The following is a 63775-nucleotide window of genomic DNA, read 5'->3' on the forward strand; positions in this document are numbered from 1 at the left end:
TGACACGACATTTCTTAGCGCAAGAAATCTTGTAAGTTGTTTGTTTTATCTACCTTACTCCAAATTCTCTATAACTAATAATCTCTTTTGAATAGCTGGCCTAGACACAACCATTTTCTTTCTCACCCGCCATCTTTATTTACACTTTATAATATTTCCCGTTAACCTTAATGAGCTTACGAGGCGGATGGTTGTGGTAGTTTTCGTAAGACACTAGTTTATTCCCGGCAAAACGGACTTTCGCCTTGCATTTGGTCGAGGTTTTCCCGGAACAATACCAGTTTCGCCCGTCTGAGGTTACCTGGTTGAAGGTGTGGCTGTCCAGCACCAGGATAGGATGCTTTCCCTGAACTGAAGGGATGAATTCGTAGGATAGTCCTGAAAAGTGACTTTTAGATTGAGAAATTGAACATTGTCTTGTGGTGGTATAATAAACTAATTTAATCGGTTTATTCACCCAGGTGATCAAAGTGGACTGTGTAATTGACCGTTTAATCAAGCTACCCGTCACCAATGTAACTTCCTAGAATAACTAAACTTATTTTTGTGTGATTCGTGACGGGGAGGGTTCGTTAATTCATGTATAAATTAAAAAAATTAAAAACCCCCACACAAAAAATAAACTCTAAAAACTAACAAATAATATTTAAAACAATGTCGCGTCGTGGTACCACTTGTAAGTCAGACCCTTTATTCAGCATTCAACTAGCTAACAATAATTAAAAGCAAAATAATTTTCGTTGGTCTTCGGGACTTTCCTCGGCTCATGGGTATGCACTCGATCATACAGCACAATTTTCTGACATGTGCTGTCAAAACGGACTCTGGCTTTGCACCTGGTGGAAGTCCTTTTAGAACAGCTCCAGTATCTCCCATCTGACGTCACTTGGTTGAAGGTATGGTTCTCAATCTTGAGGATGGAGTGCTTGCCATGAGTGGAGGGAATGAACTCGTAGTGGAGTGCTGAAATGATAACCCGGCTCTTTCAATCTAGAAGGAAGTTTTCTGTGGTATTACGTCTACTTATATTTAGAAACGATAGTGTGACTTACCGAGTGAGAGACTAATGCCCGTTTTCACCATCAATCCCTAAATTTTAAGTGACCCCTATGAAAACAAAATGCCTGTTAGGTGTTACCATTTAAGTGACTCCTTAAAAATTAGAGATTTATGGTGAATACGGGCATAACACAAAAATACTTTATTTAAACCATTTCTTTTTTCTTTCTAAATAAAACTAAATTAACTACATGTTTTTATGAGTTGGTAATATCCAGGTTTAGGTGAAAGGAAATTTATTTACAAAAAGAAATAGGTGCATGCACTTGGTTAGCAGTTGATGGAATCAACTGAAATTATCTAAAAATCTATACACCCACGAAGTATGTCTAACCTTCCGCCAAACACCCTGTATATAACTTATTATGGATAATAATACCACAGATAATACTGATTATGTACCTTATTATCGTGCATTTCAGCGGGGCTACTCCCATCACTGTCCGTAGTTTGCGATGTTTCCATTTTTTAGCAAAATGAGTTATCAGTATGAGTGGCAGTGACAGACAGGTAGAGCGGCGGAATCTATATACAGGATGGAATTTTGTAATGCTTGCCACCTGGAGGGAAAGTTCTTAATACTGTAGATAGAAAATTCTAATCAAAGAAAACATTCCTTTATTTTTGAAAAGAAAGAGAACTGCATTAAAGATTTCAGATTTTTTTTTAAATTCACCACCATACCATAAAATTTTCAGTAAATAATTTTATTTATTTATTATTACATTATTTAGCCATTACATCTTTGATTTAAATAGTGTCTTAAATCCTCTTGAGGTTTGTCTAGACACTATTGTTCTCTATGCAAATTTTCGCTAAATAATTAAAATAATTGAAGATTTCATGGTTTCCTTTCATTTGATTTATCAAGTTTGTTAGAGAGATTTCATGCTTATACTTTACCCTATAACGATCGATGCAATAAAAATACAGGGTGTAATTTTCAACAGATTTTAGTTGGTTCAATTCCCGGATGTAACAAACTTTTTGGAAATCTTTGAATGCAGTTCCATTTTTTTTCAAAAATAAAAGAATGTTTTCTTTGAGAAAAAAAATCTATCTACAGTATTAAGAGTACTTTCCCTCCAGGTGGCATTACAAAATTCCTCTGTATATTGCCTATAGTCTAACGTATCTTCCATTAATTTTTAAGAGTGGTCGTGGGGGATGGTTGTGTCTGTTCTCGTAGAAGATGATCCCATCGAAGCGGACCTTGGCAGTGCATTTTGCAGAGCTTCGTCTCGTACAAGTGAAGTACCGCCGACTGGCTGCTACCTGGTAGAATGTATACTTGTCTACCACAAGGACATCCCTTTTGCTATGCGTTGACGGTATGAATTCGTACGCGATTTCTGTAAAAACCAAGGTATATATTAGCAGTTGAAGAAAACTCATTTTCATAGCCTTTGAAAACAAGCTTATCTTCTTTTTTTTCAGATTGAACTTCGAGATCACAAGATCTACATGGTGTTTGGCGGACGGTTAGACAAACTTCGTGGGTGTATAGGTAAGGTCATTTTAAGAATACAAGTTCGCCCATTTGACCCTAAGTGAGCTACTTTTTTTTTAAATGATATTTTTGTTTTTGTAATTTTTTTCCGAAATTTTACCTAAAAACTGCTTCAATTTTTTTTTCTCGCGTTTTCAACCGATTTTTTTTATTTCGTATTAATATAAAATATGTTTTTAGTTAAATAAAATAAATTTTAAGTCCAGATAATGATTAGATAGCTAGTTACGAGCCGTCAAAGTTTAACAAAAGTGCAACTTAGAATTCGATTTAAAAAAAATGAATAATGGATTGCCAATGATCTTAAAAATATATCTAGTTTTTCTTCTTTCCAATGATATATCACATGTAGTAATTAAATATTGAAATTCGTCAAAAAATCAAAGTTTATGGAAGAAATTGGAATAATTATACAAAAAATTTCCATACAAAGTTGATTTAGATTTTTAGAAAATAATGTGAAATAAAACACTCAAAAATAGTCATGAAAAGGAGTATAGCAGATTGTATATAGCGATGTTTAAAGAAACTTTGTATGGATAATTTTTCTATATATTTGACAAATGACAAGTGGTTAAATATAAGAAATAATAATGTTTTTCGAACAATGTTTAGCTTCAATTTTAGTACATTTTTTAACTATTAGTTTACATTTTGTTAATATTTAACCATTAGTAGCAAAATTTAACAATTAGTTACTTTAACTACTAATCAAAAAACTGGGCCTAAGGCGATCTGCACACGTTGGTGTGGTTGAAGCATAAAAGGCGTTAAAGAGTAGCCCAGCAGAAGCAATGATAACCTGTATAATAAAACAAAGAAAACACACCTAAAATACAAATAATAATAGTTAAATGACTAGTATATTTTTATATTTCGTTACATAAGTCTTAATCTAAATAATACCTATGTTATAAATAGGTTAAATAAAATAACCGGCTTATAATTGATAAATTGAGATCCAAATAAAATCACCTATATACGAGTATCTATTCGCACACAATATCTGTTGTAATTAATAGCATAATAAAGTTTAGTGTAAGTATAGAGGTTATGGTTAATACATTATTCGTTCGTTCGTTCGCTTGTTTCAGCCAAATGACGTCCACTGCTGGACAAAGGCCTCCTCCAAGATTTTCCACAACTGCCCCAACCCCAACAGCCATCGTCTCTACGAGCTATGTTTTTTTTTCACATAGCTCGTAGAAAAATACATTATTATATTAGATAAATTATTACTTATATTTAGTCTAATCGGGTTTCAGAATATGGGTCGACCTGAAGAAGTCAGATTACTTGTTACTTAAAAGCGGACACAGACACTATTGATCTACAAAACTGTGGTGGTTGGATTGAGGAATGACGGTTATAGTGCGATATGGCTATTTTTTTATGTGGGGAGATTTAGAATGTCATTACCGAAGCAAGAAATTACAGTAATACTGATGTCATTATTGGGCCTGGTTCAGATAAAGCGATAATCGCGCATTTACTGGGCAGTTCTCGTATATTTCCACTAAACCGAATCCGCACGGTTACCGCCTCAAGTGTCTCGTCAATGAAGACCACCCAGGAACCGCGTGACATTGCCTGGATGCCTATCATCATCATCATTTCAGCCATAGGACGTCCACTGCTGAACATAGGCCTCCCCCAATGCTTTCCATGTTGATCGATTGGTAGCGGCCGGCGTCCAGCGCTTCCCTGCTACCTTTACGATGGATGCCTATAGTCTAACGTATCTTCCATTAACTTTTAAGAGTGGTCGTGGGGGATGGTTGTGTCTGTTCTCGTAGAAGATGATCCTTTGATGGCCATCGAAGCGGACCTTGGCAGTGCATTTGGAGCTTCGTCTCGTACAAGTGAAGTACCGTCGACTGGCTGCTACCTGGTTAAAAGTGTAGTTGTCTACCACAAGGACATCCCTTTTGCCATGCGTTGACGTCATGAATTCGTACGCGATTTCTGTCGAAACAACGGTGGATATTAAATTCAGTAGTTGAAGAAAATTCATTTAAATTGCCTTTTAAGCGTATCTTTTTCAGATTAAACTTTGAGATCACAAGATCTATTGTTACTATGAACACTAAAAACTACCTACTTCAAAACCGGTGGGCATTCCTTTCAACAAGTACACCTACTGTAAAAAGATATCTAATTATCTACGTTAGACTGGTAGACAAAACGACTAGATTTAAACGCTAGCCCTTCTGATGGCACTGGAAGAATTTTCCTAACCAATTTCTTTCGATACTAACAATGCGGCTCGTTTATAACATTTATTAGAATAATAATTTTACAGTTGTGGCGCGGTTGGCGTTCTACAGAAAATGACACACGCGACAGCACGTATAACGGCAAATCAAGCTAACTGTGGCATCTATGGCTTATTTTTTCTTTCCTTTTCATTGGTTGTACAGGACATGTGACGAAAGTAGATACTCCAATAAAGTCTGACTGAGCGTTAGAGTCGGACATATTTTCCGTTGACTCTGACAAGCTGAGGTGGCGCGTGGTTGTGCTGGTTTTCATACATCACGATCCTGTTGTACTCGTCAAACTTGACCTTGGCAGGGCATCTAGAGGAGCACCGCTTGGTGCAGGTGAAGTATCGGCGGCCCGCTGCAATCTGGTTGAAGGTGTAACTGTCCATCACGAGGACATCCCGTTTGCCTTTGGCATTTGACGGCATAAACTCGTAAGCAATTTCTGTAGGAAATAGTGTTGTTTTTTTTATTTTATTTATTTATATTAGGAATACCAGGGTTTACAATTTACATAATTACAATAATATAGATAGAGATGTGATTGGCAGAGAATTACATTGAAGGATGATTTAAGTAAAACATCAAGTTATTAGAAAACGACTCGATTGAACCCTTCTGTTGGCAAAAATCCTTACCAATTTCTTTCGATACTAACAATGCAGCTAGTTTATGTAAAACATTTATTAGAATAACAATTTTACAGCGCGAGTTGCGGCTCGGTTTGCGTTCTACAGAAAATGACACGCATCAGTCAGTATGGATAACGACAAATTCAAGATAATTGTGGCATCTTATTTAAATTTCCTTTTTATTCTTGTAAATGTCGAGTCGGTTGAACAGGAAAGTAGATACTCCAATAAAGTCTGACTGAACGTTAGAGTCGGACATATTTTCCGTTGACTCTGACAAGCTGAGGTGGCGCGTGGTTGTGCTGGTTTTCATACATCACGATCCTGTTGTACTCGTCAAACTTGACCTTGGCAGGGCATCTAGAGGAGCACCGCTTGGTGCAGGTGAAGTATCGGCGGCCCGCTGCAATCTGGTTGAAGGTGTAACTGTCCATCACGAGGACATCCCGTTTGCCTTTGGCATTTGACGGCATAAACTCGTAAGCAATTTCTGTAGGAAATAGAGGTGTTTTTTTTTAATTTATTTATTTATATTAGGAATACCAGGGTTTACAATTTAAATAATTACAATAATATAGATATTGTTTGTGATAGTAATATAGATATGTGATTGGCAGAGAATTACATTGAAGGATGAATTAAGTAAAACATCAAGTTATTAGAAAACGACTCGATTGAACCCTTCTGTTGGCAAAAATCTTTACCAATTTCTTTCGATACTAACAATGCAGCTAGTTTATGTAAAACATTTATTAGAATAACAATTTTACAGCGCGAGTTGCGGCTCGGTTTGCGTTCTACAGAAAATGACACGCATCAGTCAGTATGGATAACGACAAATTCAAGATAATTGTGGCATCTTATTTAAATTTCCTTTTTATTCTTGTAAATGTCGAGTCGGTTGAACAGGAAAGTAGATACTCCAATAAAGTCTGACTGAACGTTAGAGTCGGACATATTTTCCGTTGACTCTGACAAGCTGAGGTGGCGCGTGGTTGTGCTGGCTTTCATACGTCACGATCCTGTTGTACTCGTCAAACTTGACCTTGGCAGGGCATCTAGAGTAGCACCGCTTGGTGCACGTGAAGTATCGGCGGCCCGCTGCAATCTGGTTGAAGGTGTAATTGTCTATGACCAGGACATCTCGCTTGCCTCTGGCATTTGACGGCATAAACTCGTACGTATGCAATTTCTGTATGAAATAGTGGTGTTTATTTTATTTTATTTTATTTACGTTAGGAATACCAGGGTTTACTTAATTACAATAATACATGATGGCAGAGAATAACATTGAAGGATGATTTAAGTTAAACATCAAGTTATTAAACAATTATTTTAATTAAAAACAGTAAGTTGAAAGTTTAACATTTAACTTTTACATTATTAAAGTCAAATACAGGTCTGCTATTCTTAAGTCACTAGCTGGTTATGTTAAGAAGACTAATACCCGTTTTCACCATCAATCCCTAATTTTTAAGTGACCCCTACACATAACAGGAATTTTGTTTTCATAGGGGTCAATTAAAATTAGGGATTGATGGTGAAAACGGGCATAAGGGCCCTCGCCCACGGCGACTTTTACTACTAACACGCGTTAGTCGCATTTGCAACGCACTACTAACGCGCTACAGCAGCGCGACTGCATAGCTACAAAAAGTCGCCGCGGGCGAGGGCCCTAAAGAGAGAATAATTGTGAACAAATAACACTTTACTTAAGTTCTTGATCAACAAAATTTGGAAGACAAGTCCTAATCCTAAATGCATTGTTTTATAATAATTAATGATCTGAATTATGATGAATACTCTAAATTACAAAGCTTCTGGATTTTTTCGTCTTCATTTTGTACACACAAATATAATTTGAGCGGACGCCCGCGCGTTTCCATGCAAAAATGCTTTGCAATTTTCGGGCAAGCGCGTTGGGGTCCAGGGAAACCATCACAAGCTATGCCTTAGTTTAAAGCAGGGTGTACAAAGGTAAGGTTTTTTCGGACATTGTGGACAGTAAGTGGGCACTTTCGCAGTGATGTTCTTGGCTTTCTTACTGCCGTACACTGTGACGTTTATCTTGTAGCATCCAATGCAACGGTGTCTCGTCAACTTCACTGGCCCGTCCTTGCGCATTAGGATATGCCGGTTCAAGGGATGGTACTCTGCAAAATAAAAGGTTATCAAACAATGAATCAATAGAAAAAAAGCTTTTTTGAGGATTTTTCATGGAATGAAATTGACTGGTTAGAAACTGAAACTGATATTTCAGTTACACATTTGCAGTATTAGTACCTATTTCATAATTATATTTTTTAGAAATATCAGAAAAAGAAATTGCCATTTCTTCTAGTACAGTATTACACAAAAGTATTAGACTCTCAAGTTAGTTTTTAAGGCAAAAAATAAAATACATTAAATAGTTAAAAAAATAATTTAATTTAAATCACAATTTGCAGTATAAATTATACTTTTTAAAACTTCATAGCATCCAATAACAATTTAAATAATGGGTTGACAGGAATGGTATGCTTCTCTTTTTATGTTATTGTCCGCGGTAATAATTAAGAATCCATTGCACTTCGCCCGTTGTGTACAGCGCCAAACCACAGAGCCGTCTTTATTTAATCTGTGCTGGTTATACTTGTAGCCTGCACAGATAATAATAGGTTTGCCCCTCTCCGACTCCAAAAGCCTGAATCCTATTTGGTTGAGAGACTGATATTGTCTTTGGTAGTCCAAGTCCGCCTTGTGACCTATTTGGAATTAGTTAAAGAAAAAAAAAATATTAGAAACTGTTTTTTAGTGACCGACCGAATATTCGTTTTCGTTTTCGTTTTCGGCCATTTTCGGCCAAAAAATGGTCATTCGGCCATATTTTCGTTTTCGGCCAAAAACCAGCCGAAGCTTCGGCCAAACCGAATATCAAAAATACGTGAATAAGATGGGGACGTTTATCGTTCCGATATCTTCGGGAGTGAATCTGATGCACTCATGGTTCCAATCAGACTTGAACGGACGCGGTATTGTCACACTCTTTTGAAGTTTTGAAGTGAGGTTACGTTGTAAAGGGTATCCAGCGAAAATTTTCCAAGTTCAAAATTGAATACAAATAAAACCAAAGAGTTTTCATTAAGTTTAATTTTTTTTTTAAAATAGAGTCTAATGCGGATTTGAAATACGCCATGAGTCACTGGTCGGGAGCCTACAGAGCGTTCGCAGTTGAGCAATAAGTATTTGAAATGTATTGTCGAATAATCGATGAATGTCTGATACCACAACTGCAACTGCATCCCGGCCAACTACTATTTCAGCAAGGTGTCTCACCACACACGGAGAGTACCTCGATGGAGACACTGAGAACTATTTTTTCTAGCCGCCTCGGTCACCAGATCTCACACCATGCGACTTTTTCTTGTGGGGATATCTCAAGTCAAAAGTTTACAGCAAACAATCCTTAAATAATTCAGGTTCTGTAAGAAAATATCCGCCGTGAAGTTGCAGGAAAATTATTAGCGCGATTTGCTCTCGCATAGTTGCGAATGTAAGGGTTCGGCTGTGAGAGTACCTATAGTAAAACGGGCATCATTTAAAAGACATTGCTTATAAAAAAATAAATCCGCATTGATAAACTCCAGTTTGCATTAGTAATAAATAATAAAAAATAATTAATTTATTTGTATGAATCATTTTTGAAGTTGAAAAATTCCCACTGGACACTCTTTATTCTTCTTCACTGCCCAATATTTCAATATACACCGGAAATAATATTCTACTAAGAATTCATAATTCAATTTTTTGTGTTTTAATGCCGGTTTTCTTTAATCAATCCTTATCAAAAACAACTGTCAAACGTCATTATGTTTTTGGTCAAAACATTAACGGTTTTCAAAGATTTTACATAATTTCAGATTGAAATTTGAGAGATGAAGGTCATTTTCGTTTTCGTTTTCGTTTTCGGCCGAAAATGAGACTGCAGCCGAAGCTTCGTTTTCGTTTCCGTTTTCGGCTGAAAATCCATATTCGGTCGGACACTACTGTTTTTTTGTTTATTTTTAACATTACATACATACCGCCAGCACATCATCTTCAATATGACTTGTTTATTTTTTATTTTTAAGCTTATTAATATCATAAAGTTCAAAATGCAACGAGGAATACGTCAGTTAAAAATGATACTTCATCGATGCAGTAGTAAATGTAGCGGTACATAAGTATACATTAACGCTACAATGAACTAGGTAAGCAGTAAAAGTGTCAAAGTAAGCGAATGAAACATTATTTATTTAATTATGAAGCGATAAAATGATATTATAGTTTAAACGATATTACTGTTTAAAAGACACGACTTTAATGGTTGTATTTTCATTACTAAACACGATAATCATAATAATAAATTCAGGCTCGTCATATTTCTTCAAATTGCGTTTGCATAACATGATTATAATGAATTTGAATTATTATTTTTTACATTTCTTCCTTCTATCCCTTTTATGTTTGGTTTTGTGATAGTATATCAGATTTTTTCTTTTAAACTCTGCATGTTTCACTGGATCTTTTTTTACTTTTTGTCTAAACCGCTTTTGCCTTTCTGCGTTTGTTAATGGCCGCGCTGAAAAAAAACCCATTAATTTAACTTACACGATACAAAAAAAGATCTTTAAATAATAAATACATACCTACACCACAATAGCCAGTAATAAAAGAAAAAAAAATAACCAAAAATGAAAACTTATTATTAGTAATAAGTTAGGTTAGCTATAAAACCCCTTATAACCCAACTTTAGCTATTAAAAAATAATACTCCAGGTCACGAGTCCGAAAACAAGGTTTATTAGAGGGTGTGTTAAAAACACACAAAAATATTACGACGTTATCACAACATCAAAATAGATTCAACAGGTCAAAAAGTAGCTGATGATGGTATTATTCGATATGAACCTGTTTTTATTACTTTTACAAATCCAAGAATATAGTCTTAACATTAAATAATAACACAATATGACTAAATTTTATATATCACCAGTTTCATAATTTTTGAGATCTTTTGATAGAAGTCTGTTTAATTATTCAAATTAATTTAGGAAAGAGTTAATTTAGGCAGCTTTAATATTGAAATACAATGAAAACAGAATAAATATTAATTATTTAAAAGATCCACAAACGGCAAATACAAACATAACGAGAACGACCCAAAGAAAAAAAAAACAAAATCAAAAATAAGCAAAACGACAATGTCAGAAAAAGGAAAGAAGTGACATCATGTGCCATGAAAAAAGGAATGTTTTTTTTGAAAACATTAAAGTTATGACGTCATGTCTCGTGGAACACACAATTAATGGCAAAACGCGAACGATTGAAGCGAATAATTATAAAGAAAAAAAATATTTAAATATAATTAGCGAAACCAATTAAAAGTTATATTTTTAAAAAATGAAATCATTTAGATAGGTTTGGAAGGCAGAAATTATGATATTTATCTTTATTTATTTCCATAACTAATTCCGAGGTTTTCTTTACATGTAGGTATTTTACATTACTAATTTATTTATTTTATCATAATACCTAATAGTGACTTAGTTTATCAATTTGTATGTATAATTTAGTAGGTATTTCCAAAAATTTGATTTGTATATGTTACTGTAAAAGCTCGAACTACGGTTAATCTTAAGATTTAAGTGTAAGTCTTAGGATTTACCGACATGAGTTGGTAAATGTATGTATTTCTGAAAATACGACGATTTTTTCGAGCTTTTACCATTCGAATTCAGTATATGCTAGGTTTTACTTCTGTCAGCTGGTAGATGTTGGTTTTAAGAATAAAACAATGAATAATCCTTAATTACTTACTTTCATCAACTACCTATTAGACAAAACAGGTACATAGTATTATAAAGGTATCACGATAGTAATAAGTACAAACTAACACCAACTTATTTAAATTAAGTATTTGCAATCTTTTATTAATCTAAGTTTGCAATCATTTCTTTTTCTTGTGTTTTGGTGTTCACATTTTTACTGTTTCCTTTTCACATTGTGAAGCAATCTTGGCACAATGCTCGAAGACCTTAATCGAGTTTCCCAACAGGTAGGCCTGAGGATGAACATGGACAAAACGAAGCTTATGTCGAATGTCCATGTTACGCCCTACCCAGTTTCAGTTGGGAGCTCAATTCTCGAGATTGTCGACAAGTATGTCTACCTCGGACAAACGATTCAGCTAGGTAGGTCCAATTTCGAGAAGGAGGTCAATCGTCGAATCCAACTCGGCTGGGCAGCGTTCGGGAAACTACGCAACATCTTTTCGTCCAAATTACCTCAATGCCTGAAGACTAGAGTGTATAACCAATGTGTGTTACCAGTGATAACTTATGGCTCGGAAACGTGGCCTCTCACTATAGGCCTTATACAGAAGCTCAAAGTTGCACAGCGTGCTATGGAGAGGGCTATGCTTGGTGTTTCTTTGCGAGATCGAATCAGAAATGAGGAGATCCGTAAACGAACCAAAGTCGCTGACATAGCCCGACGTATTAGCAAGCTGAAGTGGCAATGGGCAGGGCACATAGTACGCAGAACTGACGGCCGATGGTGCAGAAAGGTTCTGGAATGGAGGCCCGATACTCCTTGACAAACTACGTAATCGCCCAATACAACTCGACTTTCCCAAATGTTGCCAACTGCCCGAAAAATGCATTTGAAAAATCGAAAATCTGAAACTTTTTACAAAATGGCCGCCCGCTCAGCCGCCATCTTGATTTTCTGTCATTTCGGATTTTTCCCATAATCTGGGTCGTATAACCGACCAAACCCTATTTTCAGATTTTCCCTGCCATATCTCCTTCTGTCCGTCCTTAACTTTAAAGACACCCATGTCGAAAAAAATACTTTTCCCCGTAACTCCCAGTGTTGCCAGGTGATCGAGATGAAAATGGTCAAATGTCATTTGCACGACCGTTTTGCAGGAGGCGTCATCCAAATTTTCGACCGGAAGTCGTTATTTCTACTTTCGACATTTTTGGACCAAATCTCCCAAAGTGTGGCAACACTGGAGAAATTTCTTCACCCAAGCAAAACCTCTTGACAAGACACACAACCGCCTCATACAACTCGACTTTCCAAAATGTTGCCAACTACTCGAAAAATTAATTCCAAAATTTCGAAATTTTCAACTTTTTACAAAATGGCCTCTCACGCCGCCGCCATCTTGATTTTCTGACATTTCGGATTTTTCCCATAGTCTGGGTCGTATATCCAACCAAACGTCATTTTTATTTTTTTTCTGCCATAATTCTTTCTGTCCGCCACTAACTTTAAAGACACCCATGTCGCAAAAAAAACTTTTCCCCATAACTTTCAGTGTTGCCAGACTTTTTTCATAAAAATGGTGAAATGTCATTCGGGTCCCCAAACGTCACCAGACTGCATACCAAGTTTTTGGAATTTCTGGAAATTTCCATTTTCTACTATCCGGGGTCCTGGTGGAAAATTTTCTACCAAAATGGTAGTTTTTTCCTATTCGTGGCAACACTCGAATAACAGACCAACAATCGCCCGGAACATTATACCCCACTCCGGTGTCGCCATCTATTCGAAATTTGGTGTCAAAGTTTGGAAATTTTTTGATCGCAACAAAATGGCCGACGGCTCAGCCGCCATCTTGTTTTTTGATAATCTGTAAATGTGGCCTTGAAGCAGACTATAAAAGTCACAAATACCCAAAAGAAATTTTCAAAAACAATTGCGCATCTCGGAGTGACACCTCCCTAAAAACACCCCGAAATCGCATTTTCAATCCAAGATGGCGGCGCGGCCATTTTGTTTTTTCGTTTTTTTCCCACATTTTTTAACACACCTTGGCAACCCCAACAAACCACCAAAAAGGAAAAAATTCAGGATGAAAAACAAAAAAGTCGGTGTTTCAAAAAGTGCCGCCATTTTGTTTTTTGGTTCAAAAAATATAATAAAGCTGGCAGTCGAAAAATCTAGTTTAAAACAAACACTAACAATTTTACCCCTCTCCCCTCTAAATACCCTAAAAATACCCCTGATCAGTGAGTGAGTGAGTGAGTGAGTGGTAATCGAGCTTTATATAATATAGATGTAGCAGCACATTCAAAATAGTAGATGACTTTGAACACTTGAATCGTCACTAATTAGCCTAATAACTATATTTTATCGTCTAAGTACAGTTAGCGTCCAAAAATTCTGATAAGGGAGAGTCCGGTAATTTGGACCAGATTTTTTCAATCCCATTTTACACATAGTTTTCTTTTGTTTTTGCTAATGTTCATGGTATATAATTAAAGAGAAATTATTCAACTTACTATTTCTTAGTCATCATTCAACATAATTGTTGTATATTTAGCACAAATCAACAAAATACGAGTTCAGAGCTTCGGTCCAATTTAGCCAACCGGTTCGATAATTTGTACCACAGGGTTACTAAATTGGATTTCAATAAATTTCAAGCCTATAAAAAAACTATGGCAAAATATTATACGATATATTCTTAACAAATTAGTTAACGAAGAGGAACAGTAGTTAATAACATAGAGAATAGATATTGTTTTACACATTATCACGATTTTGAGTAAAAGTTTTGTAATTCCAATTATCGTAACGCACACTATTGTACCTAATCTACTTTTCCAGTATTTTGCTTTCATTTATTGTTAGTCAAACATAACTACGCTATTAAAACTTCAAAATATGATTTACTGAAAAAAAAAACCAAAATCCTATGGTAAAGTTCCATACAACTTGATGTGGTACAATTTAGCCGACTAGGTGATAATGCTTTTAAAAAATCGGTAAAAAATATCTAAATATATAAAAGGAGAAACTGACTGACTGACTGACTGACTGACAGATCAACGCACAGCCTAAACGGCTAAACGTAGTCACTTGAAATTTGGAAGGGACGTAGCTTAGGTACCGTAGAGGTGCACTAAGAAAGGAATTCCCGAAATTCCCACGGGAACGGGAATTAGCGGGAAAAACGGGATTCACGCGTACGAAGTCGCGGGCGGCCGCTAGTAGCTTATAAATACCGAAAAATGTTTCAAATAATTGTAATCCACACTAATTTACGCTTCTAAATAACATATTAGAAACATCCTGTGATTAAATTTAACAAAATTACAAACTAAACATGCATTGTCAAAAGTTACTTGAAAACAATGAAAAAAACCTTTTCAAAATAAAACACACGTGTTCGTTGTCACGGCAAAAACCACATGGCCGATATTAATTGAATTTAGTTGTGTATCGCTGAGTGTTGCAATTACAGACATTCAATAAATACTTTACGAAATATGAGGGTGGTTCAATTTACCCGACGGTACAATATACCGAACTCTCCCCTATACATACAGGGTGTTAGGTAAATGGGTATATGAGCCGACACTAGCGCATGTTAACATGGTCATATAAATGGTATGGTGAAGTCAGAAAATTGATATCTTCATTTTAATTATTTTAATTTTCATACAAATCGGATTTTATAAAATTTATTTTGTACCGGCTCATATACCCATATACCTAACACCCTGTATATTAGGTTCAAAAAAATCAAATAAAAAAAAAAGTTCTGATCATTAAGAATTACATTTTAAAATCCCTTTTCTTCGAATTTTTGAATTAACCATTTTTTTATGTAGCTAACTAAACAATGATTTTCTATACTATAAACGATAATAAGTACTTATTGCATTACATATTGCTGTTTCGTCGATCAAGAGAATAAAAATACGAGCCTACATGAAAGAAATTTTTGTTTTCTAATCTGCGATATTATTGTTAGTCAATGTTAAAAATTACTAATTGATTTGGTAAAGCACAATGACCATTTAGTTATTACAAGATTACATGAACTAAAAATAAACATCAGGGACTTAAACAACTGTTATAATCTCATTTAGACAAACTTTTATAAAGTACTGATATATGATTTCCTTCTTAAATAAGAAATGTTTAAATGCACTATGCAAATACATGAATAACGTCACATAAGTAAGTACACGCATTTACATAAGTAAGTAATAAAATGTCTGAGGTAGAAGCGATACAGATAATGTTCACTATTGACTTATTCTTAAATAGTCACAATATAAAAATCTAACTTTAAAAGCTACTTTGCTTATATGAAAAAAAAAACTAAAAATATTAATCTTAAGACATTAGTCTTTACTTTGCATGCACTTATAATACAAAAAAGAAAAAAATATTAAAATAAATCTTCAAAATAATTAATTTATGATTAATTATTTAGCAATTTACGTTTCGTCCATAATGCTATGCTAATGAGGCAGTAATAGTTTGACTTATATTTTATTAAACACATTTATTACATTATCCTGCTTTCGCCTCCGAGATTTATTTTACCATGTAGTACCCCTGTACGACAACCCAATCCGCACACAATATTCAGCGTAGTAGTATTAAAAAACAAAAGAGCGGGCAACCCCACCCCTACCACGCTGTGGGCTCGGTGTCCGAGCGGTCTCATTCCTTTGTGCGCACGCGCAACGACCGCACGCAGTATAAGAAAAATGCTTAAGTGACGTCACCAGGACGTTTTTACCGACAAAAAACGTAATTATTTTAAGTTGTGCAGTGTAGTGACGAGAATTAGACCCAACAAAAGGTTGGTTGTAACAACTATTTTGTGCAAGTGCTCGTACATTTTTATTATAAGCGTTGTGACACGACGCGTAACTTTGACCCATTTTTAGCTCCAAGTTAACGCGCGATGTTAACCAGTAGCCATTTTTTTGCTCCGAGGTAATGCGAGATGTTACCCAGTAGCCATTCTTTTGCTCCGAGGTAATGCGAGATGTTACCCAGTAGCCATTTTNTTACAAAGGTAATACGATAGAGAATGATACAAAACAATAAAAACCACCTGTTATAGGGGCATTTTTTGGAGAAATTTATCAAATAACCAAAAAAACACGAATTTTTAAGCAGATTTTTTTCAAAAAGTATCATTTTTTATTATTTTTTCGCATTTTTTGTGTATTTTATGTATTTTTTTACTATTGCCTGTTATTTAGCATTATTACAGTTTTTATTTTATCAGGATATACCGCTTAGTTTAAAAGTTATTACGTTTTCTTTACAATAAGTAATTGGTAGAAAAAAAATTCTATAAAAAAATAAAAAAAAATCTCAAAAAAATTTTAACCTCTTTTTTGTCGATAAAAATAGGTCTAGTTTCATCTATTTTCATATGTACACTTTAACGTGACTCACACTGTATAACACTTATACTAACTAACTGGTAACAATTTTGCGCACGAAAAAAAAACAACAAATTCAAGTGGTGGGGTTGTTTTGGGCAAAGAGTCTGGGTTTTTCCACGTATAGCCCATCTGACGTCTTCTCGTATACAGGCGGTAGATGCGTGTGTTCTTGGGAGACGCATACGCAGACCAGCTCGTAGTCATCGTTGACGTGGATACAGACGTTGCATTCGAACCTCTCCCTGCCAGAGCAGTACCATCTCTCCCCCCCAGGCATAGGGGAGGGGTTCGTGAAGGAATACCCGTTCAGCATGAGAAGGGTTGCCCCGTTGATGGCCGTCACGACCGTCACTGTAATGAAGTGGACTGGTCATTATGCTATAATTCTATATGTATTGATCAAACAACATTAAAATCTGTTGTCCTTTAAATTAAGTCTATCTATGTGATATATTCTATGGTATATTTTAGTCACGTACCTCGTTATGTATCAGGTTTATATGTAGCCGACTATACTGTCCTTAATAAGTCAAGGGAAATAAATAAAATTCAATTACAAATCTTGTATTCATCCATCTTTAGGATCATTTTGTTCAAGTATAAAAATACTAATTCACTCAAACATTCAAGAATGGTGGGGCGCGTCTTCGTGGATGACACGATCTATAAGTGTGTTCACACTATAGTCTTGTTTTGCGGTATCCTGCAAAATTGGATTGCCATTGGAATGAGCCCTTAATGAGAATGGTCAAACTTCATCTCCAGAAACCTGTTCTGGTGGTCTGTGTACACTTTGGCTTTGCACTTGCGCTGGCTATTGGAGGAACAGTACCAGCAGATCTTGGAGAGGGTGGTGTGGTGCCTCCAGTACGTGTGGTTATCATGCACCAGGAGAATTTGGCCTCTACTGTTTGTTATCAACGCGAACTCGTACTCTGCAGAATAAGTATATGACTGTGATGGGTTATCCCTAGTTGCCTCAACCAGTGTCGCATCTACTGGGGACAATTTTCAATTATTTTAATTGATTCCGAGTTGCCACTAGTGGGGGCGATCCTGGTGAAGGAAACTGGGAATAACCCGCTGTGTTAGGCAATTCAAGTGTGTGAAGGAAAACTTTGAAAATACTGTAGGGTTGTGTGTATAATTTGAGTGGTCAATTTTTAATGAAGATGGAGTAGCAAAACTATTTGTAAATATTCTTAATAAATTGGCGTATTTCCTCACAACGGTACTTATTGTAGGCCCCAGTTCCAGCTACCAATTTCAGTTTTTTCATTCATTCTCTCTCATTATGTATGGATAGAACGAGATGACATGACCGCAAATGGGTAGCTGGCTAGCTAGCTAGACTGGAACTGTGGTCCACTGTACGTACTAGCTAATATGTAGGTATAGGTTTTTTGCAAACAAATTTTCAGTTTTTCTCGTAGAAGTTATGTTTTGTTATGGAGAGATCAGTATATTTTTATATGTAAAGGATTGTTTCTATTGGAGAACTGACAAAATCAAACAAGTATAGTATAATTTTGTAGAATAAAACCCTTTATTAAACTTCCCATTAAATCAACTTTACATACAATGTAGCAGCACACTCAAAATACATAGTAGGATGACTTTGAACACTTGAATCGTCACTATTTAGCCTAATAACTATAATATTCTACCGTCTACGTACAGTTAGCGTCAAAAAGTTACATATTAACAAAAATTTTCTTCGAATTTATGTAGCTAACTGAACAGTGGTTTTCTTTAACTATAAACGATAATAAGTAATTGCATTACATAATATTGCTGTTTCGTCGAGCAAGAGGAAAAAAAAATTAACCTACATTAATCAAATTTTTGTTTTCTAATATGCGATATTATTGTTAGTCAATGTTAAAAAATATAATAAAAAAGCTATTTAATGTGGTAAAGCACAATGACCATTTAGTTCTTACAAGATTACATGAACTAAAAATAAACATCAGGGATTTAAACAACTGTTATAATCTCATTCAGACAAACTTTTATAAAGTACTGATATATGATTTCCTTCTTAAATAAGAAATGTTTAAATGCACTATGCAAATACACATGAATAACGTCACATAAGTAAGTACACGCATTTACATAAAGTAATAAAATGTCTGAGGTAGAAGCGATACAGATAATGTTCACTATTTACTTATTCTTATAATTATATACCAAGTCACAATATAAAAATCAAATTTTAAAAGCTACTTTGCTATTATAAAAAACAACTAAAAATATTAATATTAAGAATTAGACTTTACTTTGCATGCACTTATAATACAAAAAAGAAAAAATATTAAAATAAATCTTCAAAATAATTAATTTATGATTAATTATTTAGCAATTTACGTTTCGCCCATAATGCTAATGAGGCAGTAATAGTTTGACTTATATTTTATTAAACACATTTATTACAATAGCTACGCTTATGTATAATGTTCAGCAGCATATTTGATAAAAGAAAATAGATATAATTTTGTATTTTTTATCTAACACAAAAAAATTATACGCAAGATTATGTTAGTCAAAAAATCAATGAGTTTTTTTTTATTCATAGTTTAATTCATGTCAATTACAATTTCCTTACAATGGAAACAATCGAATCAATGTCTCTCAGTAATTTCGTATCTAGACTAGTAAAAATAACTAAAATAACTAGTACTAATAATTTGGAACCTTAAAATTTTGTTCTATAATGGCAGTTGCATTGAAAACAATCAGCTTTTTCGACCATTTATATTTATTTCTCTGGCCATAATGACCTACTTCTTTATTATTGGGTGATAATTTCCCTGGCCATAAAGACCTAGAGCCTTTATCATTGGGTCGTAGAAAAGTACACATGTTTGGGTTTAGATGGCACAGGAGTGGGTGGGTGTGTATGGCCAGTGTGTCTCTTTTCCTTCGGCCTTCTAGTCTGGACTACGTTCAAGTTGTCATCAGTCGTCAGGGTCGCTTTACACCCTTCTTCTTTACTCACGGAACACCTCCACACGGCACCTTTCTTGGACATGGTGCACCTTCTGTACGTATATCTGTCGTATAATAAAATATATTTCCCGTTCTTGCCTTTCACGAGCACTGGTCCTGTAAATGGGAAAACTACATTAGTTTTAAGGTCACAAAACAGAATACGAAGCTAGCAAATAAAACCGATATGAATTAAAAAAAACCTTTAAAATACATGAATATTTTGTAAGAAATAAAAAACATTCAGATTCATAAATATTAGATTTATTTTAATTAGGATACCTATATCTGTACAATAATTACAACATGAACAATCATTGGCTAAACTGTGGATTTTTTATACCTAGAGTCGATATAAATTTAAACGTCAGTGTTAAGCATAAGTGCCGTTATACGAAGGTAGTCATAGTAATATTTTTTACCTTTTTGTTAGTTGCTATGCTAACTCTGTGGCATCTTTCTTAATATGCAGTTGTAATTCTACACAAGATTCACCAGTGTTTTTACCTTGATGTACTCTCTTCTAATTTTATCCGTCATTCCTATTGGGAAACCTTACCAAGGTAACAATTCATCAATCATTTGAAACCTTCGATAAATTCGAGATGCGACTCTTAACCTTAACGCTAAAAATTTTATTAATAAACTATTTGGAACCTTGTTATTAAGTTCATACTTAAATGAGGAAATTAGTAATTCTTGTACTATACGTACGAATCTCAATAAATGAACAATAACTTTGGGGGAGGCCTTTGTCCAGTAGTGGACATCATTTAGCTGAAACGAATGAACGAACAATAACTTACTTGCATCATGCGTGTGCTTATCGACTAAGCTTACTTCAATCCTTGCAATTCTTGATATTGTGAACAATAGGTACAATAAGAAATAAAGAAAAAAATATGTATTTGCACTTTATTTGTAACTAATAATTTAAAACTATCAATGGATTACACAACCCAAATCAATTTGCTATGCTCTGCTCGTACTCAATAGCAGATAGATCATCATCGGTGATAGGATCTAGGAACTCAGGATTCTCTTCATCATCATCCAGTATGAGTTTACTAACTTGTTTATCGGATACGCGGATGTATTCGCCCTTCTCGTTGACGTAGAATACAGGGGGTGCGTGACTGTGTTCGTTGTTTATAACTAACAATTCGCCGGTGTTGGTCAACCGCACTTGGGCGTTGCATTTCTTGGAGCATCTAGACGAGCACGTCCAACTAACTTTGTTCTTGCTGCGAAAGTTCTGCGCGAATGTATACTGCTCATACACCAGCAACTTGTAGCCTTTCTTCGACGTTATGAAGTGTATCTCTGAAATAGTTTTTAAATTAAAACATGCTTTCTATCTTCGATGATAGGAGCGGTATTTGTTTGGGATATTCAAAGAGACATGAAAAATTTAAAAATAACATTTATTTATAAAATTTAAAAACCGTAACCATTAATTCGTTTGTTAACAAAGTTGCGCGATCTATAAAGATTAATCCTAACTATCGGGTAGAGAAACAGAGGGGGATTGTGTAAAGCAATCGTAATCATTTGACAGTTCATATCGTACGATAAAGTCAGTTAAACAAAGCGTTTGACAGAATAATTGTACCTTATGAACTGTCAAATGATTACGATTGCTTTACACAATTCCACCTCAGATTTATTTGGAAGTGGCCTTTGTTCTTCCTCGAAATGTAACGAATAACATAGCTTATTTACCCTTCCCTAAACATTTAATACCTAGCTATAAAAAGTAATCTAAAACAATCAAACAACGAATTCCATATCGGGGGGTATTTTAACTTTCGGCGGTGGATGGTTATGGTCCCCATAGAAACTGGTCACAGTAAAGGGCTTTTTCGACTCGTCAGTGGTCACACTGGCTCTGCAACCCTTCTTATGGTGGCTGGAACAAGTCCAATAGTTCCCATCCTTTTTTATGTTGCGCCAGGAATACGTGTATTTCCGAAAATACACCATTCCCCTTCTATTCCTGGAGGGAATTATAAGAGCGTCTGGAAAATTAACAATTTTATACGTGACGTACACACATTAAAATACTTGTTTTATTTTCATAGTTTTATCGTTAACAAGGAGAAAAAATAAAATAACTTGTAAGGATATTATAATTTTATTTCACTACTCTAAAATTTCAAATAATAAATAAACAAATTCAGAATTGCTAAAACNTAGCTAAAACTCTTACTCCATTCATTATTAATAAAGTTGCAAGCACGTTGAACACTAGTTTGATGAAACGTTTATAAAGAATTGTTGAACTAGTGTTGAACAAGTGTGTAACTTTTTTAATTTACTCTCATTACACTGCATTTATGTTATTTAGTAAAAAAAGTATCCACAATTGTAATAATTATAATAAGTAAATTATAATACTATAATAGTGTTAACAGTTAAAAACTAATTCAAAATACGTAGTTAAAATGCTATAATACAAGATCGTCAGCAGGTGAACTCATACCTATCAACAAATTGCCCTATAAGATTTTCAACTACCTATACTTAACTAGCACTGGCGACTGTGCGAAAACTGAAATAAATTAAAATATTGCCCCATTCATGAATCATTTAACTAACTCTTAACTTTCTGCATAGTACAAGATACTAGGTGGAACATAATACATAATATTATGGAATGTGTAAGCCAAAACGCAACCAAATATTATAAATATACTATGCTATGAATGTTATGCCTAATAACCAGGACATTTTTGGAATAAAATTTAGATTAATAATACTATTTTTGTGACTAGACATGCAGCCAGTTTTTCGTTCCATTGTTAATGTATATATTGCTTTTAAATAACTTAAAAAATCGAATTGCATCTAGGGTAGATTTTTAGGGTAGAATTATTTAAAATTTAGTTTAAAGTTATATCTTGCTGTTATACTCTTCTTAAAATCTTTTATATCATATAATTATATTTTTTTAACTTACTGTTAATTGTGATAATATTAAAATACCTAATACCTACCTAATAATTCTAGGCAAATAAATATTTGAAGCGATACAAACGAGTAATAATAATGAACACACGTTCAGCACTTTAACATTAATATGTTTTTATGAGACGGGTAAGTGCAAGCTTAAGTCTCTACGTGGTCTCATGCACGTGTGATGCAAGTGTCGCCCTCTCCAAAAAATATTTTTACAATTTAAAATGGCAACACGTGTGGATTTGGCCTAACCTTTAGCCAGAGGTACGATTTATACAGTGTGTTTGGGATAGCGCTAGCGACAATTTAAGGCGTTGGGCTACGGTATTATGGTAAAATTTCAATATCAATACTATCGCTGAAACGCGTCACGGGTACTTCTATCGGAGGCGGCATCTCTACCTTCGGTTTTTCTACCGCCTTTTGTTTCTCCACTTTCCCCTTCTTGGGATGGCTATGTATGATCCCTTGCGGAGTCTCCGTGATAAGTGGCTTTATATGGTTGTGCCGTCCTTTGATCTGTACGATATGTTCGTTGGAGTCTGTGATGAGGACTGAATCGCACTGGCTTTTGGCATACATCACGCAGTACCAAGTCTTGTAACCTTCCTTAGAGGGTTCATTAGCGTTAAAATTATTAAGAACCACTCATGTTACCAATGGATATGTCAAAATACAAAACCGACGCATTGTAGGTACCTACTTACAGATTTTTAAAAATAAACATAGACCGATGCAGAAGGCAGTTCAAACAAAGGTTCTTATAAAAATTACGGTAAAATTTCTATATCAATACTATCGCTGAAACGCGTCACGGGTACTTCTATCGGAGGCGGCATCTCTACCTTCGGTTTTTCTACCGCCTTTTGTTTCTCCGCTTTCACCTTCTTGGGATGGCTATGTATGATCCCTTGCGGAGTCTCCGTGATAAGTGGCTTTATATGGTTGTGCCGTCCTTTGATCTGTACGATATGTTCGTTGGAGTCTGTGATGAGGACTGAATCGCACTGGCTTTTGGCATACATCACGCAGTACCAAGTCTTGTAACCTTCCTTTGAGGGTTTGCATTGGCGTCGGTATACAAACCCAGCGAACATGAGCAAGTTTGCACCGCGAGCACTTCGGACATATCTGGCTGTAAAGAAATGTATAAGTTTGAAAAGAGCCAATGAAAAAGCCTTGGATTTGCTAATAACTTTTAATGGTATAATAATCTACATAGAGTAACTACATACTAGACGTGGCAAATGAAATAAGAAAGGCAACATAAAAAAATATTTCTTTAATATAACATGTAAAATAAAATATTAACAAATACAAGTTGTTTCTAATAACAATGAAGGCAAGCTTCACTTTTTTCGTTTTTATCTCAAGTTGTGTGCCTTACCTCCCTTACCTTACTTACCATTTACCAATTTTATATGAAACCATTTTTTACCAGGACAGAGGACAGGGTTAATAAAAATACATTTTGGTGTAAATAATAATTATATTTTTATTCATGTAATGTCTTTAGTTCAGATTGTTTAAGTTTAATTTCAGCATGAAGTGCACTATTATAACAAATCAGATCAGTGAGTAAAGTATCAGAAAAATTGGAAATTGCAACATCATTGAACAAAATATTGGTTGAAAATCAAAGTAAACACAATTTCTTTGAACTGTAGTGAATGTTTAGTGCAAAAGTAGTGGCAAATATTTTACAGAACAATAAGTCAAATCACTTACCAGTTGATATAATTATCTTCTACGGCCTGATAGAGAGAGAACTTACCTAGAACAATGAAGACAAAATTAATTATGATTTCTTAAAGGTTACATTATAAAACTTCATAAGTATTTATATTCCTTGCGCATGTGAATATATTATTATTATATTATCAACTTTGATATTTTAGACTTGTTCAAAGCAAGCACACTTCTCCGCAGAATCCATCTGCATCTATCCACTGAGAAAATGAGCAAATTAATTTATCCATTATAAATGTTTTGCGACTTTAGTTCGTTTACGGATCTCCTCATTTCTGATTCGATCTCGTAAAGAAACACCGAGCATAGCCCTCTCCATAGCACGCTGTGCAACTTTGAGCTTCTGTATAAGGCCTATAGTGAGGGGCCACGTCCGATGGGGCAGCAAGGTTCTGGAATGGAGGCCACGTACCGGAAAACGCAGCGTGGGACGTCCACCCACAAGGTGGACCGACGACCTGATAAAGGTAGCGGGAAGGCGCTGGATGCAGGCCGCTACCAACCGTGCGATGTGGAAGTCATTGGGGGAGGCCTATGTTCAGCAGTGGACGTCCTGTGGCTGAAATGATGATGATGAAATGTTTTGCAGACAATCTTATGCTTAATTAATTATTAAATATAATGTATTACCATGCTCACCACACTTTCTATTAAATAAAAATCTATCAATCTAAAAGCCTATCCAGTACCTCATTGGTTCAGATGAACAATAAGACAGGCCATATTTTTTCAAAGCCTGGTCCTAAATTTAAATTACAAATTAGAATAAAAATAGATATCATCCCTAACAATATAGCGTGCCAATATTTTGCTGTCTTGATATTCCAAATGCAAAGCAGTGATATATCAACAGCTAGAAATACTGACTTTTAGTGAATAAGTTTTAGTAATACTAGAAACACTTAGTGCTAACTAAAAGTTTTTTCTGCAAATATTGTATCTCACAATATCCATAATCATGTGAAAAGAACGCCATAGCAACTTTAATAGCGCGAAATCGGTTATACCTTTGGATTAAAAATTTTATTCCAAATTTAATTACGATAACGTCTGATAAACAGCTTCGAGGAAATAAGTAGTAACATAAACTATTTAAACATATTTTAATAGACAGGAAAATAATACAAAGCAATGTTTACAAATAATACCTTTTAATCTTGCAAACTATGACCTCCACTCCAACTAACAGATTTTCAAATACACACTAGGCAAAGCACTAAGCCTACACTAAATTTGGATGTAAAATTAACAGAATTAACACTTTACACTAGGTAAACTCACTAGATTTGTAAAAACTAAAAATAAGGTGATTACAAGTCACACTTATGCACATATCAACTACACTCAATATTAAACACCTGGCACAACACACACACATTTTTTTAGAAATATTAGTGGTATGAAAACTGATTTTATAACATTTGTTCTTATAAAATTGCAAAAAAATAAACAATATTTTAGGTTAGAATTTCAGCGTCAAGAAGCGTCAATTGGCGTCATTCATAAATTTTGACAGATGTCAAAAAATACGAATGACACGCCACAGTCATATTAAGGTAACTTCACACTGATCTGATGGAATCAAATTTATTAAAATTATAAAAATCCCATCAAAAACAATACTTGTCAAAAAAACCAAGTCTCGCAACTCAGTTGTTCTACGGTAAAAAGTTGTGAGATCCATGTAATACCAAGTCCAGGCCAGGAAATCTTTAACGTTTTACATAAATTATTGACTTGGCCATCGCACTAAATAATTTAATTTACACGTGTTTTCATGCGATGGCCAAGTCAATATATTTATGTAAAACGTTAAAGATTTCCTGGCCTGGACTTGGTATTACATGGATCTCACAACTTTTTACCGTAGAACAACTGAGTTGCGAGACTTGGTTTTTTTGACAAGTATTGTTTTTGATGGGATCTCATTTCTTTTTGTATTTTGTAGACAGCAGTTATGTATCTAGAAAACTGGACCGAAATTGAAAAATTTTACTCGACTTGGCGGTTGCACTACCGTGCCCCCAAATATTTTAGTTTTTCCTTGATTCATACACCAAACACTACTTATATTCCAAATTTGAAGCTTCTAGGTCTGCTAGAAGTGCCTTAGAATTTTGATGATCGGTGAGTCAGTCAGTCAGTCAGTCAGTCAGTGAGTGACAAAATTAAGTAACTTTGACCCGTTATAATTCTTAAACTACTGGTTCAAATTGAATGAAATTTTAAATATACCGTGCCTTACAATGCCTGCATAGCTAATGAAAATTCAGCCTTCTAGTTTTATCCACAACGAAGTTACAGGCGGTCGAAAATGGCCTGAATTGCTTCGAGAAAAGGATGGTACAGCCGTGCCGCTTTTTTGCTCGACTTGGTGGGGGCACTGCCGTGCCCCCAGATAATCACAATAAAAATTACAGTTCAGATTTTTTCTAAATACAATAACTAGAAAATGCCTAGTATAAAACCAAACCGAGCGGCGCAGCTACCGAATCCATCCTACCCGATTGCAGACGTATTTCAAGCTGGACGTGACGTGGTCCACACCAGGCGGGATCTTACTCAGATACTTGAAGATCACCGTTCCCAAATAGTTTTCGTCCGCAAGAGAGAAATAGTTGGTCCCACCACTAACCTTTGAGCCGATCCAGGTTCCCCTTCAGCCAGCTGAGCCAGCTCGCTCAGCACCGGTACGGTACCGGTACTTCCGGAATGAACAAAGTTCAATCAAAGTTTCACTTCCCACGCAGGGGCTTGGGTTCACGAACACTTCCCGGGTTTTTCTAGGGGGTAGTATCACAGAATACAGTCATAATTCAATGATTCATCATTATTATTATTTCAGCCATAGGACGTCCACTGGAGATGGTGAACAGAGGCCTTCCCTAATGATTTCTATAATGGCTGGTTGGTAGCGACCTGCATCCAGATTTTAGCGCCATCCTGCTGATTAGTACCTTTGTGAGGTCGTCGGTCTACCTTGTGCGTGGACGTCTTACACTGCTGCTCTTTCCGGTATAATCAACTTTAGAAACTTGCTGCTCCGTCAGCCGCGGCTCAATGAATAACAACAATACCAATAATGAAACTAAGCTACATAAAAATGAGTAACTGAAAGGGCATTCATTCAGCATTATGCCGAGTTGTCGCAAAGGACATCGTGATCGTGACGCTTAATTCTTTCATCCGTAGATAGGTAGGTAGTTGCCGAGGAGAGCAAGAGCTAGTTTAGACAACTAGAATGGAGAAGTTTTTGAATGATGTTCCTGTGGTTCTAAATAACATTGCCAGTTCCTCTATGGTTAAGGGTGAAGCTCCCTTCCACCTTCAGCCTGAATGGTGATGACACCATTCATCAGTTTCCATCTGGGAATTCCTCGAAAGTGGATAAAAATGTAACGAACATTTACGAAGATACTTAAATTTGTTACCTGTTACAAATAACGGGATGCCCTTTGACGTTTTAGCTTTAGTTGTAAACAGACAGTTAATGTCAAAGTCAGCAATCTAAATATTATGTTGTAAACAAATACCAAAATTCATGCTAAAATGCGTGAAAACTACTAATTAAACGGATATTATTTATATGTGATGTGAAATAAATTCATAAACACTTGTTGAGTGATTAAATTTATTGTTGATGTGATATAACCTCAAAATGTGCAGTGAACATTTTTTAAATTTTGGTGATAAAAATCATAGTTTTATAGTTGTGGTGAATCTGGTGATGAATCAGTGATGTGTTTTATTAAAGTGATAGTGAGTAGCAGTAAGTTGGTGCCCTGGTAAGTGATTTTTTATGTTCCAAACTGACAGCATCTTTGATTGTTTACTTCAATTTTGTTTAGAATTTCTTTAAAACGTTGATAAATTCTAATTTAAAATACAATTTGCACTTACTATATCACATTTAACCACTAGAGAGAGTGATTAAGTTACTTTTAAAGGAACAAATATGTTGTCAGTTCACTAACTTTTGTAAACTTTTTTATTGTTTTTGTGTTGTGTCCTGTGCTCTTATTTCAGAGATTTTTTTCATAAACGATATTATTAGATACTAAGTTGCTTAGAAATTATTTGTTTGCCGATTTTTAACTATTATTATAGGTTACTTTTTTGGTTTACTGCATTATCTTTTCACATCGTTTTCAGCGTTGCTCAAATAGGTATATTTGATGCCTTAATTTGTAGTTAAATTTGTATTAAGTGAATATAATGATGGTAATAATGTCAGCGATGTCAGATTTCTTTAAAATTGTTTTCAGGTTATCCGTTTTCCATAGGCATTCTTTTCAATGTAATCCATTATTTTACTACTATAAGCAACGCAAAATATTTCATAGTTGATTTTTAATTATGATTTATGATGTTACATTGTTTGATTTAGTAAAATANTATTTAAAATAAAAATACAATATTCCTATAACCCTGGTGTATTGGAAAAAGTTTAAAACTGGGATGCAAAGATATTTAGGTTTCATTCATGGATTATTTAAAAGGTAATATAGCATAATTTTGCAGAATACACTCAATTTTGATCTTTAGCAGTTTAGTATTAAATTCCCTTTTCAGATGATAATTACAGCTTCATACCCACACCTCGAGGGAAGCACCTACTCGTTATGAAGGGGTATACCTACTCGCAAATGAAGTTGACCAACAACTACTATTGCTCCAAGAAGCAGTCGGGTAACTGCAAAGCTAGAGTGCGGTTGGACGAGAACGGCCAAATCGTCAGTGCGAACTATGCTCATACACACCCTCCTCCGATGTATATGCAATCTCAGTCTGGACAGTATTTCAAGTTATAGTCAAAGGAAGCCACAATAGCCGAACATTGAAGGGTTGGAATGGCTAACTCGAGATCTGAGGAACGAGGGTTCGAATCCCGATCGAGCGGAGGCTTGAGTATTGTGGTGAACCCACTCATAACAAAAATATTTAGCTTACCACGAGGGGCTAAAGGGAGTATTAATAATTTGTGCTAAAACAAATTACTAATAAATCTTTTAAAAAAAGGCAATGCCGGATTAGGACTACTTCCTAGGAATTAAATTCACCAAAAATATCTTTATGTGCCTGCAATTTTATTGGTGCTACCCAAGACGTGATTCAGTTGCTTTAATTGTTTAAAGGTTAATCCGGAACTGGTCATAGGTTTTGTTTTGATCAACCAGTGACGATCCCATTAGGGAATTCTTTCTTGATGGATAATAATATTATTATTGGGGCACTAAGTAACAAAGCCGTCCGCTGCACAATATACGACTTCTTCTAAAAATTTAAGTTTCTTGTTTTATTAACTGGATGAAACATGATTTTTTCATAAAAAAACGCTTTTTTCTTAGACACACCTTAATATTATACTCATTTATTAAAGAAGATAGATTAGTATGGTAGACATAGGCTATGACATAATAATGAACAGCTCACTTGCTACAGAATTAATTACATAACAAAATGTTATTTCAAAATACAGAACCTTCAAGTCAAGTTTCATCGCACGACAGTTGTCGCCGGGAAGAAAATAATGATCCAATGTTAAGAGCAGACGAAGAGCAAGCAATAATACCGAATGCATGTCAAAATACACAGACGACAAATAACTTTTCTCGTTCTACAACTGCTGAACCGAATTCAGGAGCGTATGTAAATGTAACAGAAGATCAAATTTTTACACAACTCTTGCATAATCAGGAAAAGATTATATCTCAGATAGCTGTTTTACAATCATCCGTTGATTTTTTCATGGGAAAACCTTTGAAGACTACGCGCCCAGAACCGCCTTTAAATAAATTGCCTATTATACCACTCAACTGTAAAGAAGATTTGGACAACCTAGAATCCAAATTAAAGGACGAACATTTTTATAATAAAGTGGTTACTGACTTAACATTTGTTTGCGGACAATCGGGAAAATGTAAAGGACTTGATTCATGCTATAAACTTGTAGACTATTTTTTTACCAGGGAAATATTAACTCACTGCAATTGGACCGGGTCCACGAGAATTTTGACTGGCGAAAAGAAGATCCCATTGAAATTTTATTCTGTAATAAGAAACTGTTTTCTAGATGTTGTAAGAAAATCAGATAATGACTTCACAGAAATTGACGCTAATAAGTTTTTTAAAATGATAATTAAGAACGCAAAACCAAGATTGCAAAAGAAGATTGATTCTGTAACAAGGACGAGTAAACCCCGGGTTATGAAACAAACGCTTGCTGGTCTGGTTAGGGAGCAATTAAACGAAAATAATAGTGCCAATATATCGCCTCCGCCTCAACCGATCTCAAATGAAGACACGTCTGATCACGTCTGTCCCTTGCAAGATGATAACATTGTAGTAGATAATTTAAATGACCAGCAAAAAGAAAATTGAGCGTAAAAAATTGTCAAACGCAATAAGATTGTGATGTCAGTCTATTTAATTTTTTTAAAATATTCAGTACATTCTATTAGTTTAGAGAAAAAGAGGTCTTTTTTTATTAAAGGCAGCCTGTAACAATACAAATTGTTGTTTACTAAGACAGCGTACCTACTTACTCAAATATGATTAAATTATCTATTGTAAAAACTATGAATCAGGATTGCGACAGCAAAAATTCTTTGGTAAAATTGTTGATAGATTTTGTTCTTTTTCTGGTAATAAAGAAACATTAAGATTATTCGGTCTTTCAATGCATCTTGTCAATTATATCATTGGTGATCTATGATTTTCTTTGCTTGTCAGGCTATCATGCCAATATTCTCCATTGCCGCAAGATTTAATATACAAATACATAATACAGAAGTGTTCTAGCATCTTTAGGTAAAACTCCTGGCTCTTGTATGTTCAGAATTTGCAAAAATTCATCGATAGTGGTGTGTGGTACATTGTTATCATTAGACTAGCTTCTGAAATGATCTCTAAAAATAAAGTTCAGTTGTTTAACAATATTTTTGTCTCTTTTGCTTCCCTTGATTAAGTTATGAAAAATTAAGTATGATGGTAAATAATCCTATGCAGAGTTTCACCATGACGAATGTTTTAGATCCATGGAGGTTAACTTACCACCGCGTAGAGAGGTCTAAAGGGACGTCAAAGCTCATAGTCATTGGTGGGTATACGTTCAGCAAGCACTGTCGGTCTACAAACTACTACTGCTCAAAGAAAAACTACGGATGCAGGGCAAAGGCAAAACTGGATGAGCGGGGGAGGATCATCCGAGCTGATATTAAACACAACCATCCCAAACCACATCTAGTCAAGACTGCATCGGGAGACATAGTGAGGGTATAGGCATAGTTTTAACGCAATGACTTAACGAGCATTTATTTTATACTCTTTATTTTAAGGAATAGCACGTACTGTACGTACGTAAGTATGTACTTTTAGGAAAAAATGCAATTTTCTAGTCAAATGAAGCAATATTTCCTCTAGTTTTAATTTATTATATTTAAGTACCTACCTATATTTTATTTATTTCATGCTATCCATGATCTACGAAGATCTATGGATTCAGTGTGTAGGGAAGACTTTTAGATATTATTATTTATGTTTATTGATTGTTGAAGTTTTTATGTAAATAATATTTAAAATTTGTGCACCATAAGTATACCAAATATTAGTAAAACAGGTATATAATATAGCATAGCATGCCTAATTTATGGTGTACTCGTGGAAACACGGAGGCCTACAGTATTTATTTAATTTAAATTAGAAAATTGATGAATGAAATCAAGCCAAGATATTATAGACAAAGATAATTATAGCTTCCAGAATTTCCAGATTGTGAAAGTGACGTCATTTTACTAAAATGTGATTTAAAACCATTGTTATAGCAATAAACTAATGTATCTAGTCGTAGTGATGGAATGTCCTAGTACTAATAAATTTTGCTCTTCTGTAATGTTTTTTATATCAACAACTACGTGTACCTAATGAATTTGTGATTCTTTATTAAATATTGTTTTTTTTTTGTATTTGAAAGATTTATTGATATCCATTTCCTCAGAAGGTAATGAGTGCCTAAACGGTAAGGTAATTTCGTATATCTTAAAAGGTAAATGATGATATAGTGCATAATTTTGTTAGTCTCTACAGCTGAACTAAGATTAATAAATAGTTAAGATTTTTTATATCATTATGATTTATCAAATTGAAGTGAAGAAATAAGCGACCATAAAGAAGAATATATTTTGAATTGTATGTAAAACTTTATTTACAGCAAAAATGGAATACAACGTGCTCCCAACAAGGAAAGGGAACCACATAATAATGTTGAATAGTTACACATATTCGAAGGATAGTAAAAGTCCCCGCAATTATTATTGTTCGAGCAAGTCAAAAGGATGTAGGGCGAAGTTCAAGTTCAACGATTCAGGGCATATCGTCCACGGGGACATGCCTCATACACACAACCCCCCTAAATATGTGGTGACGCCTTCGGGAGAGTTCGTCAAAAAATGTAACTGACGGGCACAAATGCTATAATGAATGTTTTTCCAGTGTTTTTCTTATGAATTAAAATGTAAATAGGTAAATACATATAATTTTTTAGAAATACTACTCGCAATAAGTACCTAATTTTAGCAAATTTCATACTTGTAGCTTAATAATAAATAAATTCACCGGTGTCTCTACATTAATTATTAGCTCAATAACAATATCATATTTTATACCTAATATTATTTTTGCGTATTGAACTTTATGGTACTAACGAAGATCATAAGAAATATTCAAATTGTTATCTAATGAATATTAATCGCAATAAAATTATTTGTAATTATACTTATACTTGTAATTTAGAATTAAATTTATTCGTAGTTATTATTATCTAATGTTTTATTTAGAACATGTTTATATGTCACCTGATTTTACAAGATATAATTTTATTGTTTTGAATGTTGCATTTAATGTATTCTGTACTTGATTTATCAAATACAAATATTGTGGAGAGATTTCTTTCTGAGAATTAAAAAATGCAAGATACTTTGGGAATAATTATGATAACTATTGCAGACGAGGAAACCTACAGAATAATCCCTACAAGAAAAGGAAGCCACGTGATGATGGTAAACAACTACACGTATTCTAAACACAGCCAGTACAACAATTATTATTGTTCGAGCAAACATAAAGGCTGTCGCGCTAAGTTCAAGCTGGACGCATCGGGGAAAATCATCTTTGGGGACATTCAACATATCCACAGCCCCCCTAATTATTTAGTAACTGAAACAGGGGAGTACATCAGGATGTAAGGTTGTGTCTTTATGGGATACAGTCGACGACAGACAAAGGTTGAAACCTTTGTATGACACTGTCATCCGCTTTGCAATAGAGGGAAGTCGAACCTTAACTTCGGACTCCTCCTAGGTCCTTCTGATTAATTTCGTTGCGGGTCCAATGACAGTTTAACTTTCCCCCGGGACAAACTTGACCTTCATTAGTTGGGTTTTTATGGCGGTCAAGCTTTAAATCCTGGCTACACAGGAGTTGCAGCGGTGGGAACGAGAGGTGGGAATAGCCCTGTAGCACATCAACCTATTCATTTTTGTTGTACGCGATATAATTGACAGACACTTTTGGGTTTAGCTTGGTGTGCTGTTAGCCGTACATTTCATTAACTCTTAAAAATAGGATAACTTTTTGTTAATTGACAATTATGTTTTATTAGTTACATTAGAGAATATAATTTGGTAACAAAGAATTTGGTACACCGTGATATATTTTTGACCTTTAAAAATATATAATTATTTATTACATTTGCATTGTTTATTTATCATTTTCTGAGCCTCAAAGAAATGTCAGAATGTCACATGTATTTAATATCATTATTTAATTAAAACAATATATTTCAGGTAATACCTATAAAATGATCCCCACGAAGAAAGGAAGCCACTTAATAATGCTGAACGAGTATACATTTTCTAAGGACAGTAAAAGCCGTAATTATTATTGTTCGAGTAGATTGAGAAAGTGCCAGGCGAGGTTCAAAATGGACGAAAAGGGGGTTATCGTGCACGGGGACTTTGCGCACACGCATGATCCACCAAAGTATATTATATCACCTAGAGGAGATTACATCAAAGTGTAAGATTTGTTAGTTCTAAGTATAAATTGTAGACATTGTTCCAAAGACAAGAAAGATTGTAAGTTGTAACATAAGAGCCGTAGCTATTATTTTTCGAGCAAGCTTCTGTTTCGTTTCGGGCGAGGTTCAAAATGGACGAGTAAGTGGGTCATTGTGTACATTGTGCACTATGATAATGAGAGCGACCATTTAAGTTTTGCGTCTTGAATGAATAAATAAATAAAGGAAGCTGAGATGGAATTGCTTTCATCCGAGCGGGTGTCGATTTGGTTAATGATATGATATGAATATTTTTTAAGCTTTACTTATTAGTAAATAAACATTTACTTTTATTAAAGTAAATAAAATAATTACCTGATAATGTATTTTTATTTTAACCATCTATACCTTTTTTGTAAGTAATTATATCTACGTTTAAAATGGAATGCCATATTTATACTGTAGTGCCTTAATAAAAATAATCCCGGTAATAACAAACATGTATTCCTCAGGGTATACTATGATACCATCAATGAGGGGACATCCGTTGCTCCTGATGAACGGCTTCAGGTTCGCCAAGGATAACAGGAGCTCCAACTATTACTGCACGTATAGGACCAGAGGATGCAAGGCTAGACTCAAACTGGCTTCGGACGGGAAGGTGATACGAGCCCAGCGTAACCATATACATGATCCTCCACAAATAAGGATCAAATATATGCAGCAGCATCTCCATCCTCTGCAACTTGGAGATTCGGTCCACGAGGACGCGTCATACTTCTGCTGATAGATCGGCTCATGGTGAAGGACTTTGACTTTACTTATGACCACGTTTGTAATAGAATCTTAGCGTTCGTAGCTCTTAGTGTAGCTGTTGTAATAGTTTGAAGCATTAAAGGCAACGGCTCGCGCCTTGACAGAGACGGGAGATTCTGCGATCGTTACTGACTTAGGTCTCTGTCTCGCTCGCGAACTGCTGTCACGCCTTCAGTATTTATCCATCGTGGGTGCGGCGTTAAGTGAGCTCATCAAACTGACGTTTCCACATCATTTGGCTGCTGTTAGCTCATTGTATTTGTTTCGGCCAAAAGTTTGGCACATTTTGACAGTATTTGAATGAACTGAGAATCAATTGTATTTTCTTTTACTCTTTAATAAAAAACGAAATGTCTCGCCGTAGTGTTAAATCTTGTAAGTATAAAAAGTCTTATGCTTCAACCACACCAACGAGTGCAGATCGCTATCGCCGGCGCGATCATGGTGCGATCAAAGGCCAATGACAGGTCGCGTGAACTGTCATAGGTCGCGCGACCTGTCATTGGCCTTTGCGCCTGTAGCACACCTCCGCCGCGAAACTATGATAGCAAAACAATTTCAATATACATTCCTGCAATCACATCCCCACCTTAGCAACGTGGTGAAGTAAACGCAGAGATGTAGTATATTGAAATTGTTTCGCGTTAGTTTCGCGGCGGAGGTGTGCTACAGGCGTTGATCACGCCGACGACGATGGCGATCTGCACGCGTTGGTGTGGTTGAAGCTTTTATCGTTAAGAATTAATAAATAACAAAATTCTTTACATAATAGCATATACCTCTATGTATGACAAGAAATATCTATTGTATAGTTATTTAATTTTTAGCGTTAGCAGTCGCCCGGCAAGCGGAAGGTCGTGGGTTCAATTCCCGCCTTAGGCAGTTCGATTTTTTCAAGTTATTTATAATATCTATTGTAACCCACATTTTGTAATTAGTGTAAATTCTACATACAATATTGTAATGATAGTGAAATATTTTACTAATTTAATCTACGACTAATAAGTAGGTACATTACAGGACCTTCATGTAAATACGTTGATGTGTAGTGCAACTGTGCAATGTAATAATCGTGCAATTTTAAGACTTATAATGTTAAAAAAAATACTTGTCTGTATACTATACTGTAACGTGTGAACTGTTGATGATGGAAAGCTGTGATTCGGTTAATAATTTCATTTTTTAATGTTTTATATGTATTTTATGTTAGAGTTTCCCGTATTTCAATTATTCATACTTTATTAATTTATTAACGATAGCTAGGAATGTACCTATATCATGCGGAAATCTGATCATGTCCACTCATTTAAGTAATTACTATTTATTTATATTCATATGATCAGATGTTTTATTGTAGGTAATTAGATATACCAAAGATAATACAAATAGGTCAAGTGTAGTTTCACAAAAAAGGCTGCGAAGCTGGAACTTCACGGCTGTATTTAATGTATTTTAAACACGAATATATGGTGTATGTACTTATGATAGATGTATTAAAGTATTTATTCAAATTATTTCAATAAAATACAATACCATAAAAGTATGAATCATTTAAACTCTTTAGCATTTTTTTATTTTAAGAACCTAATCCAAAAATGACATTCTAGACACAACTTGGTAGGTATAATGTTACTATAAATATCGTGCATTTCATGCTAGCTTTGCCAGTCAAAAATACAATTTTATTTCGCTGAAATTTACCAATTTCCAAATATAAGCAAGTCAATTAAAAACATGGATTGGCGTAGATTGTTTACCAATATTGCTTGATAGGATTAATATGGATGATTTCTCAACTGACGATATAAACAAGCTGATGATTTTTCTCAACCACTTCTTGCAACCAAATTAATAATTATTATAATGAGTTTCATACCAATAATTCTTATTTTAATCTTTCAGGCCGAAACTACACGATGATACCGACAGCCAAAGGCAACCATTTGCTGATGATGAACGGGTACACATTCCGCAAAGACAGCAAAACTCTGAATTACTATTGCTCGAAGATCCTGTCAGGGTGCAAGGCTCGACTGAAGCTGTCGGTAGACGGGGAAGTTAGAGAAGCAAACTGCAATCACACGCACGAACCCCCGAAATACTACAGGACACCCACCGGACAATATATTAAAATGTAAAAGAACAATATCACAAATGTCGCGAGACGTCAAATGTGAATTACAGCTCTGTTAAGTTACGTGTCGTTAATAAATTTTACAAGTAAATACTGATGTCTTCATATCCATATTTTTATCCATCTTCACTTGGGCACACTTGGGGGTCCGTGGCAGAGTCCCCCAGTGTTCGACGCACCCGTGGTGGACGCCCCCGATTTAAAATATTTATTTTTTCGGCTTTTGCACTAAGTATGTACAGTTAACGAAAAAAGTTTCACAAGCTAATTGTTATTTATTATAATAATCTTATATTTAATGTTACATAAGATGTTATGTTGACAATTATAAGCTTTCAGGCCGAAACTACACGATATTACCGACAGACAATGGCAACCATTTGCTGATGATGGACGGGTTCACATTTCACAAAGACAGAAAAACTCTGAATTACTATTGCTCGAAGATCATGACAGGATGCAAGGCCCGAGTGAAGCTGTCGGTAGACGGGGAAGTTAAAGAAGCGAACTGCAATCACACGCACGAACCCCCAAAATATTACAGAACATCTGCCAGAAAATATATTAAAATCTAAAAAAGAAAACAATATCTCAATGTCACGAGACATAAAAAAAACGTGAACTACATCTTTTAAGTTACATGTCGTTAATAAATATGAAAAGTAAATACTGATGTCTTCATGTCCATATTTTTGTCCATCTTCAATAAATAATCTTATATTTAATAAATAATAAACAAATAAAAATTCATTTATTTCCAAAAATACTTGTATACAGAGTTATTACCGAGTCTTCCCGGTAAGTACCTAGTCAGAGAACTCGCTGCTTCCCATTAGGATAGCTCTAATTAAGTCTAAAGCCTGGTCCGTGAGCACGTAGAATTTTGTCCAATGACCCCAAGCTACACCCATCCTTATCGCTCGCGCGTAAATTTGTTGCTGTCGCGCTCGCACACTCACTGCGGGCGCCCGTCGTACAGTCGCGACAGCAATATAATTACGCGCGAGCGATTTAGGCTTTAGTAGTATTAGTTCACTAAGTAAGCATTTACTTTGGTATATAAGAAAATTTACAGCAGTAAATTGAAATAAATTATGCTAGATTACTAACTCTCTTTCATTGACATACAAAGATTTACTCTAAATGATAGTATATTAAAAAAGAAAGGAATAGGATAATGCTCGTTTATGTATGGTTGTGTTAATGTTACATACAATAAGATTTTATAATGACAAATAAACTTTCAGGCAGAAACTACAGGTGATACCGACACGCAAAGGCAACCATTTGCTGGTGATGAACGGGTTCACATTTCATAAACAAAGTAGAACAAACTACTATTGCTCGAAGGTCATGTCAGGATGCAAAGTCCGAGTGAAGCTGTCGGTAGACGGGGAAGTTAGAGAAGCGAACTGTTTTCACACGCACAAACCCCCAAAATACTACAGAATATCTGCCGGAAAATATATTAAAATCTAAAAAAGAAAACAATATCTCAAAAGTCGCGAGACGTCAAATGTGAATTTTAAAGCTCTGTTAAGTACTTAATAAAAATGAAAGTAAATACTGATGTTTTCATATCCATATTATTATTTATATCCATCTGAAATAAATAATATTATGTTTAGTGTTACATAATAAGATGTTATGATGACAAATAAACTTTCAGGCCGAAACTACACGATGATACCGACAGCCAAAGGCAACCATTTGCTGATGATGAACGGGTACACGTTCCGCAAAAACAGTAACTCCCGGAACTACTATTGCTCGAAGATCCTGTCGGGGTGCAAGGCTCGATTGAAGCTGTCGGTAGACGGGGAAGTTAGAGAAGCGAACTGCAATCACACGCACGAACCTCCAAAATACTACAGGACATCTACCGGACAATATATAAAAATGTAAAAAAAGCAATATCTCAAATGTCGCGAGACGTCAAATGTGAATTATTATTACAGCTCTGTTATGTCACGTGTCGTTAATAAATTTGAAAAGTAAATACTGATGAAAAATATCCATATTTTTATCCATCTTCAATAAATAAATAATCTTATATTTAATGTTACATAAGATGTTATGTTTACAAATAAACTTTCAGGCCGAAACTACACGATGATACCGACACGCAAAGGCAACCATTTGCTGATGATGAACGGGTTCACATTTCACAAAGACAGAAAAAGTCTGAATTACCATTGCTCGAAGATCCTGTCAGGGTGCAAGGCTCGGCTGAAGCTGTCGGTAGATGGGGAAATCATCGAAGCGAACTGCAGTCACACGCACGAACCCCCAAAATACTATATAACACCTACCGGACAATATATTAAAATGTAAAAAACAATATCTCAAATGTCGCGAGACGTCAAATTACAGCTCTGTTAAGTGTAGTTAATAAATATGAAAAGTACTGATGTCTTCATATCCATAATTTTATCCATCTTCAATTAATAATCTTATATTTAATGTTTCTTAAGATTTTATGTTGACAAATAAACTTTCAGGCAGAAACTACACGATGATACCGACAGCCAAAGGCAACCATTTGCTGATGATGAACGGGTACACATTTCACAAATACAAGAAAAGTCTGAATTACCATTGCTCGAAGGTCCTGTCGGGGTGTAAGGCTCGGCTGAAGCTGTCGGTAGATGGAGAAATCATCGAAGCGAACTGCAGTCACACGCACGAACCCCCAAAATACTATATAACTCCTACCGGACAATATATTAAAATGTAAAAAACAATATCTCAAATGTCGCGAGACGTCAAATTACAGTTCTGTTAAGTGTAATCAATAAATATGTAAAGTACTGATGTCTTCATATCCATATTTTTATCCATCTTCAATAAATAATCTTATATTTAATGTTACATAAGATGTTACGTTGACAATTATAAACTTTCAGGCCGAAACTACACGATGATACCGACAGCCAGAGGCAACCATTTGCTGATGATGAACGGGTTTACATTTCATAAAGACAGAAAAACTCTGAATTACTATTGCTCGAAGATCATGTCAGGGTGCAAGGCCCGAGTGAAGCTGTCGGTAGACGGGGAAGTTAGAGAAGCCAACTGCAATCACACGCACGAACCCCCGAAATACTACAGGACACCTAAGGGACAATATATTAAAATGTAAAAAATAAAAATATCTTACGCTTAAATTTGCGCGTTACGAAAAGTTTTAACGTAGGTCTCGGCATCCTTAATATGCAATATGCATACTATATATTCTTCTGTAAATTACATACATACTATGTATTCTTCTGTAAATTGTGTGCTATTCTGTTGAATATTGCCTTAATAATCATTATTAATTTTATAATGGTATCTCCAATTCTCCATAGCCATTTTTTCTGTCTTATGTTTTAGAAGGTGATGTGCTTTATGCATGTGAGTACTTTATAGCAACTTCTATTTGTATCTCTGTAGGTCTTCTATTGAAACATTCATAATAAATATTTAAGTAAATTACTGATCTCTTCATATCCATATTTTTAAACCATATTCAAAAATAATATTTTATATAATGTTACATAAGATGCGAATAAAAGTGTAAGTTGACTATAAACTTTTAGGTAAGTAAAATAGAGAAACACGAGTCTCAACGCGATATTTTTTATATGAGTTACATGTACTCACGGCTTGACGTTTCAGCTGCTATACTGCAGCCGTGGTCACAATGACAACTCATATAAATCGTGTTTCTCTATTTTAGTGGTGACTGAGTTTGTTGCGGCGCTTCTTCTCAGCACTTGCCAAATGTTTGTCTCGAAGCGCTGGTAGGGCAAAAAAGAATGAGACATGTATAGGCTCCTTAAGAGCATTTGACGATTTGCAAGAACTAATTTAATTAGTCTAAACAAATAAAGAAGATTTTGATTTTGATTTTAGTTGAAACGGAACGCGAAAGTTTAAAATCTTATATTAAACTTTTAGGTCATTCGTACATAATGATACCGTCTCAGTCACGCAGAGGGACTTTGCTGATGATGAAGGGGTTTACTTTCCGCAAAGACAACAAAAGCTGGAACTATTACTGCTCGAGGAGAGTTCAAGGATGCAAGGCTCGGGTGAAGTTGTCTGCAGAAGGCGCTGTGAAGGAAGCTCTCTGTGATCACAATCATGAACCGCCGAGATACTATATTACACCTTCAGGACGTTATGTTAAAGTGTAGAATAGAATAGCACGAGACTCTCGTTCCCACCGCTGCAACTCCTGTGTAGCCAGGATCTACAAAATAAAATATCAGTAAATCTGCTTTGTGTAGGTGTTTGAAATACTTTTTTTAGTGTTATTTGGAACAATGTAAGTTATTAACTTAACTGAATCCAAGAAAATATTTATTGTCTTACACAAATTAGAAATTAATGTAATGTATAATATAAGATTTCAGTCTGCTTGTGACCACCGAAACGTCAAGCCGTGAGTACATAATGTAACTCAATAATAAACTTCGCGTTAAGACCCGTGTCTTACTATTTTTAATGTAATGTATTTTAGAAAAATAAGAAATGATTGAATATGAAAAACATTGAAGTAAAACTGAAATGAGTTTTGTAGTTATATTCGATGTAAATTTATTTAATTAACAACAATCACATCTCTAATATTACAGGTTACCCCAATGCGATCGAGTAGATTAATAATTGTTAAATAAAGTTATGCATGCCTAAAATATTGAGAAAATAAACATTAATTAAAAATGTACATCTAATTGTTTTTTTAAAGTTGAACAACTTTCAGGTGAATCATATACAATGATACCGACACCTAGAGGAAACCTGTTGATGTTTAATCAGTTTACGTTCTGGAAACACAACAAATCCTGGAACTATTATTGTTCAAAGAAAAAAGCAACGAAGTGCAATGCCCGGGTGAAATTGACAGAGCAGGGGGTTGTGTACGCGGCATATCCCGATCACAACCATGACCCACCGAGATACTACGTAACACCCTCTGGAGAATATATAAAGATGTAAAATTAATCTAAGTTAAAATGTTAGTTTAACAACAACATCAAAGTTGAAAGTAGCAACCCTAGTTATTAGTTTCAGCAAATAATAGATAGACTCACAGCAACAGTATTAGGATACAGGCTGGATGCGCTGTTTGGATGTGAGTTTATTAAATAAATGTGATTATTTGAATAAAATGAATATTATGATTTAATTTCTCACTGTAGTCAGCATGAATAGCCCTTTAAAAATCTTGTCTTAAATATGGCATTTTTTTTCCAGAATTATCGTACCGATTCATTCCCCCGTCCAAAGGGAGCAAACCTTTACTCATGATGAACGGGTTCACATATTCACAGCAAGGCCATACCCTGAACTACTACTGTTCAAAGAAAGACTCCGGTTGTAGAGCGAGAATAAAATTAACTGCAGAAGGAGCAATAAAAGAAGCCATTTGCAACCACATTCATCCTCCTCCAAGATATTTAGTGACGAATACAGGGAATTATGTGAAGATATATCCTTAGCAGCATTAGCAGCGATTTGTAGACAATATTATAATTTAAAAGTACTTAGAACGATAACTCAAATTAAAACGTTTTGTCACGAAAAATACGCAGCATTACATACAGCATCAGTATTCTGCCTTTATGCTTTAGTTCATTAGGTCAATGTAAATAAATTAATGTGATTTGATTAAATTTTATTACGTTTTAAAGTTCATTATAATCGAGGCAGTCTTAAGGTTCATAACCTTCTATTTTTAGTTACAATTCTGAAAGATTTTATCATACCTACGTTTCCGGGGAAAATATAGGTACAATTCCGTCAATATTATAACCGTTTTAAATGTCTTCAGTCATAAAAAGATAGTGAATTATCTTTCCAGAACCATTGTACCGGTTCATTCCCTCGTTCAAAGGATGCAAACCTTTACTGATGATGAACGGGTTCACATATTCACAGCGAGATCAGTCCCTGGACTACTACTGTTCAGAGAAAGACTCCGGTTGTAAAGCGAGGATAAAACTAACTGCAGAAGGAGCAATAAAGGAAGCTATATGCAACCACATACATCCTCCACCAAGATATANGGAAATCGAAGATATTTAAAATATAATTAAAAAAAAATTTGAAGTCAGTTTTTTTGCTGATTCGTGATCAGAATAAGATACTTAATGAACTCCCTAAATATGGCGGGTATTGAAATCAACACCCTGTATAGTGACGGATTCAGGGGATTATATGAAGATATATTCTTAGCAAATTAGAACATGTCATAAAAAATACGCAGCATTACATACAGTTTATGCTTTAGTTTAATAGGTCAATGTAAATAAATATGATTTGATTATATTGCGTTTTAATTGAATTATAATCGAGGCATTCTTAACAGTCATAGCCTTCTATTTTAATTACAATTTTGGAGGAGTAGCTTGGAAGAAATAACAGTGGTTTAATTATTATTAAGATATTTAGGAAGATTTTACCAAATCAATATACAATTCCGTCAATATTTCATCATTTTAAATAAAAAAAATATGAATTATCATTCCAGAGCCATCGTACCGGTTCATTCCCTCCTCCTCCAAAGGCAAACCTTTACTGATGATGAATGGGTTCACATATTCACAGCGAGATCAGTCCCGGAACTACTACTGTTCAAAGAAAGATACCGGTTGTAAAGCGAAAGTAAAACTTAATGCAGAAGGAGCAATAAAAGAAGCCATTTGCAACCACATTCATCCTCCTCCAAGATATTTAGTGACGAAAACAGGAAATTATGTGAAGTTGTGAATTTACATATATTTTAGCTGTAGGCTGTGCAAAAGTGTTACGTAAGTTGTACGTAAGTACTTAACTTATAGGTACCATATATTTTTGTAAGCTACATAAAAAGCCCTTTATTTTGATACACCACTCGATAACTTTTGAGAAAAAAAGATTTTTTTAAAGACATTGTGGAGCCTGAAATCTGCCATTTTGATTTTTTCAATTTTATTTAATATAGCCAGTGTCATTCTCACGATTTATACGAGTTTAATGACACCTCTTACGCTAAAATCAAGCCATTTAGGCTGTAGGCCGTGCCAATGAAATATACATACATACACTCGAAAAATATAACCCTCCTTCTGGGACAGTCGGGTAATTGGAATAAAGACGGTCTATCAACACCAACCGTTCATGTCACTAATAAGTCGCAGCATTACATACATCAGTGTCATGCCTTAGGCGATTATCACACTGCACCGCGCTCTGCCGCGGTCCGCGTGGCTACATAGGTATAAAGAATCCCGCGCGCAGACGCGTTGTCAGTGTGTTGTGCCGCGCGTGTTTTCTTTACAAACTGAGGTGCTTGCATACAATGATTGAATCTGTCGTCCCGCGTACCGCGGCGGAGCGCGGTGCAGTGTGATATTCGCCTTAATTGGCTTTATTTATCAGGTGTAAATAATTGTGGATTAATAAAAATATATTATTAAGTTCAAAAATGTTGTAAAAATTGTTTTAGTGTTTGTCTTCTTGGTTGGCCTATTTAATAAATAAAATAATGTTTTAATTTTTCAGTGCAACCAAAACAATCTTAAAAATTCAAATTAGGGTAAAATTGATTGAATAATTTAAAAATAAATAGAGGGATTAAATCCTAGTTTTGAGGTCAGCCCACCAGAATCTGTCATCTATGTGTGAACTGTTACATGACACATGTTACAATTTATTATCCAGTTCTTGATTGCAATTTATATAATATAAGTGGAATGATGACTTGCGAAAAGTCGCCGACTGAAGTTTGGCTTGCCAAATCCAAGGTAAAATGCTGTCTAGGCAGATGATGATTTATATTAATTTTATAACCTTTTTAATTGCAACTCTGGAAAACGGGGAGCAATAATAAACAATAACAATGGTTTAACATATTTAGGAAGATTAACACCTTTTTAAATGTCTTCAATACTCAATACTCAAATCTTTATTGCATTTCACAGTGTACATTAGGTCTAATCAATAAAAAGATAGTGTATTATCTTTTCAGAATCATTGTACCGGTTCATTCCCTCGTCGAAAGGCAAACCTTTGCTGATGATGAACGGGTTCACATATTCACAGCAAGCTCAGTCCCTGAACTACTACTGTTCAAAGAAAAATAATGGTTGTAGAGCGAGAATAAAACTAACTGCAGAAGGAGCGATAAAAGAAGCCATTTGCAACCACATTCATCCTCCACCAAAATATATAGTGACGATAACAGGAGATTATGTGAAGTTGTGAAGTTACATACATTTTAGCTGTGGGCTGTGGCAAAAGTGTTACGTAATCTACCAGCTAGTCCCAATAAAGGAGTGAAAGTTGTAAAAAATAGCTCCACCTGCGGAATTACAAATTGCTACAAGTGACAAAATTAACTAACCTAAGCCTTGAAAACGGTACGATGAAGGAATACAACTGATTTGTGACTTTTACCACGGGGATGACATTAACAGACAAATGCCAGGCATGAAAGATGTGAAAACAGTCAAGTCGAATGCGGGAATGAAGTTACGAATGCGAGAGAGCAATGATTAAAACAGAAAAGCTTTCGAAATGTTAAACGATACTCGTCTTAATTATTGACTTGTTAAAAGAAATAACGAGACACTACTTAATAAACGTTTCACAATTTACAGACTTGTGAGTTTTGGTCTTATGATCCGGAATAACAGTGTACCTTTTTCCTCCTGACCATAATAACTAAGTAACTAAAATAAATATAAAGTGAACATGTAAAAATGTAATTCTTTCAAGATTCAATTTCATTAAAAAGTTTTTTATGTTATTGATACGTTACGTTATATGATGTCAAATTGCCCTTGCGATAATGGTATCGCCAAAAAATTTCACAAAAAAGAATTCATATTTTTTTAAAATTTAAATATTGTTATTTATTATTCCAGAACAATCGTACCGGTTCATTCTCTCGTCTAAAGGCAAACCATTATTGATGATGAACGGGTTCACATATTCCCGACAAGCTCAGACCCTGAACTACTACTGTTCAAAGAAAAACAACGGTTGTAGAGCAAGAATAAAACTAACTGCAGGAGGAGCGATAAAAGACGCCATTTGCAACCACATTCATCCTCCACCAAAATATCTAGTGACGAAAGCAGGGGATTATGTGAAGTTGTGAAGTTACATACATTTTGGACCCATTCTCTATTTCATTGTGCTCTGACAGGGTATCGAAGACTGCTAACTTTGTTTGGACACTAATCCATATCCATAGTTCTGAAAATATGTGCTACAGAGTACAGACAAGTGTAGTGTAAAATAAAATATCGTGATTCAAACAAATGTTTTTGAATTCAAATTAGTTTAACGTAAAAGGTTGTGTATTTTTTTAAAGATTACTAATTATTACAAATTAATAATAGTCCCGTTAGCTCCTCGTACTAAGCTAAATAATTATGCTTGAATCACGAGTGAGCTCACTAAAATAGTTGAACGGTGGCGGGGACCGAACCCGCGTTCCCCGGATCACGAGTCGGCCAGTCCGACCCCTTCACCGTTCGGCTATCGTGGCTTACAATTACATTTTACAATTATTATTCTAACTCTAATCAATGATGAAAGATTCTAACTTCCAGGACAGTGGTACACAATGATACAGACTTCTAAAGGAACCCAGCTGCTGATGATGAACGGATTTACTTATCGCAAGGATAATAGAAGCAGGAACTATTACTGCTCGAGGAGGATGAGAGCGGGATGCAGGGCTCGCGTGAAGTTGTCCGAAGAAGGGAACGTGGTAATTGCTAATTGTGATCACACACACGAGCCCCCAAAATATTATCAAACTATGTCAGGGACTTATGTAAAAATGTAAACCTTAAGCCTAGGCGCAGACCATCGATTTTTCGTCGGCCGATAGTATAGTCGGGCAGTTGATCAGTATGGGCATGTATGGAAGTGCGCACATTACACCGAATTGATTTGGCCGATTCTTCATACAGTTTAAAATCGGGCACAACTATCGGCCAACTAAAAATCGGTGGTCTGCGCCTAGTCTAACACTTTAACAGCAGGGCGATTTATTGCGCCGCTACTTCTAGTGCGCGGGCGTTTTTCGGCATATTTGTATCGACTATAGAGTTAGAGAAATTTAAGGAGCACGGAACGAGTTCGTGGGTCGCTGTGAAAGTGTTAATAACTTTTTTGAAGGCATTTGGAAAACATGTTATATTCATATCGCAATCAAATCGCTAATATGTCATGTTTGCTAATTTTGTACCTATGTATATTCGACAGTATCGACAATGACTTAGATGAAAAAGTTTTCAACTCGTAATATCACAAAATATAGCAATTAAATGTATTTTCAAGTTACAAGTGTCATAATAAATAAATTAAGCTAACTTATCTTAATATTATCAAGGCATTTTCTTCGACAGACACTCAATCTCAAACTGTTCATTGCTGTTCAAGACCATACTTATTTTTGGATGTCTTATGGCACGTAGTTAAATTTAGGTACGTAAAGCCCGGTCTGTGAGCACGTAGAATTTTGTCCAATGACCCAAAATTCTACGTGCTCGCAGACAAGACTAGTATTTTTTATTTTATAATCGAATTATAGTTTCAGGAAAAATGTCATACAAGTTCATCCCGTCAAGTAAAGGCAAGCCACTGCTGATGATGAACGGGTTTACATACTCACAAAATGCAAGCTCTCTGAACTATTACTGTTCCAAGAAGAATGCTGGGTGTAAAGCAAAAATAAAATTGAATAAAGATGGAGCCATAAAAGAAGCCAATTGCAGCCATTTTCATGCACCGCCAAAATATATAGTGACACATGAAGGAAATTATATTAAATTGAGTTAAAATAACAAAAAAACTGGCCAAGTACGTGTCGTGGCACGCGCAGTGTAGGGTTCCGTAAGTAGTTGTCTGTCGTTACCACAATATACTTCGGGGCTTGACCCATTTCTCGCAAAATTACAAGGATTAAAGTTTTTAATTTTTAGTTTTCACCACTTCCTTCAAAAACAAGTGACAGCGTGGGTAGCTTAACACTAATAAGCAAATATTTTATATCATGCCATAGCCAATAAAATTATCTATTAGTAGAAGTAGAAAACAGACACAAGTTTCATACATTTTAAAGGAGTAAGAATGGATTTAATTAGAAAAATAAATATTTTTTTCACTTCTTTTTCAGTTATTTTCTAACACAATAAAAACCAGGTCGTTAAAGTATGTTTTATTTGCATTGTATTAATATTAAGCTATTCTACAAAACGAATGTTAATTTAATAGTCTACGTCTATTAGTTTCGACGTCATTGTTGAACAAAGATACCCCTTCCCAGCGGTTCCATAGTGCTGTTAACATGCGAAAATGTACTGCCTGAAAGAATCACTCAACCTATTCCGACTACATGACTAGACTAGTATGGAAGCAAAACCTCGGACAGACAGACAGACATATCCAAACTATAAGGGTTCCTTGTTAGGACTACGGAACACTAAAAATGATACTAATCATAATGAACGTATAGTACCCGCGTCAAATAATTCGTGACACCCAATGTAGTCAAAAAGTTAGATCTAAGTAGTTTTTTATTTTATAATCGAATTATAGTTTCAGGAAAAATGTCGTACAAGTTCATCCCCTCAAGTAAAGGCAAGCCACTGCTGATGATGAATGGGTTTACATACTCACAAAATGCAAGCTCTCTGAACTATTACTGTTCCAAGAAGGATGCCGGGTGTAAAGCAAAAATAAGATTGAGTAAAGACGGAACAATAAAAGAAGCTAATTGCAGCCATTTTCATGCACCGCCAAAATATTTGGTGACACATGCAGGAAATTATATTAAATTGAGTTAAAATGACAAAAAAGCAGTAAAAATGTTGCACTAAACTTATTGTTTAGAGTATTAGGTTATTCGACTAGTGTTTTTTTTTATTATTGTGATCTAGGTACATGAAAAAATGGTACATTTTACTGTCAGTAAAGCAGGCTCGTGACATTAGTGATTTATAAAGTTATTATTTTAATTTTTAGCGTTAAGAGTCGCATCTCAAAAAAATATAATTTAGCATACTTATAGTTTATCAAGATTGATGTTTTGGGTGTAATTATGTCTAGAATTTACTTTAGTTCGGCTATATTTGCCGTAGAATTGATGAAAGGTGAAATAAACGCGTTTTCCTAACGTACTCTAAGATGTCCCTCGCTTGATAAATTTTGATTTAATGATTGTCAAGTTCAGCGAATTGGGGATCCACAATCCACAGACAAATTGAGTGCTAGAGGCGATCTTGTACGACCAAGAATGAACTGATGATTTATTTTGTCCGTCGGAAAAGTAATAAAAAATAATGGATACTTTTTTTTTCATTCTAAAATAGTTATGTTGACTTGAAATGTCGCGTGGCGTCACCACTTCTCAGTAAAAACTCTACAAGGCGTGATGTCACGCAACATTTCAACTGTTCTTCTGTCTGATGAACTAAATTACAATTTTGCCATTTGGCCAACATGCTCACGTTATAATTGTAATAGGCTAGATGACAAAATTTCAATTATTTGTCCGTCAGACAGATAATTAGAAAATATTAGACTCATATTTTTTATTTTCTTTCATAGTTAAATAATAGGAGTTAAAATGGCGCGTTACGTCACGCTTGAGTAGATTTTTTACTCAAAAGTGACGTCACGCGACATTTCAACTCAATATATTATAATACTGTAATTATTCGAGTATGAAAAAAAAATAAAAACTATGTCTCCAAATTTTTTTTATTATCTGTCTGACGGACTAAATAGTATTTCGATTTCATTACCCAGTCATTATCCCTATTACTTTGTTTTAGTGTATAATTCAAGAAATGTTATTTTAGGATTAAGCGTGTGTGTTTTTAAGTTTAACTGAGTTGTATGAAAGTTATTTGATTGCAAAAACCTGATGTTAAGTGAGATGCAGTCTAAGATGTATTGTAATAACAGAGCAACAATAAAAATATCACAATATTTATGTGTTGTTATTTATTCACTATTCTGTCCCATTCAAATGTAGACCATTTTCTAATGTCGACTGGAGAAAAGAGGTAAAGTGTTTCTGTTTTTAATGGCTATTATTGCGAAAAAACTTGTTTTTTATTTAAGGACGTAGCACACTTACCAACCCGGAAAGGGATCGGAACCGTATCAACTCGAGGCGGTCAGTATTCTTTGTATGGAACTCCATAATGAAACGCACACCTATCGGCACCGTCACGTAAGCGCCTCGCCTCGCGATTGACAGTGCGCGAAATGCGATACGGTGTTGATCCCTTTCCGAGTTGATAAGTCTGCTATGACCTTTAGTCACCGTTTCGTTGTATAAAAATGAAAATTCTTGTTACTTTTGTTACAGAAAAAGCAACAGATCATTGCGACAATGTGTCGATTGACAGTGATCAACAGTATGAGATTGAGTATCTTGAGCAAGACGATCAAACATATTATGAGGATATTGAGTACATAAATATAGAGGAGAAAGGTAAAGAAATTGAACACAAGATAAAAAGCATTTGCAAGCAACCTGTCTTAGGAAAAGGTGAGAATTATTGTTTACTAGCTTTTGCCCGCGGTTTCACCCCGCATGAAATTTAGTTTATCACAGATCGTCATAAATTATAGCCTGTATGTTATTCTGGGTTATAAACAATAATACTGTAAAGTTTCATCAAAATCCGTTCAGTAGTTTTTGCGTGAAAGAGTAACAAACGTCCAGACATCCAGACACCCACACAAACTTTCGCATTTATAATATTAAGTAGGATATTTGACACAATTATATTTAAGTGTTGATTGATAGAATAATAAAGCCTGTAGTCTTTTTCTAGCTCTTTACAATGTACTTGTATTAACTGTTGAATGAATTCAGGTCATATTCAGGTTTCACAATCGTCATTGATTTTATTAGTGATCAAAAGAGTATTTTCTTTTAAATGTTTTTTTTTTCAGTTAAAGGAAAAACTTGCATTTGGAATTTCTTCGACTTGGCTAAAGGTGAGAATGTGTACACGTGCACGTTCTGTTCAAAGGAAATAGCAATTTTTCCAAAAAACGTGTACAACTTACGGCGTCATATCAAGACTTGTCACACCAAAGAATTCGAAATTATCATGAAATACGCACCGCCGCATGATTATCTAAGAAAATTCGTCAAATTAGAAATATTTAAGAATATTCACCAATCAATGGTGAATTAACTAAATGGATTGATATAGATGACCCACGCTGAACTGTCCCACCAAACTCAATGACAGGGGGGCGCTACTATTGTTCAACTATATGGTTTCCAACATGGCAAAAATCGGAACCAGCGATCCGGTATTGACGGTGGCGCCCCACTGTCAATGTCATGGATAGGACAGTTCAGTATTTTGGAACTATACTACTGCTCAAGTGCTCAATGCATGACAGTCAGCGTCAAACAGTTTGTGACTCCCAAAGTTGTGCAACACGTCTTTGTTTCAACTGGAATAACTTGTGTTAGTTTGTCAACTTTTTGGCCACTTTGGGTGTGACGAACTACACTGGTCATCATAAAAATCGACCCTCCCGCGACAAGCACTTTCAAACGTATGCATTCTGGCACCATTTGAAAGCCTAGTTCTAAAGTTTATTTCATTAAAGGAAAGTTTTTACCCCAAAAATGTGTCTTTAGAAGGATCCAGACGCTTGAGACAACTTTTATGGTTTTAATACTGTTAAGTTGAGATTAATCGCTATCCATCTGTTAAAGAGGACACGGGAGATCATTATTTGGTTTTATAACCATAAAATTGGTCTAATTGATCCCAGAGGTGAGCCCAAAGTGAGATCTTTTTTCAAGTCACATTTATTGTATATGTTAATCGTTTATTAAGAAATTAGTAGGAATTAAATGTGTTTTTCTTTAAGGATATTTATTGGGCTTTCAAATAACACCAATATTGTTGGGGCACCATGATTGTGTGTCAGTAGAAACGAGTTTTCCTGTAAAACGTAGGTGGGCCGATTTTTGTGATGACCTGTATATTTGATGCTGACTGTACCAGTATATTTTTTACATAATAAATTAGGATTCATTAAATTTTTAGCGGCACTTACGTCCGATGAAGGAGAATCAGATGAATCAAATTTCCCAAAAGAGGAGTCTGTATTGGTTTCTTTGTCAGCTGAAGATGAAACTCAAAACGAAGCAGAATTAGACCTTCAATTTGTAGAAGAGATTCAAAATATTTGCAAGAAGACCATCATTGGTAGATGTATGTATTATCTACAATTTTATAATACAATAAAATAATCATATACTTACTAATGCGCTGGATGCAGGCCGCTTCTATTTTGTGCTGCTACTTACCGGGCGATGTGGAAATCATTGGGGGAGGCCTATGATCAGCAGTGGACGTCCTGTGACTAATGATAATGATGATAATGATGCTTAAGCCCGTATTCACAAACATTACTATGAGGTCACATGAAACAATCACAGAGCTCTATTCAACGCTGTGCGTTTGATTTGCTGCTTCACTTAAGCAAGAATCGTTTGTGAATACGGGCGTTAATCTAATCAAATATTTTGTTTGTTTCTAGCGAAATCCAAAACCTGCATATGGAACTTCTTCAAACGCGGAAAGGACAATGATTATGTATGCATGTTTTGTTCGGCATCTATAAAGGTGTACGCGAACTTCGTGAGTAACTTGAAAAGACATCTTCAGTCGCGGCACAAGAAAGAGTACTTGGTGATATTATCAAGCGCGCCTATTACTGATTCCATTCACCAAAGGCGAAATAGAAATAACAGCGACAGTTGTGCAGGTAAACATATTGAAATATGCAGAAAGATAAATACGGGACTATTCCCACCTCTCTTACCCACCACTGCAACTCCTGTGTAGCCAGGATCTACAGCTTGACCGCCAATAAAAACCAACAAATGAAGGTCATGTTTGTCCCGGGGAAAGTTAGAGGAAGATAAATAGGGTAAATATCCAGTCATTGAACCGAACATAATAAAACGGCCTCATAAACGTAACAAGAAGGCGCTAGATGCAGGCCGCTACCATCCGGTCAATAAGGAAATCATTAGGGGAGCCCTATGTTCAGCAGTGGACGTCCTGTGGCTGAAATGGTAATGATGATGATTAGCAGCCACTAAAACAGTCATATACATAGAACTTTATTCGACCATAGCCCAATGGAACAAATGGGAGGAAGGCTTGCTTGATGGCAACATATTTTTTTTATTTTCAGATATTTCCGAGTCATTTGTCAAAGATAACTTTGACCGGCTCTACAACGGGTCGTATTTGTGTAAGCACTGTCAAAGTGTCTTTGAATGTTCTGGAAACCTGAATATTCTGCACTATCACGTCCAAGATAACCATCTGGAAATGAATCAAGATCTCAATGAACATGGCGAAATCCAAATGGTCATAGTACAAACATCTGAAGAATAAATAATAATTATGCTGGGTCGCACAAACTTTCATTAACTATAACAAACGTTAAATCAGTCAAAATCCGTATAAACATACACGGTTATGGTTATACTTACGGTTAACTAAGGGTGGTGAAACTTAGCCTTTAAAATACTTTTGTTTATATAAAGATCTTTTGTAAATAAAGATTCTATCTAATCGTGTGTGTGTTATTTATAAAAAAATCAAATTACAAGTAGTTTTATTTACTAAGCATAATGTCACGCTCGCTCTTTATTTTTAGGTCTATACTACGACATAGTGAAGTCTCAAAAGGGTAAAGACCTGATCCTCATCGACGGGTATACATTCTCCTCGTCGAGGACGAGGAAGTTCTGGTTATGTTCCACCAAGAACCCCAACTGCAAGGCGAAGCTGACGCTCGACAACGATGGGAGAATTACCAAAATACACAACGTACATTGTCATAAACCTAGGGTGTATAAGAAGGCATCTGACGGGACGATCATTCGAGTTTGATACGTAATATTTTTTATTAAAATAAAATCAAGAGTAAGCGCGATTAGGTACGCACATAGCCTAATGGTTAAGATATTGTTTATAAATTAATTATAGCATTTATTATTTTGATTATTAACAATAATACTGTAAAGATTAATCGTAATCCGTACAGTAGTTTTTGAAGAAAGAGTATGTAGATTCTTTCTGTTTCCATTCCAGCCCTATTTTTAATTAAGCAACATTAAAAGCTAGGTAATGATGTAAATTATAAAAGAAATTAATTATATTTTAGGAATTATTAGAATATTTGTTTTTTATTGGTGCCTTGTTGATTGGGCAAAGAATTTTATATTGACTTAATTGGAAATAATAACAATGATTTAATATGCAGCACACAAGCAAAACATCCTGTATATTGTTTTTATCTGTCAACTCGCGTTACTAACTTTAATTTGCTTTTAGAAAAAGCCTACATATTTGTGAAGTCTCGAAGAGGGAGAGATCTCATAATGATGGATAACTATACTTACTCTCACGTGAAACCCTATTGGAAGTGTTCCAGCTACCCTCGATGCAAGGCCAGGCTGAAGCTAGACAAGGAAGGCAATATTACTTGGGTGCACAAACAGCATAGTGCGCACCCTACGCGGAAGTTATTCGTATCTAACAGCGGAACGAATTTTGTCATATAACATTTAAAACTATCATGTTCATGTTGCATTTTTTACAGTTTATCGTTATAAAAGTTTTTGTTGCAAAATCCCGTGAGAGTGATGACTTTTGTCATTTCGACGTATAAGCCAGTTAATAAAGTAATATTAGAGGGAAATGTGAGGAATACAATTTCTGACTTCGTGACTTTATTTAGACTAGTTAGATGAATATTTCCAGATTACAGGCTTTCTAGATTCTAGAGCACATGTTTCGAAAACTATACAAGTTAAAGAAAATTTTTACTAATGGGCTGAGCTAGTGAGCGCGTTTAAAAAATCTCTATCATCTTTAGAAAATAAGTAAAAGTTGTGGATTTATATTGAAATTGTGTGTGTGTTATTTTAATGAATAAGAAAAAAGGCAATAAAATGTTTCCTTGATTTTGAGTTACAATGATTTTTGACTAAGCATAAAATTTTTGCAGATATCTTCATCTCCAGACGACAGCACATCAAGTTAAATACCGAGAGATCTTATGTACAACCCGAACTTGTTCGTCAACTCGCACGTGTCAAACTCGCAAGCGCGTGCGAGTCGGCACCTTCCGATTTTTTACCTATTTTTTTGTAATCAACTCGCACGGAAACGATAAGTGACCTCACTTGATTATTTCCAAACTATAAAAGATATCGAAAAACTAATTACTGATCCTGAAAGTGCTTAACAAGCTTTATCAAACGGTATCAATAACAGATTACAGTATAAACTAGATCTATCCGAAAATTCAATGTTTTCAGCTTCGACGACGAACAAGCCTAACAAGTTGTAAATTACATTTTGAATCAATAAAGATGTTTCAATTACTCTTTCTTTTGCGTAGTTATTATATCACAGATTAACTCATTATTAGAACTATTGAACTTTCTTAATTTACGTATTGCTTTAATTGTTTTGTTAGTTTAACTTAGTTGGCCTTAATTTTTTTTAAGTAATTCCACAAGTTCATTTTCAATTATTATTACTTATTAAACAATATTTTATTTTATCTTCATTTGGCTTTTAAATATGTGTATAAAAAGTTTGTCATGAATCAAATCGTTTTAGGGAGTGGATCACAAGCAGGTTCGCCCAGAAATGAAACTGGATTTGAAATAATTACATCCCAGCGAGGAAGGTCGGTACTACTTCGTGCAGGATACAAATATAATAAACAACGAGAAAATAAAGACGGTTCCTGTATTTGGAGGTGTTCTAAGAGAAATGTATGCAAGGCAAGATTAATTACTTATAGCAATAACTCTATCAAACGAGAGGACAGTCACGACTGTGACTGATTTTGTATCAAAGGAATTGGAGCTTAACTTTAAATACCTAATAACTACCTGTGCCAAGCCGGCCGCTAGAAAATTATAATAAGCCAAATTCTCGAGACATTTAATTTTATATTGTTGTCATGTTGATTTATATTAAAAACCTATCTGAAAAGTATATTCTGTTTTATTTTTAAACTTAAGTTGTTTCAAGTGTTTTGTACGATTCAATATAGGTAATTCATTAAACCGTTTTTGTAACTGACTCTTCAAACGTCAGATTTCATAAACGTGCGAGTTGACGACATAAAAAACGGAAGGTGCCAACTCGAGAATTTAGGCGTGCGAGTTAACGAACAAGTCACCCAGCCGAGTTAACTGCGCACCTGGCAGCCGTGACGTCACATAGACGCTCTGGTACGGACGAGACGAACGTGGTGGGTCAAGGCACAGAATAAGTAATAGTACAGGTACAGAAGGATTACTCCGCAAGACGATTTAAATAAATGCGAGTCTTGCTGCGACGCGATACAGTGGAATTCAGCTCGCACAGCACTACGTACTTACAATTTTATTCACCTACAAGTTTTGTCTCTTTCTATCGCGTGCCTCTGAACTCTTCTTACGCTGTTAGGGTTGCTGTCTAGTGGAAAAAAATTATAAATCTACTTATATGTCATGAGGTACGTACCTCATGACACCTATGTATGTAAGTACGCATTCATTATGGAAAACCTTGGGAGAGGCCTTTGTCCAGCAGTGGACGTCATTTGGCTGAAACGAACGAACGCATTCTAAGCAGTAGTCATGGTAGATTAGGTTCCTATACTATCCTAAGAATTATTGATTACCTACATGGCCAACATACCTTTTAGCATCTTTGGAAAGCGAAAAAAAAAAGATAAATCCGGTAGATTACTTTTCGTTTAAACACCCGAACGCCGCACAATATTTCTTTCTCTTTATGTCCATTTTTAAATAATACTTCGATCATAGAATTAGGTACTACTACAACGCACGCCACGCGCCAGCGTCCTGACGAGCGCGCGCGTGACACTCGACTGATATATGTAATACCCGCCGGCCCGCGGCGGGGCGCTTCGCTGTAGGTAATTATCGGATGTACCGCGCGGAGTGAGCCAGGCCTGGTCAAGGTAGCCTTTTGAACTAAGCGTCACAGACGCAGCGTCTTTAATTTTGGTCTTGTGCCACCGACGCTGCGTCACAACTCGCTTCGAAAGGCTACCTTTAAGGCCAAAGCTAAAGGTTAAAGCTAAAGGACGCTTAGTTCGAAAGGCTACCTTGAGGTGTACGGGAGAGTCGAATTCCAGCGAGGTGCGCAGTTAGCTCGATCGGGTTGTGAAAGGGGTGATTTTGATAACCTATATGATGTGCTGACGTCTTCGTACGTATGTGTAATGGTGTTTGTCGTTTATTCACCAAATTCCATTAAGTAGGTAATGTTAATTATCTTTACTTTTGCCTGTTACCTAGCTGCCCTTCATATTTCTTCCATGTACGTAATTAATTAAAAAAAAAATTTTGGTTCACAGCGGGAAAAAGCTACAGAATTGTAAAGTCCCAAAAAGGGAAGGATCTGGTATTGTGGGATGGCTACACATACGCAAAGCTGGGTGCCAGTTACTCCTGGGTTTGTTCCACGAAATACCCCCATTGTAAGGCCAAACTGAGACTGGATAAAGGAGGATTGATTACAGAGTCCTATCCCGTTCATACACACCCTGCGAAGAAACTTTATGTCACCCAAAGCGGCACTGTAATTAGATTTTAAAATGTATTAGATTGTAAGTCTGAATGTGTTGACTCTAGATACATAATATTAAATACTTTTAACGAATTTTATAACCTAATCGCAATCGCAAATAGCAGCGCGTTTTTTTATCTGTGTGTTCTTTGTATTTATTGGAATAAAAACCGTTATTTTATTTCAGCGTGTATGTCAAATTGTAATCAGTGTTACTACACTCTCTACTCGTAATAAAAGACGAAGTAACTGCCTCTTAAAGAGTTTTATTTTTAATTGAAATTACCCACTTATATGTTATACATATATTTCTATCTCCACATAACTTACTCATGATCGTATACAAAAAGTAGTCTCATTCGACGTTGGCTATTGGACGCAATGTTACGTTTATGTCAATGTTACGTTTATGTCACATAGAATTTAGTCCAATGACCCCAAGCTACCCATCCTTATCGCTGGCGCGTAATTATGTTGTTGTCGCGCTCGCACACTCACTGCGGGCGCCCGTCGCACAGTCGCGACAGCAATATAATAGGCTAGTTGCCTAAAAAATTTTTTTTAGTCCGTAATGTTTAATATCAAAAAATATTGGACACGTATATTTTTATTTGTCAATCTAACAAATAATTACATAGTTATGGTGCGTTGAAGTTGCGCACGACGTCACAACGTGCGGCATTTTTAAGCAAGCGTTGACGTCACGGGCCTCTTCTTATGAACTTTGGGGCGCTTTATTTCTTTAAATTTTCATTAGTTTGAAAAAGTGAAAAATACGTGTAGAGTATTTTTTGATAAGTTAACTGACGGACTAATTAAAACTCTTGCTTTTTGACCCAGGCAACATCCCCATTACGCGCGAGCGATAAGGATGGGTAGCTTGGGGTCATTGGACAAAATTCTACGTGCTCACAGACCGGGCTTTAGTAGTACATCACATGTGGTATAATACAAAACATGTAATACCTAACCAACAAGTCTTAGGAGTTGCCAATCCTCAACTGCTCGTGGATTAGATCAATTGGAAGGAGCTTACACCAGTTATAATGTTTGCAGGATTGGTCTATCATTGGGTGAAGTCTCGAAGGGGAAGAGATATGATTTTGCTCGACGGGTATACCTACCGTAAGCTTCGCGATAATTACTGGTTGTGCTCCACCTTACAAACCTGCAAAGCCAAACTCAGGCTTGATAATAAACAGGCCATAATTTGGGCCGATAACGCACACTCACACCCGAAAAGAACATGATATAGACGTGCAAATGGAACATATGTTTGTAAAAAGAAAGGATTATAGTGCGTTTTTTTGAGAATTCATCCCATAATATTTGTTAATTCTGATTCCTGACAAAAAGTCAGGAATCAGAATTAACAAATATTATTGACGGTTTTTAAGAAGTTTTTGATGTGTTTGTGTTTAAATAAATCATCTAAATTATGAGTAGTAGAAGGGACTTTTTATTTAACACTATGGAGTAAACCTTTGCATACAATAAAGATTATCTATTAGCCATAGGACGTCCACTGCTGAACATAGGCCTCCCCTAATGCTTTCCACGTTGATCAATTGGTAGCGGCCTGCATCCAGCGCTTCCCTGCTACCTTTACGATGCCATCAGTCCACCTTGTAGGTGGACGTCCCACGCTGCGTTTTCCGGTACGCGGCCTCCATTCCAGAACCTTGCTGCCCCATCGGCCGTCAGTTCTGCGTACTATATGCCCTGCTCATTGCCACTTCAGCTTGCTAATCCGATTAAGATTATCTATACTTCTATACTAATATTATAAATGCGAAAGTAACTGTATGTCTGTCTTGCTTTCACGCCAAAACCACTGAACCGATTTTGATGAAATTTGGCATAGAAATAGTATTAGTCCCGGGAAATAACATAGGATAGTTTTTATCCCGGTTTTTGAAACAGGGACGCGCGCGATATAGTTTTTCTGTGACAGACAAAATTCCACGCGGGCGAAGCCGCGGGCGGAAAGCTAGTAGTGTATATTTTTTAGAATCTATCTCCTAATGTTTGTTTTCTTTTTTTTTTAAGGATTGACCTATAAAATGGTGAAGTCACGGATGGGAAAAGACATGATACTGCTAGATGGTTATACGTTTCGGAATATAGCACCGCACCGCTGGATTTGCTCGTCAGCTGGGCGAGGACGAAACTGCAAGGCGAAACTGAAACTAGACCAGCACATGGCCATAGTCGAGGTTAACAACACACACAGTCACCCTCCAAGCAAATGGCACATGTGCAATGACGGTTCTTATGTTAGAATTTATTGATGTATTTACGTAAAAAAATTATCAAAATGAGCAGTAGCAGAGGCTTTTTATTTAACACCTTTAGGAGTATATTTACCTTTTCCTAAAACATGGTTTAGATGCAAGAATGGCACATTATGTCAGCATCAAATAATGCAGGTTCACTTTTACTCACTTTTTTGTCAGGATTGACCTATGAAATGGTGAAGTCACGGAAGGGAAAAGACTTGATACTGCTAGATGGTTATACGTTTCGGAATGTAGCACCGCACCGCTGGGCTTGCTCGTCCACTCGACACTGCAAGGCGAGACTGAAACTAGACCAGCACATGGCCATAGTCGAAGTCATCAACGCACACTCACATCCGCCGGGCATATGGCACAAATGTAAAAGCGGTTCTTATGTTAAAGTTTCTTGACATGTTTGTGTATCAATAAATAAAATCATCTTATTTTATGAGCAGTAGAAGGGACTTTTTCTTTAGCTCTTTTCTGAGTATATCTAAGACCTTTTTCTAGAACATGGTTTACGAGTAGATGTAAAAATAGCACATTGTCAGCATTAATTAATGAAAGTTCACTTTTATTATTGACTTGATTTTTTTTGTCAGGATTGACCTATGAAATGGTGAAGTCACGGAGGGGAAAAGACTTGATACTGCTAGATGGTTATACGTATCGGAATGTAGCACCGCACCGCTGGGCTTGCTCGTCCTCTCGAGCTCGACACTGCAAGGCGAAACTGAAAGTAGATCAGCACATGGCCATAGTCCAAGTCAACAACGCACACTCGCACCCGCCAAACAAATGGCACAAATGTAAAAGCGGTTCTTATGTTAAAGTATCTTGACATGTTTGTGTATCAATAAATAAAATCATCTTATTTTATGAGCAGTAGAAGGGACTTTTTCTTTAGCACTTTTCTGAGTACCTATATCTAAGACCTTTTTCTAGAACATGGTTTACGAGTAGTCGGAGTAGACGTAAGAATAGCACATTGTCAGCATTAATTAATGTTCCCCGTAGGTCTAAGTTGAGCCTAACTTCGAACCCTACAGGAGATTTATAATGAAAAACTGTATTTTTGAACTGGTTATATTATTACAGCAAGACTAAGATGCGCGCGCGATGGTCGTACGGAATGAGTGAGCGGCGGCCGCGGTTGCGGCAGCGTATTTATGTGTTATGCGCCCTCTGTTGTCATCACTAATTAATGAAAGTTCACTTTTATTATTGACTTTTTTTTTGTCAGGATTGACCTATAAAATGGTGAAGTCACGGATGGGAAAAGACATGATACTGCTAGATGGTTATACGTTTCGGAATATAGCACCGCACCGCTGGATTTGCTCGTCAGCTGGGCGAGGACGAAACTGCAAGGCGAAACTGAAACTAGACCGGCACATGGCCATAGTCGAGGTTAACAACACACACACTCACCCTCCAAGCAAATGGCACATGTGCAATGACGGTTCTTATGTGAGAGTTTATTGATGTATTTGAGTAAAAAATAAATCATCATAAGGAGTAGAAGGATTTTTTATTATATACCTTTTTGAAATCTGCATTATTTTTTTTATTACATTATTAGCAAAGTTTACATTATTGAATTTTTATAGGTTACCAAATGGTCATGTCCAGGAAAGGCAAGATGTTGGTGTTAGTTGGAGGGTATACCTTCTCAAATACCTCCAAGTTTCAATGGATGTGCTCGACGAGGAATCCGTCATGTCGAGCCAAGCTGACGATGGTGGACGGAGTTATCGTCAGCATAACCAATGAACATTGTCATCCCAAAAGATCTTACCGAGATACTATAATAAAGTACTAGAGTTAAAATACCGATTACCGGTGCACCTACTATCGTACATTTCACGGTATCGTGGATTTAGATGTAAGTTAATTTATAAATATGTATAATAAGAGTAAATGAAAAAAAAAAAGAAATGACACAACATATTTATGAGATTTATAATGATGACGGAACATATGAATAAGAATGCCTTAAGGCAGTAAGTTCGCCTAATGTTAAAATTTTGGCATTAAAGTATTAAATAAATAAATAAATATTTTTCATTACTTACCCCTTGATTTAAAATATTATAAAACTAAAGTGGCTATCGTGGAATATTGCCAACAGACCAGCCGGACTATGATGCGCGCTGTGATAAAATCTTATCGATGATTTTAAATCAAATCAAATATATTTATTTTGCGAACATGGGTTACAATTAGGTGTTACAAGTATTAAGCGACAAATGTTTACTGCGTAAAAACGATAAAATGGCGCGGTAAAATTGGCTTATTTCACTATTCCCCGTTGGCAATCCCCGTCAACGCCAATTGGAGCTTATAATGGGGAATAATGAACTAAAAATTAATGAAATATAAGCTCCAATTGGCGTTAACGGGGATTAGTGCACATAAAGTTCACTAATAGTGGAATAAGCCGGTAAAAATTTATCACGGCGCGCATTCCAGGCCTACTGATTTGGGTCCCGGAAATATTAATTAAATAAAATGTTATTTCCAGCTATTGAAAAATCTCATAACATGAAAAAAAGTGAGCACAAAATTAGCAACAAAATATTATCGGGATATAAGTGTGAAGTATGTCCAAAAAAGAAAAATAGAAGATCCAAAAAGTCTTGTAGTTTGTGTCATCAAACACTCTGCACCGAGCACGTGAAATTTTTGTGCCATGCCTGTTATACGAGGTATATTTGAAAACACTTGGTTCTCTGATCTATGAGAATTTTAACCGTAATAAAAAAATAAATTTAAGGTGGAATTTGTATATAATTTTTAATTAAATCAATACCCGATGACAACAGAAACACTTATGGGTGATATATCTGACGCCGTGAAATTGTGAACTCTGTCGGTTTATAATATTATAACACGTGAGTTTATAAACTAACGGTGGATTTGGTTAGGTTAGAATACTATTACAAATTGTACTTAATATGACAGGTCACAATTTCACGGTGACATATCTTTGTTCTAACTTCGTTCAAGTAGAGATGGTCTCCAAAATGCACTCCATCATAAAACTTTTTAACAATGAGTTCCAAGTATGACCTGAATAGTAAATTAATAATTAAATTAAAATACCAATAAAATTGGGCTTACACCACTATTCCCCGTTGACAACCCGTCAATTGTTCACTAATCCCCGTTAACGCCAATTGGAGCTTATAATGGGGAATAATATAATGAACTACAAAGTTCATTAATCCCCGTTATATTAGGATTTTATTTTGAACGTAGTGGGTATTAATGAACTTTTTAGTTCATTATTCCCCATTAGGTATAAGTTCCAATTGGCGTTAACGGGGATTGTCAACCGGGAATAGTGGAATAAGCCTAAAATTGTAAGGTATTCTTATCATTAGATCCGCGTCATTAAAGTAAATTAAAAATCTTTATTCAATTTTGACTAATATTTGGCAC

General features: G+C 35.4%; 2 protein-coding genes and 3 long non-coding RNA genes across 13 annotated transcripts; 4 read left to right on the forward strand and 1 right to left on the reverse strand.

Annotated features, from left to right (window-relative positions):
• Positions 1-94: 94 nt before the first annotated feature.
• On the reverse strand, positions 95-1594 carry LOC114362949 (uncharacterized). The gene is made up of 2 exons (XR_003656738.1): positions 1462-1594; positions 95-963 (listed from the first exon to the last, which is right to left on the reverse strand). It is a non-coding gene; the product is annotated as an uncharacterized LOC114362949 (long non-coding RNA).
• Positions 1595-37031: 35437 nt separating this feature from the next.
• LOC114362945 (uncharacterized) lies at positions 37032-42516 on the forward strand. 9 transcript variants are annotated; one of them, XM_028318536.1, is made up of 5 exons: positions 37032-37395; positions 39065-39389; positions 39494-39799; positions 39897-40128; positions 40302-40524. In XM_028318536.1, exons 3-5 carry the CDS (start codon positions 39793-39795, stop codon positions 40372-40374), a joined length of 312 nt encoding a protein of 103 aa, XP_028174337.1. In that variant the 5' UTR covers positions 37032-37395; positions 39065-39389; positions 39494-39792; the 3' UTR covers positions 40375-40524. The 9 variants fall into 9 exon arrangements, 8 of the variants coding, with proteins under 8 accessions (XP_028174337.1, XP_028174333.1, XP_028174332.1 ...); XM_028318532.1 differs by lacking the exons at positions 39065-39389; positions 39494-39799 and adding an exon at positions 41338-42516 and having other exon boundaries at positions 37035-37395; positions 40302-40533; XR_003656735.1 differs by lacking the exon at positions 40302-40524 and having other exon boundaries at positions 37043-37395; positions 39494-39725; positions 39897-40217.
• A 1063-nt stretch (positions 42517-43579) lies between these two features.
• LOC114362946 (uncharacterized) lies at positions 43580-49241 on the forward strand. The gene is made up of 5 exons (XR_003656736.1): positions 43580-44190; positions 46293-46725; positions 46986-47146; positions 47975-48276; positions 48982-49241. It is a non-coding gene; the product is annotated as an uncharacterized LOC114362946 (long non-coding RNA).
• LOC114362947 (uncharacterized) lies at positions 44940-45907 on the forward strand. Its single transcript, XR_003656737.1, has 2 exons — positions 44940-45170; positions 45395-45907. It is a non-coding gene; the product is annotated as an uncharacterized LOC114362947 (long non-coding RNA).
• A 1492-nt stretch (positions 49242-50733) lies between the features above and the next one.
• LOC114362937 (uncharacterized) lies at positions 50734-53960 on the forward strand. The gene is made up of 5 exons (XM_028318523.1): positions 50734-50944; positions 51355-51399; positions 52476-52643; positions 52972-53199; positions 53635-53960. Exons 1-5 carry the CDS (start codon positions 50734-50736, stop codon positions 53838-53840), a joined length of 858 nt encoding a protein of 285 aa, XP_028174324.1. The 3' UTR covers positions 53841-53960.
• Positions 53961-63775: the final 9815 nt, after the last annotated feature.

This window comes from Ostrinia furnacalis, unplaced genomic scaffold (genome assembly GCF_004193835.3).
Source record: "Ostrinia furnacalis isolate ACB-3 unplaced genomic scaffold, ASM419383v2 OfSCF6932, whole genome shotgun sequence".
In the NCBI taxonomy this organism is placed as follows: domain Eukaryota; kingdom Metazoa; phylum Arthropoda; class Insecta; order Lepidoptera; family Crambidae; genus Ostrinia; species Ostrinia furnacalis.

Bases quoted from the DNA above. Each gene is read 5' to 3' on its own strand.
- LOC114362937 (XM_028318523.1), top strand. From the start codon at position 50,734: ATGAAAATTCTTGTTACTTTTGTTACAGAAAAAGCAACAGATCATTGC. The intron at 51,400-52,475 runs GTGAGAATGTGT...TTAAATTTTTAG, and splicing joins TTTCTTCGACTTGGCTAAAG to CGGCACTTACGTCCGATGAA. The intron at 53,200-53,634 runs GTAAACATATTG...TTTTATTTTCAG, and splicing joins TAACAGCGACAGTTGTGCAG to ATATTTCCGAGTCATTTGTC.
- LOC114362945 (XM_028318529.1), top strand. From the start codon at position 39,079: ATGATACCGACAGCCAAAGGCAACCATTTGCTGATGATGAACGGGTAC. The intron at 39,297-39,493 runs GTAAAAAAAGCA...ATAAACTTTCAG, and splicing joins ACCGGACAATATATAAAAAT to GCCGAAACTACACGATGATA.